At 41.3% G+C, this 72,089-nt stretch overlaps 1 protein-coding gene and 1 pseudogene across 1 annotated transcript; one reads left to right on the forward strand and one right to left on the reverse strand.

Moving 5' to 3' along the window:
* Window positions 1–5,651: 5,651 nt before the first annotated feature.
* LOC118929555 (transcription factor HIVEP2-like) lies at window positions 5,652–38,486 on the forward strand. Its single transcript, XM_036919716.2, is given in 6 exon segments — window positions 5,652–5,841; window positions 7,548–7,837; window positions 7,839–8,482; window positions 8,484–9,459; window positions 36,915–37,128; window positions 38,251–38,486. Coding segments are annotated over 6 exon segments (2,550 nt in total).
* Window positions 38,487–48,361: 9,875 nt separating this feature from the next.
* Window positions 48,362–49,061, reverse strand: LOC118929560 (14-3-3 protein zeta/delta-like; annotated as a pseudogene).
* Between the last annotated feature and the right edge of the window lie 23,028 nt (window positions 49,062–72,089).

Here is a 72,089-nt window from a genome sequence, read left to right on the forward strand (position 1 = left end):
TGGGGAAGTTGGTGGGCTTTCAAGGTCTGTCTAATGCTTTATAGTGCTCCTGGTAGTCTGATGTCAGATCCCTCAGCTAGGGCTGTGCCTCTGGAGTTGGCTGTTTCAGTGAAGTGAAGTCCTGCTGAGGTATTGATCCAGGCTCTTAAGGGAGCAGGGGTTGCTGAGTCTGCTAACTGAGAAAGGTGAAGACAGACCCAGCAAGGGGGTTGGATAGTTCCATTAAAGGTTTGGATGATTTGGACTATGTGAGAGATTGTTTGATTGAAATGTGTGGGAAGGGTTTGGGCCATAGGGTTAGAGGTTGAGTGAGTGTTATTAAGTAAGGGCTTGAAGTAAGAGAATGCATGAAGAAAAGGTAGTGATTTCGTTTGGGGCGAAGTCTGAAAGGGTTCTCTGCAGCCATAAATCTTGAATTATTATATTTAAGGGGGTAGAGGGTGGGTATTGGGGAAGTTCTTCTAATAAGATGTCCAGGAAATGAGCAAAGTTATGCAAGTTTGGGCTCATAGGAAATGAGTACAATCATGCAGGTGTTGTACTTATCCTCTTGTATCTTTGGGGGTGTGGTGTTCAGGGATGGCCGGAAGAGATACAGGCCGAGATGAAAACCAGATTTGGAGAGGTCCTGTTTGGGTTGTAGAGTAGGTTACTGGAGGATTTGTAGTCTGTGGAGTTGAAGGGTAAGTGGTCCCGTTGGGATGGAGGAGTAGGAATCTGTGGGAGATTCAGAGGAAAGGGGAGATAAAGGGTTTTATATGGGAGCTGTGGATCCAGTGAGGAAATTTTGCAAGTTTCACTGCAGTAGGAGTAGATAGGACCACTTGATAGGGTTCCTGCCATTTGGGAGTTAGGGGTGATGGCATCTGGTTAGGAGAGAGGAGGACTGAGTCTCTAGGTTGATAAAAAGTGGGAGAGGGAGGGCCTGAGGTCTTGGCGTGTAGAGGTGAGCATGGGACCACAGTAGAGAGCGGATGTGTTGGGGTAGTGGAGATACAAGATGAGAAGGAAGAGTAGGGGGTTCAGAGTTAAGACCTGGTGGAAGCATAGGGCGGCCATATGTAAGCTTGAAAGGAGACCGTGAGGTGGGCTTTTTAGGTAGAGCCCAGAGTCAGAGCAGAGCTACAGGGAGAAGCTTTGTCCAGTCGAGATGGAGTTCTATGGATAGTTTGGTAAGGATGGATTTCAGAGTTCAGTTGGTTCTCTCCACCTTCCCTGAGGATTGTGGGTGGTATGGGATATGGAAATGCCAGGGGATATTAGGAGCTTTAGCGGTTGTCTGGGAAACTTGGGAGATAAATTCAGGGCCATTGTCTGATTGTAAGGAAGTAGGTACTCCAAAACGGGGGATGATCTCTGATAACACAATGGTGGAGACTGTCTGAGCTCGTCTGTTAGTTGTAGGGAAGGCTTCAACCCAACTTGAAAATGCGTCTACCAGTCCTAGAAGGTATCAGCAGTGCTTTACTGAGGGCATATGAGTGAAGCCGAGCTGCCGGTCGGTCCCAGGAATGAGTCCCCGTGCTTGATGAGTGGGAAAGGAGGGAGGTCGAGCAGGTGAATCAGGATTGGCCTTTTGGCAGATTTCACATGAGGTGGTAAGTGTTTTTAGAAAGGTAATGTCTGAAGAGGAGAGAGGCAGGTGGGTTTTTAGAAAGTGTTGTAAAGATTGGAGATTAGGGTGAAATAGGTTATGTAGATAGGAGAGTATGGCCTTAGTAGAAGGTGATTTAGAGTCAGCGGGAGAGGGGTCACTAGGCGTAGAAGTGAGAGCACCTATCATAGAAATCACTGGTGCCCGTCTGGCTGCTTCATCTGCTCTGTTATTTCCCTGAGTGATGGAATATTGATCTGCTTGATGAGAGCGGCAGTGTACTAGGCCTATGGCAGGTGGTAGGTATGAGGCCTCTATTAGTTGTATGATGTAGTTAGCATTGGTAATGGAGTGCCCTTGGTATTGAGGAGTCCCCTTTCTTTCCAGATGGCTGCATGGGAGAGTAAGATATGGAAGGCATACTTGGAATCAGCATAGATGGTAAGTGAAGATCCCTGTGCTAAGGTAAAAGCACGGGTGAGGGCAATTAATTCTGCCTGTTGGTTTGTGGTGTTAGGGAGAAGGGGTTTTCCCTCAATAGTTTGATCAAGGGAGACAATGGCATAGCCAGCTCGATGGACACCTCATGGGTAAAAGAACTACCGCCACTGAACCAAGTATGTGTGGCCTGAGGGAGAGCTCCCTCCTGGATATGAGGACAGGATGGTAACTCATCTAGGATTTGTAGGCAGCTATGAGAGTCAAGGGAAGATTCTGTTTTTTACCACGATTTGGTAGGAAATGGGAGAAGAGTAGAAGGATTGAGGGGAGGGCAGACTTCAAATTTGATGGAAGTATCCTCCATCAGAGCGACTTGAAGTGACAGAATCCTACAAGGGGGAGAGTTTGTAAACCCTTGTAGGTGAGGAATTCAGAAAGATGATGAGGGGAAAGAACAGTGGTGGGTGATCCCAAACTGAGCTTCTTTGATTCTTGGATGAGGATGGCGGCTGCAGCCAGAGTCCAAAGACAGAGCAGCTAGGAGAGAGAAATTGGGAATCCATGAGTGGAGAAACCCAGCGAATCCTAGAAAGGAGAGGATTTCATCTTTTGTATTGGAAAATGGTATGTTTTGAATGAGTTTCTTTCTGTCTAAGGTAATAGCTTTATGGCCTGGGGTAAGTAGAACCCCCAAGTAAGTTATGTCAGAGGTGGAAAATCGGACTTTGGAAGGCAAGATCCGATACCCGTGTTTTGAGATCAAGTTGAGAAGGAGAATAGTATTTTGCTGAGGTTTGTAAGGAAGAGCTGCATAAGAGAGATCATCAACATATTGAAGAAGAGTAGAGCCTGAGAGAGTGAGGGATTTGAGGTCTTGTGCCAAAACTTGTCCAAAGAGGTGGGGACTATCCCTGAAGCCTTGAGGAAGGACTGTCCAGGTTAACTGAGTAGAGGTTTGGGTGATGGGATCAGTCCATGGAAAGGCAAAAAGGTCTTGAGAGTTGGGATGGAGGGGAATTGTGAAGAATGTATCTTTGAGGTCAAGGATGGAGAAGTTGAAGAGGCGGGGATAGTGATAATTAAGTATAGGGATTAGGGACTACCGGATGGATTGGAATAATAGCTGCATTGATAATCCTTAAATCTTGAACTAGCCTATAAGAGCCATTAGGTTTTTTGATAGCCAGTATCGGGCTGTTGTAAGGGGAATTGACTGGTCCTAAAAGGCCCTTTCATAGGAGCTCTTGGATGATGGGTTGTACACCCAATAGGCTTTTGAGAGGTAAGAGGCATTGAGATTGTGAGGGGAAGGAGGTAGGGCCTTTGAGTTTGATGGTTACAGATGGGCAGGTGGTGATAGAGAAGGTAGAGGTGTCCCAGACTGTGGGGTTTACTTGGCAAGGGGGTAAGGGAAGAGGGGAGGGAGGTGGGTCTGGAACGGTTTGGAGAGCAAGTGGAAAAGGGATCGAAGGTGAGCCGGGGTTGAGGCGTGGGCTAAGGGTAAAGGTGATGGAGGCCCCTAGCTGAGACAACAGGTCCCCTCCCATAAGGGGAACTGGACAACGGGGAATTACTAGAAAGGAATGAGAGAGAGCAACGCCCTTAAAGAGGCAGTGAAGCATGGGAGTTTGTAAAGGCTGCTAGGTGTGCCCTCTACCCCGACTATAGATGACTGTGAGAGGGAGGTGGGCCCCCAGAAATCCTTCAGGACTGAGTAAGTGGCTCCAGTGCCTAATAGGAAGGAGATGGGCTTGCCCGCTACCACAGTGACCACCCTGGGCTCCGGCGAAGTGATATTAGTAGCCGGGTGTGGGAGTCCTGGGCCCCCTCAGCTGTCGGTGGCCAGATATAGAAGGTCTATAGGTGGGTTGTCAGAGCTGGATGGCCTGGCACCTCTCAGTGTGTGAGGACAGTCAACAGCCAATGTCCCTCCTGATGGCATTTTGGGCATGGACCAGGGGGCTTCTGGGGATTTGGGCAAGCTCTAGCTCTAGTCCTGATAGGCCACATTTAAAACATGGACCAGGAGGTCCTTCTGGTTGTTTCTTGAGAAGCGGGATTACCCAGGTACCAGTGGCTGAGGCAGGCTGGAAGGCCTTAGCCATCATTTGGTATTTTTGTTAATGGGCTTTATCATATCTTCCATTGTACACCTTGAAGGCTACTGTCAGGATTTCTGCCTGGGGAATCAAGGGTCTGCTCTCCAGGCATTTAAGTTTAGCTTTTATGTCGGGGAAGCTCTGGGAGAAAAAGTAAGTCATAAGTAGTTGTCTCCCATCTGGGGTCTCAGGGTCTAAATTGGTATATATATAGGAACATGGAGGGATTTTCATTTTTATCTTGGATAATTTCTTGGAGTTTCTCATAATTGATAGCTTTATTAGCTGACCTCTTGAGACCTGCCATGGGACAAGTGATAAATTGATCTCGGCTAATGACTCCCCCAGGGGTGTTGTAATCCCAACTGGGGTCTCAATTGGGAACTGCCTCAGCATCAGTAGGGTGAGTGGGTGTGGTTTGGTGGACTTTATCAGCATAAGTTTTAGCCTGTTCCCAGACTCGCCTGCGCTCCTCAGGTAGAAGGGTATTGGAGCGAATCATGTGTACATCATGAAAGGTTAGATCATACGATTGGGTCAGGTACTGGAACTCCTTTATATAAGTGGCTGAGTTGGAGGTGAAGGAGCCCAATCTCTTTTCTATTTGAGACAGGTCACAGAGGGAGAAAGGGACATAGACCCGAACAATGCCTTCTGTGCCCACTACCTCTCGTAGTGAGACAAGGCCTTGGTACGAGAGCGAGTAACTGGGGAACTTTGTAGGTGATCTTAGGATGGAAGGGGCACTGGTTGTGATTGAGGAGGCGGCTTTGTTATGCCACCACCAATGGGTGCTTTTGGTGGAGAACTGGGGGTGTTGAGGGGGAGGAAGCTGGGCAGTTTCCGTGGCGGCACCAGGCGGACCAGGTGGTTGAGGAGGAGGAGGTGCCATAGGGATTTGGGGTCGGTAGGGTGGGGGTTCATCAGCGAGGTCAAAGTCAGAGGATGTAGTGGGATCTTTAAGGCGAGTAGTAGGTGTTTAGGATTGCAGGGGAGCAGAGAGAGAGATTGGTTCGGAGGTAGGAGAAAGCCTGGATATAAGGAATCTCTTTCCACATGCCCATACGCTCACAGAAGTTATATAATCTCAGAGAATATTAGGCTCTAAAGAGCCATTGGGTGGCCACTTGGACTTGTTATCTAGAGAATATTGTGGCCAGACCTCATTACAGTAACAAATAAGTTTGAAAGGTTTGAGGTTTGGAGTAAGGCAGAGAGAGGGGTTTGAGATTATCGAGTAAACATCCCAATGGCAAGTCCATGGGGATAGAAGGGCCAGTTCCCACTGTGAGAATGAGACTGTTCACAGATTGCAAAGGCATCCCAGAGCGATAAGGAAAGGTTGAGGAGAAGACCAGACACAGCTAGGGGGTCGTCACCACCTCTAACTGGGCAGTCGAGGCAAAAAACACTGAGGAGGCTCAGTACCTGGTACCAGGAGTTTATGAGTAGATAAAGGGAGACTTGGCCTTAGTGAATGAGGATTCTCACCATGGGGAGCCAGAGAAGGTTCGACTATGGGGATCAACCATGGCCACGAAGGCCCTGGCTGGGGGTTCCCCTGCCCTGGAGGAGACCACGGGGGTGCTGGATGGTCAATGGTCACTTTCCGGGTTCCACAGGGGCATTTAAGTCAACCCCAAAGGGAAACTTACCAAATTGGAGGCTGGTGTTGGGTGGGAGATCGAACGACCAGGGAGATGGAAGGTGGGTTCATGGAGGAGGATTGGGGAGTGAGGGCTCCCAAGGCAGCTCAAATTCCCTGAAGGAAGAGCAAGATCAATGGGAGAGCCTCAATCTGAGTCACGGCACCACTGAAAGGGCATCTCACCGTGACCCTCCCTACCCTGAAATAACTCAGGGAGGCCCGGAACCACGCAAGAGATCTTAATGACTGAAAGAGAGAATGGCTGTCTCTAGGTGGAGAGAGCAGCTGGTGGGTGAGGTAGTGTGTTTTTAAGGAGTAGGGGTAGGGTGTGTTCTGCGTTGGTGATTGGATCTTAAGAGGTGGGGTGTCTTTGCGCGCCAGGATTTGCCTTCAGAAGGGTTGAGTAGAGGGTCCTAGAAATCAAGATGTAATATTCCATGGGGATAGAAGTTCCACTGGATCTATCCCAAATACGAGTGGAAAGAAGAGAAATTCAAGATGACAGGAGGCCAATTGAATTTGTCCTGCAAAGCATTTAAATGAGGCAAGGTTTTTAAATATCAAGGCCAAATCTTTATTTCCTATTCTTTTGGTGGTAAGGAAACATGACTCAAAAAGTTACAGTTTTTGATGGTATAGTCCCTCTAAAAGGATAAGCCTATGCTTGGCTATAGAAAGCAGATCTTTATCACATGGGATTGAAGGGGTGTAGGGAAAGGTTCTGCCAGTGAAATTTCCCAGGGTCCCTCTCATAATGTGAATTTCAACTCATTTATTTCTTTGGACTTTGAAGCACTTCCTGGAAGGGTTAATTAATACCTTAACTTCTTGGCTGGTAAAATCTTGGTGAAGATTACTTTTGCTTTGGTGGGAAATTTTTCTAGTTCATACTAATTCTCTGGGAAGAGATTAATCTGGAAGGAAGGAAAGGGCAGAGCCTGAATTACCCATGGCTCTTGTGCTGACTCTAGGTAGGGCCCTTCGTAGGTACATATTGCTTCAAGGCTTGGATGCATAGGGAAAGCCCAGTGAAGCACAGATAGTCACCAGGGAAACTGAATTAAAGCACCACAGGGATTTCAGTGAAAAAGTACAGAGAAAAATTTTGTTTGTTGCATCAAGAAACTCACAGTCTTCCAGCTGGGTTTTCCCATGAAAATAGTTAGGTTTGCATATCATTGAAATGGATCACTAGGGAATATTCACAAACAAGAAACAGAAGAATAATATCGTTCATCAGTTTTCTGTTTCCTTAGCTTTTTAAGTTGTGATGGGACTTTATGAGGCTCAGAAAGAAACCTTGTGCCAAAGAGATATTCATGCAGTGATTAAAACACCTTTCATAGAAAATCAAATGTTCCATACCTCATAACAAACAAATATATCTGTAAAGGAAAAAGTATCTTGAATGTTTATTTCATCTATGGAGCTTTTCCATCCATAGATCATTTTTCTTTGATCTTCCATGTTTTCTGTCACTTTCACTCCCATCCTTGATTTTGCCTGCCTTCCCCCTTTTTTCTTTAGCCTCAATGTCTCTTCTCAGTTTTTCGTTACTATGCCCAACGTCCACTTGTTTTGCTGCGTACTGGTTTTACCCTAAACCTCTGATGCTCCATCAACCCATTAGACCAACTGTAAGTTATACTCCCTGTTATCAACAGGAACCACAGACAACATTGCTATCATGCTTATGCTTATTTTGATCTGATACAGGCAGTTCCATTACTTCTGTTTGTACATAGTATCTATTAAATGCCTATAGTACTTAGAATCTTCTACTCTACCTTGATAAAAACACAGTTTGCAAAAGGAAACCTGACAAAGCATATGAAATCAAAAGCACACATGAAAAAATGCCTGGAGTTGGGAGTTTCCATGACATCAGTAGATGATACAGAGACTGAGGAAGCAGAAACTATGGAAGACTTGCACAAAGTAGCTGAGAAGCATAGCATGTCCAGCATTTCCACTGACCATCAGTTCTCAGACGCCGAAGAATCGGATGGCAAGGATGGAGATGATAACGATGACGACAATGACAATGACGATGACAATGACGATGACTGATGATCAGGGAGACTTGACACCAAAGACAAGATCGAGAAGCACTAGTCCTCAGCCTCCTAGATTCTCCTCCTTGCCTGTGAACGTTGGCGCTGTACCCCATGGGGTTCCTTCAGATAGTTCCCTGGGGCATTCTTCATTGATCAGCTATTTGGTGACTTTGCCAAGTATTCAGGTCACGCAGCTGATGACCCCAAGTGACTCCTGTGAAGATACTCAGATGACAGAATACCAGAGGTTATTTCAGAGCAAAAGTACGGACTTGGAACCAGACAAAGACAGGTTAGACATACCTAGCTGTATGGACAAAGAGTACATGCTGTCTTCAGAGCCGAGCTCCTCTCCAAGGGACTTCTCACCCTCAAGCCGCCATTCCTCACCGGGATATGACTCTTCGCCCTGCTGAGATAATTCACCAAAGAGGTACCTGATACCCAAAGGAGATTTACCACCCAGAATACATCTGTTGCCCAGGAGAGATCTGTCACCCCTGAGACATCTCTCACCGATAAAGGAAGCTGCATTGAGAAGAGAGATGTCACAGAGAGATGTTTCACCCAGAAGGCATCTGTCCCTGAGGAGGCCAGTGTCACCTGGGAAAGACATCACAGCAAGAACAGACCTCTCTCCCAGGAGAGAGAAGATTCCTGACCACCGTAAGAGCACCATCTCCCAGAAGGGCTTTACACCCAAACTCACCATTATCCATGGGGTAGTATTTGCAAGCAGAACCAATCGTACTGGGGCCTCCTAATTTAAGAAGAGGATTACCTCAGGTTCCCTACTTCAGTCTCTATGGAGACCAAGAAGGTGCTCATGAACATCCGGGCTCCAGCCTTTTCCCTGCGGGTCCTAATGACTATGTCTTCAGTCATCTTCCACTCCATTCCCAGCAACAAGTGCGAGCTCCTCTCCCCATGGTGCCAGTTGGTGGGATCCAAATGGTTCACTCCGTGCCGCTGGCCCTCTCCGGTTTACATCCTCCACCCACATTGCCTCTGCCAGTGGAGGTCTCTAAGGAGAGGAAAAGAGCTTCAGGCGAGTCCTTTGCTAAGGATCCCTGTGCTATTTCAAAGCAGCATGAGAAGGGAGCTCCTTACAGCTTGCAGTCATCTGGTCCACCTAGCACACCCTCCTCTCCTCAGCTATTGATGAAACAGAGCACATCAGAAGACAGTCTAAATGCAACAGAGAGAGAACAGGAGGAAAATATACAGACTTATACAAAAGCCATTGCCTCCCTCCGGATTGCCACAGAAGAGGCCGCTCTGCTTGGGGTGGATCAGCCAGTGCAGGGGCAGGAGCCCCACCAGAAACCCTTGGAGAGTGCACAGGTTAGCATGAGACACTTTAGTGGACCTGAGCCAGGTCAGCCCTGCACCTCAGCTGCCCACCCTGACTTGCATGATGGGGAAAAGGACAATTCTGGTACATCACAGACTGCATTAGCTCACTCCACGTTTTACAGCAAGAGTTGTGTGGATAACAAACAGTCGGGCTTTCATGGCAGCAAAGAATTATCGTCAAGCACAGAGGAGGGCAAAGAGCCTGCATCAGAAAAGAGTCAACTTACATTGATTGAAGATTCATGGAGACTGTCATTTCCACATTTTCCCGTTTTGTTTTTGTTTCTGTTTTTCTAGAAATAAAGGTAATCAAGTTTAAAAAAAAAACAAGCAGTTTGGAGGTAATTCCTATCCATATGTTTGTTTCATGCTGTGGGGCTCCTTCATATAGTAAAGATAAAATTTATCTTAAAATGTAGGAGAATAAAATACTTTAAGATCAGCAAAAACAGAGGTAAGAGGGAATGTCCAAATCTTGGAAGAGGAGAGTCAAATGAAATCCTAGAAGAGGAGAGTCAAATGATTCTATATTTTCATTTTAGGTTTTTGTTTTTACCAAATATTTTGAAGGGTAAAATATATCCTATAGCCTAACACTCTCCTTTTCCTTAAATGTTAAGCTAATTCCTTCTGTTTCCACATCACATACCACATTTTTCCTACTCCTTCATTTTCTAAAAGGATGCATTTTACAGTTTCTCTTATTTTTTATTTTTCAAAGAACATTATGTTTACTAGGCTCCCCCCTTCACCAAGTCCCTGCCACAAATCCCATTACAGTCACTGTCCATCAGCGTAGTAAGATGCTATAAAATCACGACTTGTCTTCTCTGTGTTGTAGAGCCCGCCCCATACCCCCCCACACACATTATACATGCTAATCATAATCCGCCCTTTCTTTTTCCTTGCCCTTATCCCTCCCTTCCCACCCATCCTCCCCAGTCCCTTTCCCGTTGGTAACTGTTAGTTCATTCGTGGGTTCTGTGGTTCTGCTGCTGTTCTGTTCCTTCAGTTTTTCTTTGTTCTTAAATTACACATATGAATGAAATCATTTGATACTTGTCTTTCTCTGCCTGGCTTATTTCACTGAGGATAACACCCTCTAGCTCCATCCATGTTGTTGCAAATGGTAGGATTTTGTTCTCTTCTTATGGCTGAATAATATTCCATTGTGTATTTGTACCACATCTTCTTTATCCATTCATCTACTGATGGACACTTAGGTTGATTCCATTTCTTGGCTATTGTAAATAATGCTGCAATAAACATAGGGGTGCATCTGTCTTTTTCAAACTGGCCTGCTTCATTCTTAGCATAAATTCCTAGAAGTGGAATTCCTGGGTTAAATGGTATTTCTATTTTGAACTTTCTGAGGAACCTCCATACTGCTTTCCACAATGGTTGAACTAATTTACATTCCCACCAGCAGTGTAGGAGGGTTCCTCTTTCTCCACAACCTCGCCAACATTTGTTGTTGTTTGTCTTTTGGATGGTGGTGATCCTTACTTGTGTGCGGTGATATCTCATTGTGGTTTTAATTTGCATTTCTCTGATGACTAGTGATGTGGAGCATCTTTTCATGTGTCTGTTGGCCATCTGAATTTCTTCTTTGGAGAACTGTCTGTTCAGCTCCTCTGCCCATTTTTTAATTGGATTATTTGCTTTTTGTTTGTTGAGGTGCATGAGCTCTTTATATATTTTGAATTTCAACCCTTTATTGGATCTTTCATTTATGAATATGTTATCCCATACTGTAGGGTACCTTTTTGTTCTATTGATGGTGTCCTTTGCTGTACAGAAGCTTTTCAGCTTGATATAGTCTCACCTGTTCATTTCTGCTTTTGTGTCCCTTGCCCGGGGAGATATGTTCATGAAGGAGTTGCTCATGTTTATGTCCAAGAGATTTTTGCCTATGTTTTTTCTAAGAGTTTCATGGTTTCATGACTTAAATTCAGGTCTTTGATCCATTTTGAATTTACTTTTGTGTATGGGGTTAGACAATGATCCAGTTTCATTCTCTTACATGTAGCTTTCCAGTTTTGCCAGCACCAACTGTTGAGGAGACTGTCATTTCCCCACTGTATGTCCATGGCACCTTTATCATATATTAATTGACCAAAAATATTTGGGTTAATGTCTGGAGTCTCTATTCTCTCCCACTGGTCTATGACTCTGTTCTTGTGCCAGTACCAAAGTGTCTTGAGTACTGTGGCTTTGCAGTAGAGCTTGACGTTGGGGAGCAAGATCCCTCCCACTTTATTCTTCCTTCTCAGGATTGTTTTGGCTATTCGGGGTCTTTGGTGTTTCCATATGAATTTTTGAACTATTTGTTCCAGTTCATTGAAGAATGCTGTTGGTCATTTGATAGGGATTGCATCGAACCTGTATATTGCTTTGAGCAGGATTGCTATTTTGATGATATTACTTCTTCCTAGCCAAGAGCATGGGATGAGTTTCCATTTGTTAGTGTCTGCTTTACCTTCTCTTAAGAGTGTCTAATAGTTTTCAGGGTATAGGTCTTTCACTTCCTTGGTTAGGTTTATTCCTAGGTATTGTATTCTTTTTGATGCAATTGTGAATGGAATTGTTTTCCTGATTTCTCTTTCTATTAGTTCATTGTTAGTGTATAGGAAAGCCACAGATTTCTGTGTGTTAATTTTATATCCTGCAACTTTGCTGAATTCCGATATTAATTCTAGTAGTTTTGGGGTGGAGTCTTTAGGGTTTTTTATGTACCATATCATGTCATCTGCAAATAGTGAGAGTTTAACTTCTTCTTTACCAATCTGGATTCCTTGGATTGCTTTGTTTTGTCTAATTGCCATGGCTAGGACCTCCAGTACTATGTTGAGTAACAGTGGGGAGAGTGGGCATCCCTGTCTTGTTCCCAATCTCAGAGGAAAAACTTTCAGGTTCTCACTGTTCCATATGATGTTGGCTGTGGGTTTATCATATATGGCCTTTATTATGTTGAGGAACTTGCCCTCTATGCCCATTTTGTTGAGAGTTTTTATCATGAATGGATGTTGAATTTTGTCAAATGCTTTTTCAGCATCTGTGGAGATGATCATGTGGTTTTTGTCTTTCTTTTTGTTTATGTGGTGGATGATGTGGATAGATTTTTGAATATTGTACCATCTTTGCATCCCTTGGATGAATCCCACTTGGTCATGGTGTATGATCCTTTTGATGTATTTTTGAATTCAGTTTGCTAATATTTTGTTGAGTATTTTTGCATCTATGTTCATCAGGGATATTGGTCTGTAATTTTCTTTTTTGGTGGGATCTTTGCCAGTTTTGGAATTAGGGTGATGTTGGCTTCATAGAATGAGTTTGGGAGTATTCCCTCCTCTTCTATTTTTTGGAAAACTTTAAGGAGAATGGGTATTATGTCTTCTCTGTATGTCTGATAAAATTCTGAGGTATATCCATCTGGTCTGGGGGTTTTGTTCTTGGGTAGTTTTTTGATTACCGTTTCAATTTCTTTGCTGGTAATTGGTTTGTTTAGATTTTCTGTTTCTTCCTTGGTCAGTCTAGGAAGGTTGTATTTTTCTAGGAAGTTGTCCATTTCTCCTAGGTTTCCCAGTTTGTTAGCATATAGGTTTTCATACTATTCTCTAATAATTCTTTGTATTTCTGTGGGGTCCGTCATGATTTTTCCTTTCTCATTTGTGATTCTGTTGATGTGCGTTAATTCTCTTTTTCTCTTAATAAGTCTGGCTAGAGGCTTATCTATTTTGTTTATTTTCTCAAAGAACCAGCTCTTGGTTTCATTGACTTTTGCTATTGTTTTATTCTTCTTAATTTTATTTATTTCTTCTCTGATCTTTATTATGTCCCTCCTTCTGCTGACTTTAGACCTCACTTATTCTTCTTTTTTTAATTTCGGTAATTGTGATGTTAGACTATTCATTTGGGATTTTTTTTCCTTCTTTATATATGCCTGGATTGCTATATACTTTCCTCTTAAAACTGCATTCACTGTGTCCCACAGAAGTTGGGGCTTTGTGTTGTTGTTATCATGTGTTTACATATATTGCTTGATCTCTATTTTAATTTGGTCATTGATTCATTGATTATTTAGGAGCATGTTGTTAAGCCTCCATGTGTTTGTGAGCCTTTTTCCTTTCTTTATACAATTTATTTCTAGTTTTATACCTTTGTGGTCTGAAAAGTTGGTTGGTAGAATTTCAATCTTTTTAAATTTACTGAGGCTCTTTTTGTGGCCTAGTATGTGGTCTATTGTGGAGAATGTTCCATGTGCACTAGAGAAGAATGTGTATCCTGTTGCTTTTGGATGTAGAGATCTATAAATGTCTATTAGGTCCATCTGTTCTAGTGTGTTGTTCAGTGCCTCCGTGTCCTTACTTATTTTCTATCTGGTGGATCTGTCCTTTGGAGTGAGTGGTGTGTTGACATCTCCTAAAATAAATGCATTGCTTTCTATTTCCTCCTTTAATTCTGTTAGTATTTGTTTCACATATGCTGGTGCTCCTGTGTTGGGTGCATATATATTTATAATGGTTATATCCTCTTGTTGGACTGACTCCTTTATCATTATGTAATGTCCTTTTTTATCTCTTGTTAGTTTCTTTGTATGAAGTCTATTTTGTCTGATACCAGTATCGCAACACCTGCTTTTTCTCCTTGTTGTTTGCATGAAATATCTTTTTCCATTCCTTGACTTTTAGTCTGTGCATGTCTTTGGGTTTGAGGTGAGTCTCTTGTAAGCAGCATATAGGTGAGTCTTGCTCTTTTTATCCATTATATTACTCTGTGTCTTTTGATTGGTGCATTCAGTTCATTTATATTTAGGGTGATTATTGAAAGATATGTACTTATTGTCATTGCAGGCTTTAGATTTGTGGTTACCAAAGGTTCAAGGTTAGCTTCTTTAGTATCTTACTGTCCAACTTAATTCACTTGTTGAGCTATTATAAACTCTATCTAATGATTCTTTATTTCTCTCCTTTCTTATTCCTCCTCCTCCATTCTTTATATATTGGGTGTTTTATTCTGTGCTCTTTTGTGTTTCCTTTGACTGCTTTTGTGAGTAGTTGATATTATTTTTTGCCTTTAGTTAGTATTTGGTTGGTTTGCTTTCTTTGCTATGATTTTATTTTCTCTGGTGACATCTGTTTAGCCTTAGGAGTTCTCCCATCTAGAGCAGTCCCTCTAAAATACCCTGTAGAGGTGGTTTGTGGGAGGCAAATTCCCTCAACTTTTGCTTGTCTGGGAATTGTTTAATCCCTCCTTCATATTTAAGTGATAATTGTGCTGGGTATAGTATTCTTGGTTCAAGGCCCTTCTGTTTCATTGCATTAAATATATCATGCCATTCTCTTCTGGCCTATAAGGTTTCTGTTGAGAAGTCTGATGATAGCCTGATGGGTTTTCCTTTGTAGGTGACCATTTTCCTCTCTCTAGCTGCCTTTAAAACTCTGTCCTTGTCCTTGATCTTTGCCATTTTAATTATTATGTGTCTTGGTGTTGTCATCCTTGGGTCCCTTGTTTAGGGAGATCTATGTACTTCTGTGGTCTGAGTGACTATTTTCTCCCCCAATTTGGGGAAGTTTTCATCAATTATTTCTTCAAAGACACTTTCTATCCCTGTTTCTCTCTCTTCTTCATCTGGTACCCCTATAATGCAGATATTGTTCCTTTTGGATTGGTCACACAGTTCCCTTAATATTGTTTCATTCCTGCAAATCCTTTTATCTCTCTCTGCATCAGCTTCTGTGCATTCCTGTTCTCTGGTTTGTAGTCCATCAATGGCCCCTTGCATTTCATCCATTCCACTTTAAATCCTTCCATAGATTGTTTTATTTCTGTAGTCTTCCTCCCTTTTTTGTCTGTTAGCTCTTGCATTTTTCTCTGCAGTTCCATCAGCATGTTTATGACCTTTATTTTGAATTCTTTTTCATGGAGATTGGTTAGGTCTATCTCTCCAAACTCCTTCTCAGGGGTTGTCTCTGTGATTTTGGTCTATATCAAATTCTTCTGCCTTTTCATGGTGATAGAGGTAGTTGTGGGGAGCTGGCATGTGTGTCGGCTGGGAGAACATCCCTTCTTGCTGGTTTGTGGCCTTCCTCTCCTGGGAGAACAGTGACCCCTAGTGGCTTGTGCTGGGCAGCTGCACGCAGATGGGGTCTCTGATTCTTGCCCGGCTGCTGTGAAGGAAGCTCCGCATGTGGTTGCTGTTTGCATGGCCAGCCTCAGGCTGCTACTCCGCTATGGTGGAGCTGCATCTGAGGGGGAACGGGCATGAGGCTGTTTATCACTATGAGGGGTCGCAGAACTGTGCTGCTGCCCAGTGGGTTAGGGAAGCTGGAGTTCCCCGGGATTCCCAGCTGGTGGGCTGAGTGTGCCGGGACACTTCTGTCCAGCTGTGAGGCTCCTGTCCCTTTAAGACTTTCAAAAAAGCACTTGCTTTTCTTTTCTCCCAGGGGCGCCAGCTGCGGGGACCCACTTGCAGGTTTTGCTGTTCTGTTTCCCTAGTATCCAGCACAGCATGCACTGTGTCTGTGCTCCCGGTGCAGATGATTAGGGCTGGGTAATTAGCAGTTCTGGGCTCCCTCTCCCTCCCCGCTCTGACTCCTCTCCCCCTGCTGGGGAGCTGGGGTGAGGGATACACTCAGATTCCACCAGGCAGTGGATTGTATCTTACCCCCTTCGTCAGGCGCAGGGTTCTCACAGATGTAGATGTAGCCTGGCTGTTGTCCTGTATCTTCTGGTCTCTCTTTTAGGAATAGTTGAATTTGTTGTATTTTCAAAAATATATATGGTTTTGGGAGGAGATTTCCGCTGCTTTACTCATGCCGCCATCTTGGATCCTCCCCAGTTTCTCTTATTTTTACAATGTTCTTTTGTGTTTGCCAATTTTTCTCTTAAGTTCATAATCCATCTCCTCCATCCTATTGAATTCCTGTCCATTTCTTAATGCATGCATTCCTGCGTGAGCTATGGATCCATATTCTTACATTCTGACTGGGCTTATCACCTGAACACTGCACAGGCCCACATGAGCGTTGACTCCCCAGTCTAGGCACTGAGGCTGATTTCCTTACATCTGTCAGGAGCCACACAGATAGCATCACAACCGCCACTGCCACCAGGCACACACGCTGAGAGCAGTGCTTGCTCCATGAATGAAGCAGATGATACAACATTCCTAAGTAGGTGCCTGACACTGGAGACTGTTGGCTTGGAGGAACATAAAACTGTGGGAGATGAGGGAGATGCCAAACTTGGAAGATAAGCTAAATGTTAATTCCAACTTGATCTTATCACACTGGCCTCCTGAAATCACCAAATATGGTACTCTTGATGGGAGGCTTCACTTCTTCTCTGAGATCCTCGCTGAGTGAGAAAACAGATGACACCTGGTTATATATTCAATTTGGTCTCTTATCTACAGACCTTTCTATACAAGCATCAAAGTCTGAGAGTTACTAAGTGCAAGCAACAGAAGAACAACCAGGGGAAAAAAGATGATAGACTGGAAAAGGAAAACTTTGACACCAACAGTCCTCATGAAGAACTGAGATAAAACCATTAGGAAAGGAGCCAAGGAGGAGGAAGAAAGGGGGAAGGAGGAGGAGCAGAATCAGGAGGCAAAGGAGGAAAAGATGGAAAAGAAGAAATATATGGAAAGGAAGTCATTAATAGGAAAAAAAGAAACCTCAAGAGTTCTTAGAGCTCTAAATACTATCATGGAAGAAAAAGAATAAAGATGAACTGAGTGGCATAATTAAGACTCTTGTTAAGAATGTAATTTGTAAAGTGGAAATTTGTGTGAAAGGAATAAAAGATGGATATTAAAATAGTTCTACAGAGGGGGTAGGAGTTCTACAGAGGGGGTAGAAAGTTACATAAAGGACAAAATAATCACAGAAGTCAAAGAGAAAATACAGCTTCATGGTGCAGGGAAATAATTTTACCTTTGGAATAAAAGGACCAACAGGGTGCAAAGCAGACTAACGAAAGTTGTATCATTTATGGAGTCTAAATATACAGCTGTAATAGGGTTATAAAGCATAGAAGTGCTAAGAAATTCCTTCAAGTACTTAGAGGCCTAATACAAAAAGAATTATCATCCAGAACTAAAATTCCACTGGATTTTAAGAAAATGTGGTGTTTTCTTTTTAAGAAAAGGAGTGGTGAAGTTGCAAGGAAAAGTAAAAATAACATGTCAAAAAAAAATGTCTTCCAGTGTGCAGTGTGAAGAGACATAGATAAAGGAATATATAAACAAGACATATTGTGAAAGCTTCTGAAAATAATAAGCATAAGAAAAATAACTCAATAGAAAAAAAAACAAGCAAACAGTATTAACACAATTCACAGAAGCTCAAGGGGCCAACAAAATAGTTCAAAGAAACAGAATAATATAAAAGTAATGAAATAGTACTAATTCTCCAAATTTTCAAAGTTTAAAAATAATATGGTTTAACACTTATTAAGTACTTAAAATGTATATGAAACTGGAGTAAAGAGATTTTTTTCACTCAGTTCCCATTCCAAGCCTGAGGAGAATGTTTTGTTGACAGTAATATCCTATGCCTATCGGTAGAAGCATCTAGACTTGGAGAGCTGCCCTGAACCTTCTCCACTCCTCTAGAAATCCTGTCACCTCCCTCCACACCTAAGATTCTTGGATGTTAGCTCTGAGCATACTCTACCCACTTCCTCACCTCCTTTTTAATTCGCTCACCGACTGACAGCAGTCTTGCTCCTCCTGTGAAATGTTCATGCCAAGCAAACTGCTGTTTGCTCAGCCTGATGGCTGCTCTGTAGTTCTCACCCTCATCCTCATGGGTGTCTCTAGATGCTTGACACTGTCAGCTGCTTTGTTCTTGATTCTCTTCCTTCCATTGACTGCTACCTCAATACCCGCAAGTTTCTTCTGGCTCATTTTGCTTGAACTTGTGCATCTGTCTTCCTGCCTTATCCCCTCCCTCCCTCCCAACTCCACAGTTAGTGGTCTACACATACAAACCATGAACAGCTTTCCTTAAAATATGTAGATTCTCTTGCAGACAAATTATCACATATCGACATAAAATAAAGTTGTACTGAAGACAAATTTCTTAAGACAAAATAATAAAGTATGGCAGCTATCATCAACATCAGACTCATATCACATTTATTCATGTTCAAAAATTACACACTCAATTATGATAGTTGTTCATGGTGTCAATGTGACTAGAAAAAGAGTACCACACAGTAACTTCCTAAAGTGCCCCAGGATAGTGTCTTAGTGAATACTCCAAGTTAAAGAAACTAATATACAGGAACAACTGTCCTTAAAAATTATGAAAAATTCAGTTAACCTCCATTTTTTCAAAACTAGTCATGGAACTGAATCAGTCTTGTTAAATACATGCTTCACTGATCCCCATCTGATGGTATATAGTGCAATCAATCATTCCTGAATGCTCTCTGTGTAGATAGCAAGCTTCAGAGAATTATCATGAATTATGATTATCTTATCATGAATTATTGATTTGGATAGATCCATGCAATTGGGATAAGTGATATCTCAAAACAAGAATATAACAAAGAGCAGTCATTGCTTTTGTCATTGAATCCCAGGTTAAGGGTTGAAAAAATCTGAGAAATATTGGTCTCCATTATTGCAGAGAGCCTAAAATAAATAATTTTAAGGGTAAAACTACAGATCATATTTAATGTTTTGAAATTTCCAATATGTGTTTTGACATACAAATAATCATAGTACTAAATAAGACATACTGTTTCTATGGTAGGAGTTCACTAAAGATTTTAGTGGTTTTGTTTTTAAAAATTATAATATGTATATGTATATATATATATGTAATTATTTATATATGTAACAAGTGAATGGTTTATTAATAAATATGTTTGATATATTTAAAAATACTAAGAACATAGATATATTCAAAATATTTAATATCAAAACATTTAGATCAGAAATATAGAAAATTATCTCTATTTGATAGACATTTAACAATAAAAACAGCATTAGAAAGGAACATTGATACAAAAGAAAATTTTGTAAAGATTTAAAAAATACTACATGTATTTAGTATTAGAAGTTGTCTTTCTTAAAATAAAACTTAAAAAACCACAAAGGATTAGTTGCTTTATCCCATATTCTTGACTTTTGTTTCATGACAAATATTCCAAATGTAGAAAATTTCTTTCATTTTGTGTTGAAGTTGATCACTTCACAAGTGTGTCCAAGAGCATCTTCACATTGGGCTTTTTTTTGGCTTGCTTTGATACTGCTTTTTAGTTGAACACAATTGCTTTTTTTAATTGAAGTATTGTTGATATACAATCTTATATTGGTTTCAAATACACAATTGCTTTTTAATTCAGATTTCAGATGAATTTCTAACTCTATGTCATAATATTTCACATTATCATTCTTCTATTTTTGCATCTCTTGTGTGAAAGTATTTACAGAGAACTGTAGCCCATAGCTAGCAAGGTTAATAACACTCCACAGAATCCTGAATAAAAATGCCATTTCAAGGACTTTTTTCTTGCTTCTGAAGCATGCTATTTGTTGAAACATTGCTCACAGGAGCTGTACAAAACATACTATGCAGTAAATATATTAACATTTATTTTATTTTTCAATAATGCCTCACAGTTAGCAGCACACAGAGCTAGGAAAACATACACAACAACTACAAGCAAGATAGAGTAGAAAATGAGGGCTTCTTTCCACATGTTCCTGTCCTGGTCTGTGGAAATGTCAAACTAAACTGTCACCTAATGTCAGCTTTTCCTGATGTTGCTTTTAACATGTTATCAATAGATATCTTTGAAGTGGTAATGGCTCTATGTTGCTTAGTAAGCTTTAACTCTCACATGAGAACAATGATACCTTTTCTGTTTTCCTGATTTCTCACAGGGATTTGGGAAAGTATAGTTAGATTCCAGAAAATGCCAGGAAGAAATTCCTACACAGAAACATTTAACTATAGTCACACATATGAGGTACAGCTCATAGAAACATAATATTTAACTTGGAAACCATTATTGTAAAAACTGATATTTCTTCCTTCTTCTTTCCTGTCAATACTTATCAAATGTCTCTATGTGGTACACATTAGTTTACATACTTATATGCAAGAATAAAGAGAGTTGTATGGGACCTTGACCTCTGGTGCCTCCAAAGAAGCAAGGTAACTTTGTAGTACATAAATTAGAACATAGATTAATACAGAGTCTGAGCAAAGAAAGGAGTACAGATAAACATAATAAGGTATCAGAGGAGGGTGAGTCATTCCAGCTCTATCTAGTCTAAATAGATTCCAAATCCTATTCCAAACTAGATGTTAGATAAATGATAGCAATGATTTAAATCAAGATTTTAACTTTCTCTTTTTCTCTCCATTTCTAATCCATTCAATATAAGCTCTTAAATGGCACCCATAGGTATGCTTTTGTTTCTGCTGCAGTATCGTTTAGCCGAATAACACTCCCAGGGAAAACAAGTAGAAAGCTGATAAAATCTAATAAGATGTTTATAATATAATATGTAAGCGCATAAAATATAATATATATAATACCATTCAATATATAATACTATTTATAATATGTATCATTATATTAATAGTATATGTCATATATGATATATTATTATATATTATTGTGTGTGTTTTTGTGTTTATTTATACATATATTTATGTCTCCAGACTAGATGGGACAAGACTGCTGACAGGCAGAACCGCGGAGATGAGCTTACCTTTCATAGTGACTTTTTCCATGGGGGCATTTCCTGATTGTGAGAATGGATCAGGACTGACATTCCAAGCTTTTCCCAGGTAAAGGGTCACTGCTTGGCAGTGAGGTGGGTAGATAAATTAACAAAGCTTTGGCAGTCATGTATCTGAAAAGAAAAAACATGGAGAATTGTCTGGCCAAGACCCCATTGACCAAAGGATGGTGGAGAACAGAGTCTGACATGAGGCAAAAACAAAAGAAGACATTTCTGTATACTAGCAGCAGGCAATCGGAAATACAATTTTCAAATATCATTTTCAATACTATATAAATAATAAAATACTTAGGAATACATTTTCCAAAAGGTATATAAGAACACTATACTGAAAAAATTAAAGGAGAAAATCACTGGTGAGAGACATTAAATAATATCTAAATAAATGAGGAGGTATCCATCATGTCCATGGTTTGGAAGCATCAACATTGCTAAATTATCAGTTTTGGCTAAATTGACCTCAGTGTTAATCCAGGTGTGTGTTCATAGAAGCTGACAAGCTCTGTTCAAAGTCTGCAGCAAAATGCAAGGAAACTAGCATATAGGACATATTCTAGATAAAGAAGAACAAAATTGGAGTCTTTATACTGACTTCAAGGCAATATAAAACTATATTAATCAAGACAATGTGATTTTCAAGCAAACTAATAAAGTGGCAAATAAAACCCACAAATAGAAATGAACCTAGTCATATGATTTTCATTCAAGCTGCCAAAAAACCCAAAGGAAATTGAAAATTTATTGAAAAATGCCGTACTCTTTACACAAAAATTAATTTGATTATATGGCCTAAATAAAAAAGCTAAAATTATGAAGTATTTATAAGACTATTTATTCATGACATGGAAGAAGGCAACAGTTCCTTAGCCATGACACAGAAAGCAATAAGCATTAAAGGAAAATACGGATAATTATACTTTATGAAAACTGAGAGCTTCTGCTCATCAAAACACATCCATAAGAACATGGACTGGCATGCCATGGGCTGAGGAAATGCAGCCGAGTGTTCTGTACCCAGCAACAATACCTCTTAAGAATAAAGGCAACCTAAAGATTTTTTTCACAGAAAAGCTGATATAATTTATCACCAATAGACTATCACTTCAGGAAATGTTAAAGTCATTCAGGTTGATAAGGAAAATATTCCACACAGCCGTCAAGGTCAGCAAACCGCTTTTTCCCTCCTGCTGGCAAAGCCCTCCCAGCTCTCCCCTCCCCTCCTCCGGGCTCCTCTTTTGCCCTGCGCATCCCGAAATGCCACATAGCAAAATAATATAAATTGCTCCCCTTGCGTGTGCTCAGGGCTCAGACCTTGGGAGATGACTCCCCTCTGAGCCGCAGGTGTGAAATAAACCTCAGACTCCAAGACCTCCGAGTGCCGCTTGGTTTTTCCATCAGCGATCCAGTTCCGGTTTTCCAGTATTTTCCTTAACGAGGTAGAAGGAACATTATACAAATGGAAATCTGGCTCTACACAAGGGAAAGAAGAGTAGAATACTAGACATGGCACATGAATAAAAAGAGGTGGATATTTCAATATTTCTCAATACTTAATAGAACATGTAGGCAAAAAATCATGAATATAGAATAATATGATTACCATTATAAAACAACTTGGCTATAAAAAGTACATATTGGGTGTGTGGGTGCTCATTACAATATTATTTCAACTCCCTCTTCTTAAAATTTTTGTCCATAATGATCTGCCATAATTTTGCATATCCTCCTATTAAAAGGTAAAGTTACCTTTTTTCCACCCCTTGAATTTTCACTGGCTTTGTGACTTGCCTTGGCCCAAATACGTGGCAGAGTAATGGTGTCCTAGCTCTTAGACCTCAAAAGGCACTTGGTCCTTCCCCTGCCTCCTTCACATGAACTGCTCTAGACTAGCTGGCGTGGGAATGACCACACATATGGAGGAGAGTCCAGGGGCTGCAGTCAAAGAGTCTGAGAGTGCAATCCACAAACATGTGAGAAAACCCAGCGAGATTCAGAAGAGCTGCCTACTTGACCTTCAGCTGACCAGATGCACGAGTGAGCCCAACAAGACCAGGGGGGACCCCCAGCTGGTAGTTTATGAGGCAGCAGTAGTTAACAGTACATGTTGATCTTTGATGTATTGCATAACCTCTCTTGATTTCCATTCTTCCATAGTATCAAATTTCATAAGTTTGTGGAGAAAATTATATATCATCTGAAGGGCTTAGAACAGTTAAAAATGCATACATGTTTAAAATCACCAGCTATTAATATTATATCCATATCTCAGAGACCTTCTGTAATAACTAAGTCAAAAATATGACTGCCAAATTCTTCACAAACATTAATGTTTGTGAAGCCACTTCTGTCTCCATGCCAATCCAGATTTAGGCTTATCATACATAGACCAAATTTAGAGTTTAGCCATTTGTCCTGGTTCAGAAAGTTAAGAGCTCTCCCAAAGAGCGGCCCAGGGAACCAGGTGATTTTCTGTTATTCCATATCATGTTACATTGTGTCATTTCTGAGACTCAAGTCTTCAGTCACATTTTATTTATAAAACAAATCACCTCAGTTGAAACCTTGTCCAAGCCCCTCTTCCCATCATTTCTAAACACCTGTTTTTAAAGAACTTGGTCCCTTAAGTATGTTTTCCAAGCAAAGTGATCAGGTGGCTTGGCACACGGGACAAAAAGCCTTAAAATTACAAAAGCTGTCTGACTTCAAACAAAGGTGGCAGCCAAAAGTCCTTGGGTTTCTGCAAACTTTCCATCACTCAACTGGGGCAAATGACCAGACCTCCTCAAACAGAAAATATTTAATATATAAAAGGTTACCTCAAAAGAAACATGGTTTTTATCTCTGGCGATGAAGAACAGGGCACCACTGGGCGCTCTACTTCATGGGAGGCCAGCAGCAGCCATTATAACTCATCTGGGTCAAGAATAGCTCTGCAGAAGGCTAAAATCAGGGCTGGTTTGAGCTGATATTTTAATACAAATGAAGTGTTCACAATCACCTCTTTCTTTCGCTAAGTATAACTAAATGTACTAGCTCAAAACACTGCTTTGAAAACACCTGGCAGACGGTTTCCCATTTCTTTGTGGGAGACTGTGATAAAGCCCCAAACTCATTTCTTTCCATAGATTAGGGGTCATTGAGAAGTGTTAGCCACAGCTGGGGTTTAACCCCAATGATATGAAGATACCTGGGCCCAGCCTGCATGCCTGGGGGGGATGCCTGGTGTTCTTCACCCATCCAGCATGCAGGCCTCTCCCTGAGAGTGTGATACCCTTCCGAACACTGGTCTCATGGAATGAGCTCTGTGCACACTCCAGATAGGACATTTCTGTCACTCAGCATTCTTTAAAATAAAAATGAAAACACAGCAAACATGTTTATCTACCATTTCGGGAGAGATGGTAAAGCTCTCCTGTTCTTGGCTTAGTGGAAAATTTATGAAATCAGGAGCTGGGAATTTGATGAGCATAGGCTCCAGAATGTTTAGTACAAACCCTATAAATTTGGTATACACTTTGGCTCAGAGTTCAGCAGGTGCAGGGAAATTACTAGTGATACATGAACATACGTGAGGTTCTGATGCTGATATGATCCATGAACTCTGAAGTTAAGGGTGTTATTTTCTGCAGGAGTTCTCAGAGCCTTGAAAATCCTACATACATAACACAGCTGAAAGGGGGAAGTAGAACATGCAAGGCCACTCAAACTCATTTGATAATGGTACACATTTTCTCCACAAAGCACCACATGTGGTCCTCAGAAAATACTGTGTGAAAAACAACCTCAGTGGCCCCTGAGAAAAATACATGGAATAGTTCACATAGTCCTGGTAACAGAAACAGGCTTTAGTCACCAAGGTCCATTGAAACCACAGGCTCCTCAGCTTGTCCCCTGGACCCCAAGTTGGAAGCTGCCTTATGTAATCACAGTGAATGGAAACCACCACTGTCAATATAAATACCCCTGGGTGGGAGTGAAGTCAGTCTCCCATGGATGTGCAGCCGTGAGGCTGACCAGTAAGCTTAAGCCCATAGTGGCACTAACCACACACGTGAAAGAGGAAAATAAACTGTATTCCAACTCAGTCCCCATGCCTGTCCTTCCCTGCACCTGCCAGTTGCCCAGCCATCCTCAGGCCCAAGTCTGTTTGTACATTCTCTCTCCTGATGGGAAGAACATAGGATACTTCTGACCACTTGGATAAAAAGAACTGCAGAGAAATGGTTATTTATTGATGATATCAAGAAGCCAGTGAAAAATAAATGCTTGCCTTGTACAGCTGTCTATGCAACAGAATAACTCTGTACTTGTCTTTAGAAGACCAGTGATCCAGTCTCAATAAATGACCCCGATCCTATATCATCATTTCCTGATATTTATGATGAGAAGATCAGTTAATATAATCTCCAGGGTCTGATGTAGTCCTACTTCTTTATTTTTGTTTGTATTTCCCCCACCTGGGGTGACATATCTAGAAAAAAATGTTACTAATACTAATACCTTACTGTGGCTGCCTTACTGTGGCTGGAAGAGGGCTCCAGTGACCCTCCAATGTCCCCATGCAGTTGAATTGTTTCAAGAGTGTATGGCTTATGTTTTCTCCTATGAGTTTTATGCTTTCAGGTCTTACATTTAGGTCTTTAACCCATTTTGAGTTTCTTTTTGTGTTTGGTGTTAGATGGTCATCCTGTTTCATTCTTCTGCATGTGTCTGTCCAGTTTTCCCAATACCATTTTTGGAAGAGACTGTCTTTTCTCCCATTGCATGTTCTCATTGTCTTTGTCATATATCAATTGACCATATAAGGGTACGTTAATTTTGGGGGTCTTATTTTGTTCTGTTATGTATCTATTCTTGTGCTGCTGGTACCATATTGTTTTGACTAGGACAGCTTTGTAGTATGGTTTGAAGCCAAGGAGTGTAATCCCCCAGCTTATTTTTCTTTTTCAAGATTGCTTTGGCTATCTAGGGTCTTTTGTGGTTCTATACAAATTTTAAGATTTTTTTCTCTAATTCTGTGAAAAATGTCCTGGGTATTTTGATAGGGACTGCACTGAATCTACAGATTTCTTTGAGTAGTGTGGGCATTTGCACAATATGAATTTGTGGCACATAATGGACCTAGAGGTTATTGTGCTTAATGAAATAAGTTAGACAAAGAAAGACAAATACTGAGTGGTATTACTTATATCTGGAATCTAAAAAATAAATAAAACAAACAAAACAGAAATAGACTTAAAAATACAGAGAACAAACTGGTGGTTGCCATAGGAAAGGGGGAGAGTGTGGTGGGGGATGGGTGAAATAGGTGAAGGGGATAAAGAGGTTCAAATTTCCAATTATAAAATGAATAAATCAAAAGCATGAAAAATACAGCATAAGGAATATAGTCAATAATATTGTAGTACATTTGTGTGGTGACAGAGGGTAACTATTCTTATCATGGTGAGCATTTTATAGGGTACATAATTGTCAAGTCACTGTGTTGTACAGTTGAAATCAATATAATATTGTATATCAATAATACTTCAATAAAAAGATAATCCCCAAGTACCTCTAAGGTAAACACTCTAAAAGTCTGCACCCTTATGAGACATTTGCTCACCTTCCCTTGCTCAGCACCTCATTGGTGTTTGTTGAGTGATAGGTATCCTGCAGTCTGTTAGGAAGGGAGAAAAGGAAATAATGCGGAGTTGTTACACAGACTTTCTGTCCTTCTCTGTGTGGTGTGTTGTTCAGAGGAAGAGCCATTTAGTAATGGTAACATATTCCCAGAGGGTTGCAAGGTAGCTTAGGTATTATGGCATAACACCTTTGCCAATTCTTATGTATAACTATTACTCTTTGGGGTGCTTAGTTAACAAGTAATGATTCCTTTCTTTCTTTGTTCCTACCATTCTCCCTCCTCCCTTTCTTCCTCTTTTCCATGCTTCATTAAATGACTCAAGTACACCTATCAAAAGTAATTAATTTCTCTTGGTGTGATGTAAAGTTTTGTATGTCCTAGATTAAGGCTTGTGTCAGATTTTGATGTGAATTGCAATTTTTCACTTGATATAAGGCTCATGTTTCTTATTCCCATGTGCTATAGAGCAATAAGTAATTGTTACCCCCTTGATTTTACCTCAAGTACTGGACTGAGTAGTCTAGGATTAGATTTAAGTGTGACCAATGGCATATATGACCTTACAGTTTCTTGGCATTTGTGTGCACAGCAACATGCAATGAAATTTACCCACTGTTCTTACTGATGATGAATGCTGGTAATAATACAAGTCAGTCTTTCAAGATTACCTTTCATCTTGAGAGTCAACTTACTATGAAATCCAAATAGCCATACATACTTCCAAATGGTGTTAGTACAATAGTACTAAATCATCACATGCTATTCTTCGCAGTGTGTTGCCAGCAGTGTCCCCACATGGTTGAATTGTTTATTTTGCTGGTTATTATGATCATATACTCCACAAATAGGGCAGCTTATATGATGCTTGCACCACTTTCCACATTTAAGCTTAATGGGTCTGAAATTCTACTTGTTAAAGGGTTGTTTCCAAATATGGGAAAAAGGGATCCTATTTAAGCATCTGATATAATTGTTCAGATGTGCTCATGAAGTGATAAAAGGGAAATCATATTGCCCAATAGTCTCTGCAAGGATGTTTTGTAATAAGGCAGTCATTTCAAATCAGTATGTGTTCTCTCTCAGGGTGACTCCATATATTCTGCTTATCTCTGAATTTGATTCACTTAATAGGGCAACGTAGTCTACAACTTGTCAAAGAGTAAAGTGCTTGAATCCTTTGAGTTTACCAACATCTAAATAGCAGGACTTACCTTGTGGTTGGGTGGATGCGGGAGGTGACCACTCCTATGAAAGCTCTGGGGGAGCTACAAGGTGTCCCTGGTAACCCTAAAGCAGCCATTAACAGAGAGTAACTCTACAGTGTCATCTATCACTTGCCATGGAGTATGATTTTACATTAGAGTTCTGTTCTGTGGGATGAAACCACCAAGCCTTTGAGAGGGGTATACTAATATCAGCCATTTGTACCTGATACTGAATGAGGTTACCTTTACCAAGAGGAGCCTTTGCTGTAGGAAGCTCAAAAGAAGCATGAGCTCCTTGGTAGATATGTGGGAAATAAGGACTGAGAGCTCTCGGATGCAAAGGGAGAGGGTCTTTAATGTGACACACATACCTTCTGAGAGTACCTAATCTTACTCGACACCAGCCCTAGTCAAGGGGCTGCCTTACTGTGGCTGGAAGAGGGCTCCAGTGACCCTCAGGCACAGCAGCTGTCCATCACTTGCACTTTAATCTACTGGTTTAGCAGCCCTAGTGCAGGCATGCTTTTGTAATGTAAGACACTCCACTCGAAACACTTTAAAGACCTATTTTGAATAATAATATAGAGATGAAGTGGAAGGCAATTTGTCTACTCACAGCTCACCCCTCCATACATGTGCAAACATATACTTGTACACACTTTTAGTCACCATGGCAGCTACAGTCAGCCTGGTAGTTGTCAAACTTCTTATAATAAATACTAATACTCATGTATGCTCCCACTGCTAGGCTCATAGAATATAAATCTTATGCTTACCATTATATTGTGGCACCCACATTAGCAATACAACCTAGATATTAGAACCTGTGGCAGGTAGGTAGCAACTCAATATAACAGAACGTGTTTAATCTGAAGGGTTGGAAAAGAGGTAAGGGAGATGTAAGAAAAGCAAATAACTGACATGTGAGAGTACTAAATATAGCATAGAAAATCTATTTCTTGATTTTTGATTATTCCAAATGAACAATTTAGAATACTCCTTATTAGGCTGGCTACACAGATAGAATTTGGTAACCAAAGGCCACTCAACAAGTGTGGAATTCTAGGCTAACTTAGAGAACATCACCTCCCCCTCCCCCTCACCTGTCGCCTCACTGAGCCTTGCCTCCTGCCTCCCTGCTTGTACCACTCCTGGCTTCTGTTTCAGGGGCCCTGCTTCTACTCCACGTTACACTGAGAATGGTCCATGCAACTTTCTGCAAGATCTCTGGTTCTTGCAGCCTTCTGCAAGCTAACTGCATGTGACCGCATGATAGCCTATGTTCAGGAAACAAATCTATTTCTTGTCTCATTTCTTTATATTCATCTCCTTACCAACTCTGACCTCTTGAGGCAGTAAGCTTTTAACCAAGAAGAGTTTATCTTTCATGTCACAGCACCCCTCAAGTGGTTCTCAGAGCTGGGTCCTCAGGGTGATGAGGCCTGAGCTTACTCTACCTGGCCAACCCATGTGCTTCCCACTGTCAAGATCAGCAAACCTACCATAAGCCCACCTCAGCTTCAGGCTGCTGAAGAACAGCAAGAGCTCCTCAAAAGCTAAATTCGGACACAAGGGGTGCTGAAGAAGAGAAGACATGCAGTGAAGTGTGCACACATTGCTCTTGCTAGAAATACAACCTGAAGCCTATCTCCTATTTATGGTTTATCTTATTGATGAATAACCTTGTCTATAGTTAAAAATAATATGCACTGCCTAACTCATTCTAGGAGGCCAGCATTATCTTGACAACAAAACCAAAGATGTTATAAGAAAAGAAAACTACAGACAAGTATCTTTTATAAACACAGATGTGAAACCTGCAAAAAAATACTAGGAAAACAAATCCAACAATGTTTAGAAAGAATTACATACCACAACCAAGCTGGATTTATCCCAGGTCCTCAAAGCTGTCCCACATTTTGGAATCAACTATTTTAATCCATCACGTCAATAGACTAAAGCCAAAACACCATGATTATATCAGAAGATGCAAGAAAAGCATTTGACAAATCTGACACCCATTCGTTATAAAAACTACCAGCAAAGTTAGAATGAAGTGGAACCTCCTCAGCCTGCTAAAGAAACCCACAGCTGATATTATACTTAATGGTAAGAAATTTGGTGCTTTCCTATTAACATAAAACATAAGGCAAGGATGCTGCTCTCACTCCCATTCAACCTCATACTGAAAGGCCCAGCTAATTCCAAAAGTCAAGAAAAAAGATGCACAGGGTGTACAGATTGGAAAAGAAAAAATAAAACTATGTTTGTTCACAGATAACATGATTGTCTATAGAGAAAATGTCAAGGAACCAAAGAAAAAAATCCTGGAACTAATAAGCAATTATAGCAGTATCTCTGGATACAAGGTTAATATGAAAAATCAATCTCTTTCCTGTATATCGTCAATCAACAGTTGGAATTTGAAATTAAAAACACAATACCATTTGTATTAGCATGAAAAAAAAATACTTAGATATTAGTCCAACAAAATATGTATATGATCTATATTAGGAAAACGACAAAATTCCCAGGAAAGAAATCAAAGAAGGTCTAAATAAATGGACAAATGTTCCATGTTCATGAACAGGAAGACTCAATATTGTCAGTACATAAGTTCTTCCCAACTTGATTTTAATTCAATGCAATCTCAATTAAAATCCCAGAAAGCTACCTTGTGGACATCAATAAACTGATTTTACAGCTTATATGAAAAGACAAAGTTCTAAAACAGTCAACATAATGTGGAAAAAGACTCAAGTCAGAGGATTGACATTAAATCAACTTCAAAACTTACTATAAATAGCAATCAAGACAGTGCAGTATCAGTGTATGCTCAAATCGACACAGTGTTCCAGAACAACAGAGAACTCAGAAACAGATCTGCACAAATACACAAATATGTTCAACTGCCCTTTGACCAGGAGCAAAGGAAATTCAATGGGAAGTGGGATGGAGCTTCCTCAAAAACCTAAAAACAGAAATACCATACAACCCAGTAACTCCACTTCTTGGAGAAGAAAATATTTTTAGCAAATGATACTGGAACAGCTGGGTATCTATGTGCCAAAAAGTGAATCTAAACATAGACTTTCTAGCCTTTACAAAAATTAGCCCAAAATGGTTGATAGACATAAGTGTAAACACATAACTATAAACTTCCTAGAAGATACCACAAGAAAAACCTAGATGACCTTGTGTTTGGCTGTGACCTTTAAGATAAAACACAATAAAGGGCAGCCCATGAAACAAAAAATTGATAAATTGGGCTTTATTAGAATTAGAGACTTCTGCTGTATGAAAGAAACTGCAAAGAGAATGAAAAGACAAGTCACAGACCAGAAGAAAATATTCACAGAACACTTATCTATCTAATAAAGCACTTACATCCTAAATATACAGAGAATTATTGAAGCTTAACAATAATAAAAAAAGACAGTTAAAAATGGGCAAAAGATCTTATGAGCTGTCTCACCAGAAATGACATACAGGTGACATACAAATAAGCATGTGAAAAGATGCCCTCCATCATATGTCATCAGGAAATGGTGAATTAAAAGAACAGTGAGCTACCCCTACACACCTATTAGAACAGCTACAATCCAAAACAGGGACAATATCAAATAACACCTCGCTGTAGAACAACAGGAACTCTCATCCATTGCTAGTGGAAATGAAAAGTGGTACAGACATTTTGTGAGAGAGTTTGGCAGTTTCTTACAAAGCCAAATCTACTCTTACCTACAATCTAGCATTTGTACTCCTTGGTACCCAAAGGAGTTGAAAACATGTCCACACAAAAATCTGCACGTGGATGTTAACAGCAGCTTTATTCACAGTTGCCCAAATATGGAAGCAACCAAGATGTCTTCTAATAGATGAACAGATAAACTGTGATACATCAGGACAATAGGACATTATTCAGCAATTAAAAATAATAAAAAATAAAAAGAACTATTAGGTCACAAAATTACATGAAGGAAACTTAAATGCATATTGCTAAGTGAAACAAGCCAATTTAAAAAGGCTACATACTCTATGATTCCAACTATATGACATTCTGGAAAAAAAACTATGGAGGTAGTGAGATCAGTGGCTGCCAGGGGTTAGGGAAGAGGAGGTGGTGAATAAGCAGAATACAGAGGATTTTAAACAGTTGTACATTTGTCCAAACACAGATGCACAGTACAAAGTAAAGGCTAACGGACTGTAGTAAATAATATGTATCCATATTAGCTCATTAATTGTAACAAATGCAAGATGTTAGAACAGGCAAAGTTGGGGGTGCTAATGGAGTATGGGGAATATTTTTAAAATACAGGCTTAATTAAAATGTAGATGTAGCAAGGCCAGTGGACCAGGAGACAATGACCATGAACTATAGTTTGTTATGCAAGGTTCCTTAAGAGGAGAGGGCACAGCACTCCACACCATGGGAGACCACCCAGGAAAGCATAGGGTAGTCAGGACACGGGGCAGGGGGCTGGGGGGCAGCCGGGAACAAATGCCTTTGTTGTGGTTTGTATGAGGGAACAAGTGAAGTAGGGCCAGCAGGCTTGGGATCGGCTATTACGAATGGTTTCATTGGGCTTTGGGGTACAAGGCTGTCCCCAGTCAGCTAGTGCCTGCCACAGTGTGATTAGGGCAGGTAGACAGTGGTCCAGAGTGTGAGGTGGGCAGAGGAGGTGGCTGGGGGCTGACTCTGGACTGGTTGGTTTGCATTTGGAAGGCACACTCGGGGACAGGTTGTTCACTGTCTCCAGAACTGGCTAACCTGGGAGGGTAGGCCCTGCAGGGTCAGCAAGGCCCCAGATGTCAAAGCAGAAAGACAGAAAATAAGAGACATGGTTATGAGTAGGAACTCTCTGTAGTTTCCACTCATTTTTTCTGTCAACCTTAAATATTTTTTTGAAGTCAATTAATTTAAAAAATGCAATGGAGGACCCATTTCAACAGTATCGAATTTCCTACGTGTTTTGGAGTCAAAGCAGGGGCATCACACCTGGGCCTTTGCAGCTCTCTCCTCTCACCACACGCCATTGCTGGGCAACTTGCTGTAGCAGGAAAACTACCCCAACCTCCCGCCAAACCATGCGTGACGGATTGGAGGGACCCTTAACCATCTGAATAACATAAACAAATAAAAGTGTGGAAAGAGCAAGGGATAATGCAAGAGCACTCTACTAAAATGCAGGCTGCAGTCTGTGAAAGGTCAAAGGTCTTCGGTGGTGACCAGAGACCAGAAATGCTTAGTGTGCCCCTTATGGGAGGGGACGGGGTGGGACACAAAAGGAGGTGTGCCCTGTGCAGGATCTTCTAGGCCATGAGCTTTTCTCCTCCTTCTCTAAGTCTTGCTAAGTAAGGCTTCAAGTAAGATAATTAAGCTCCTACAGAGTTTGCAATTTGTAAATACTCAGCTTTTAATTGGGGGCCCCCTCCCTGCTGAGAGAGCCAGCAACAGATAATGGTATTTCTTTCCTAAGATTCTTGCCTCCAGCTTCCCAGAGTTCTTACAATCTCCTAACCTCTTGGCACTAACTTGGAAATGCTTCTGCTAATGGAAATCTCTTCTCCCCTGTCTTGCACATGCGGCTCTGCTTATAAGGCAGTAAGAGGAGTGAAAGTGCTGGTGGTGGGCAGGTTCTGTTCTGCTGCATGGATATTTTCCTCATGAGCTTGTTTCTGTTTTTAGAGAATAGCACCAAAACCTGGAATAAGACAGCTTTAATTCCTCTGTGCAAAACAATGTCTTGCCAAGAGAACTGACAGAATCCATAAAAGCCTCTCTTTCTGCACAGAAAAAACACTGTCCCTGAATCAAGAGAAGAGTTTGATATCTCTGAAGGGGGAAAAGAAGTAAAAAACCTTCAGACACACTAGCATCTTAAACCAGGCTTACCTTCCTCCCAGTGACAGAAAGTTCCTGAACATCTTCCAGGTGTGTAATGGGGTCTGGAACTAATCTCCAGTTTTGGAGGGATGCTCAGTAGGAAAATGGAACTAGCTATGGAAGGCAAGTGGAAAAAGTACAGGTCTTTGGTTTAAAATAAAGATAGTTCCCTTAAAAATACCAATATAAGAAAGATTTCAGGAATCCTCTGTGAGAACTGTCAGGAAGAAAGCCTGGGGTTCTCTTGCGAAGGGCAGGAGGTGCGTGCAGAGAGCCCCTGGAGGTGTGCAGATCTGGTGGTGTGTTCTCTTTTCCTGTCCCTCCACTCTAATTTCATTTTGTAGGAGGCTGAGTCATGTTCTGCTTAGTTGAGATGTTTCTACGCGAGTGCTCTGAGCTGCCAAGAATGTGGTTTCCCTTTTCTCTCCGGCCCCGTGTTCTAGTTAAGAATGCTTCCTGCAGTCAGGAGGCATTAACTTGCTTAGCAATCTATCAGACAGCAGCAAGCTCTTAATACGGCTTGAGGCTGAAGATTAATAATATTACAAATGCCCGTGACAAACCCTGCTATTTGTTTACTTGCATTTGCTTGTGGTGCAAAGATCTTGTGACATGTTTTCCCTCCACTAAGTTCTAAGACAGCCCCCAACTCAACTCAGGGCAGGGTCCCAGGCAGCCCCCTGCTTGGGGGTCGTCCTGCTGTACGTAAACTGCGGGGCCAACCACCGCGGGCTCCTTGGCAGACTCCCTGTCAGCTTCTTTTTCCTTAAAGCTCTACTATCTTCTGAAGTCTCGTTTATAGGCTTAGATACAGGCTGGGTTCATCATGCGTGGAATTCGCAAGGAGGAGGCTGCCTCTTTGTCTTTGGTTACCCTGAGGTTGTTAAGAGAAATGGAATAAAGTTCTTTTTTCCAGGGATTGAAAGGAACACGAATACAGCCTCTCGTATACATGGAACATGAAAGAACAGACGAACGATGCTCCAGGATCTGAAGAAGGGTATTCAGCAGCTGAAGAGCTGGAGAAGCGATTGAAAGGACTGAACTCTTAGGTGTTTGCTGCAGGACCCTGGGAACTCTTTATCGAGATCTCTTATTGTTCTGTTTTCTTTTTTGATGGAAGTAAAGGATTTGAAAGATGGGTGACTGACTCTAGGAAGCTGCTTTAACAGTCTCACAACCAGAACACTTCGCCAGGAAGTGACAAGATGCTGCAGTTCACTTTTGCTTTCCCTCTTATTTTTGTTTTTTGACATTTAGTACTGTTTCAAAAATGTTCAATTAAAATACACAGCAAAGAGATTCTGGTCACACATCTCATTCATGGGAATGACAGGTCCCAGCTTCAAAGCTGCAAGCTGAGTTTTTCAGAAACCATTTGGTCTCTTCACAGTGCTTAGTTGTTTTTATCTCCTGACTTTTGATTTTTAAAGAAATCTTTCTCTTCTTCCGTGAAATTTCATTATACGAAAAGACTGATGGCAGACATTGCATCTGGAAGCTCTTCCATCCAGAGACAAGAAGAGTAATGCTGAGAGCTGCACTGCTTGAAATCCTTCCTCTGCCTATTCTTTCCCCCAGACCCTCCCTGGCTCTAAAGTGAATAATTTCTGGGAACAGAAATTGTATATTTCATTGACTGGCTTCTCTATAATCATCAAGCTACACCCAATCTCCTGTGTTTTCCAAATAGACAGTGGGAATGTTTTCTCAAAAGAGAAATAAAATATTGGCAACAATCTCACCTCATCTAGTCATATTTAAGGTCACTCACAGCCCCATTATGCACTTCTCCCTTGTAGCTAAGGGATGGGCTCAGAGGGCAGTAAAATATCCTTTAACACTGGCCTCTAAAGGCATGTGGCTGAGACTCAGCCAAGGCAGAGATATGCTATTACTGACTTCCTGCATGATGCAAACAAAAGATGTGAGTCCCTTTGCGGCCAGTTTATGGACGTCCGCGTGTCCATGAGAAGGAAGGGATGGCGCCAGCAGACAGAATGGGCATTTCCAACATTGTTCAGTTAGGGAATCTGCAATTTAGAGGGTTAATGACAAGTTGAAGTGAAATCAGACCTCACACCCAGTAATGGGCTTTGAAGTTTAGATCAGAGTTAAGGGAGACCTGTCATCGTATGTGAAGGCAGGCAGGCCAGACGCAGGGGATGACAGTGAGAAGACACATGGAGTAGGTGAGCAGAGAAAGCTTTGACAGGCTGCTCCTGTGGAGCCCAAAGAGAGGTGAAGCATGAGATTTCTTCCAGGATGCTCGCATTCAGTGTATGTCACCATCCAGGAAGGAACAAAGACGAGTTTGAAAAATTGCCCGCAGTTCTCTTTAATCACCTTCAGTTAGGATGGAGATAAACTGACTATTGGGAAACTAGGAGGGACATGGAAAACTTGCTGAGAATAGATAATGACTTTATGCACGGAGGGTGCAAAATGTTCCCTTATATTTGATAATTCCATTAAAGTCTATTGCTTAGAATCCCCGAAGCTGACCTCTGGAGTCTAGAATCTCACAATGACATCACACAGGCAGTGTGTGACCACCTCAAGATTGCATGCAGAATAACTTAGTTTTACATAATAATCCGGTGTTGGTGTTAATTCTAAGTAATAATGGCTGACATTTATTGAGCTCTTAGTAAGCACAAGTGACCATAACAATACCTTACATAGATGTAGTGCCACATCACTATGAAGAGTTACTGTTATTATCCTCATTTCATAGCCCAGGAAACTGAGGCACGGGAGCATATAAACCACACAGCCAGAAAGGAGTGGAGTAGAATTTGAAGCCCAGCAACTTGCCTTTAAAATTCATGTCCCTAATTACTACATTAAATTTCCTATCATCATAGCCTTTCAAACTTCCATGAACAAATCTAAATGTTTTTTAAAAAATCTGAAATGCTGTGATTTCATTTTCCAATATTATATTTGGATTTAATAAATCTCCAGATTATCAACTAGATACCCATTTATACACAAGTGTTTTAATAAAAATGCTTTAGTTGTCTATAATATGAATCTCTCATACCCACTTAAACAAAGGAGAAAAGTAGGCTGGGGATGTTGGTGGAGATGGTGTTATTGTGTCAGGGAATGAAATGGCCAGTGACTGCCTGGACCAGACATCTCTGCATCTACATGCTCAAGAGATGTCATCAAATGTATACCCTCATTCACTCCATCTGTCATCTCTGCTTTACTGTACAGTTGGCCGCAAAGGTGATTCCCCAGGCCTACCTGGCCCTTAATGCTCATGACCAGAATGAGACAAACCCCGTGTTCCTGGGCTCAGATGGATACATGGTAAAGGATTCTGCTCGGGTCACCAGCACACCACTTGTCTGGTCCCTAGTCAAGGGGAGTTCTGATCAGGGAGGAGAGGAGGACCCTGAACTTGGTCTTCCCACCAAGTTAGGAAAGGGTAGTTCCCAAAAAGAAAAGATGAGTCCTAGTCCCTCACAAGGACAAGAGGAACTGGTTAGGCAAATAATAACAAATGTTCCCTACACCATTAAGCTGTCTATCTGATCTGATGGGAACGGCAAGGAAAGGAACTCATTACTCACACCTTCCCGTAAGGCCTTCCTTGGACACAGGATTTCCACTGTTAATGACTTCCTTAGGATAGGGCATTGAAGGTACTTTTTAAAATGGCAAATATGTTGTATGGGAAAGCAGACAAATTAAGCCATTGTCACGCATTACCAGTTTATTAGGAGAGAGCTTTTACAGATTGTCCATTTTCTCTCCTAGTTTTGCCCAAGGCAGGCTCTGAGTAATACATGCTTCTGAAGTGGTGGGTTCAATCACTAGTCAAAGAAAGAAAATGAATTGGCCTTTGAGGATATTAATCCTGTAGTGTGGGCTCAGGATGAGATGACAGTTAACTCAGAAATCGTGACTGCTATTCCCCGCAAGTTACTGGGATGGCCTCAGGAGGGAAGGGGTCACCAGACACTGGGAGTAGTAGCCATGGCAGCCTGACACTTATTACCTGGCACTCTGCTAGGCATGTTACCTAAATTATCCAATCTAATCTGCTCAAGAAAGCTGCAAGCTTCACACTTTCAGTAGCCTCATTTTGTGGCAGAGGAAACTAAGTGACTTGGTGCCTGTCACATGACTATTAGGCTGTGGGGTGGGATGTACGCTCACAACTCCTAGACTTTAAGGCCACGGGGATACTGTCAGGCTACAGCAACCAGGATGCCACAGAGTAAGTGTGTCCACTGAGGGAGGATTCACATAGACGAGATCTGGGTGTCCTTCCAAAGCTGGGGCCCAGGGACCCTGCAGGTGGTCAGAGATGCTTTGTGGAGGCTCCAGCATCATTGTTGGTATGTGGCTCAACACCACTTCATGGCTTCTCCCCCAGCTACTGGCACTCGCTTGCATTAGCAGCTTCCCCAAATAAGTATTTCCTGGGTTTAAAAAACTTAGATAGATAACAAGAAAACAGCATAGAGGGTAATCACTAACACCTTGTTGCCAAAGCCAAACGGGAACTGGAGCCTAATCTACTGACTGTATTTGTCTTTCCCAGAAGCTAATAGTGGTCACAAGCCCCCAGACTGTATTTGTCTTTCCCAGAAGCTAATAGTGGTCACAAGCCCCCAGGCCAGAGAGTATGCAGGTCCCTGCAAGAGGAGTATGGCAGGGCAGGACACCGTGTCTGCAGAAGGGAGTACAGCCCTAAACTGGGAACCTGCCATCCCCATCAGTGACAAAGCTGTACTGAGACTGCACCCTGTATCCTACTTACTATACCTGCAGTGCTAGTCTTAGGGTGAGAGAGGACTTTTTGTGAAAAAAAAAAAATCAGGTGATAAATATATTGAGCTTGGAATCTATCTGGCTGGAAACCCATAAACTTGCATCATCTGGAAAATACTACACCCTGTATTTTACATGTTAACACTTTCTATATTAGCCTAAAATCTAATTACACCTGCCTATACTCCTGTTTTTTAACTAGATCTGGAATCCTGAGCAATTTCCATATCACACAGGATGTACTTTTTCAGCAGCTGAGTGAGTTTTATGCTGTAAGTAGGCTAAGGCTCACAAATCACATTCCTGCCAAACAGGTATCCTGGCTGGGCAAGCACCCAAACACGTGTATACACTGAGGTTAGACCAAATGTTTGCTCTGCACCAGCTATGAGAAATAAGTATTTATGACCGAGAGTATCTGGATCCCTATCTCGTACCTCAAACACATAGAATAATGCTAGACAGACTTGAGGTTGTCACATTTTAAGTTCTGAATGGGAGTCCTTTCAAATTTATCAAAAGATTGATAAATTTGATATGGTAATGAAAACTCCTATGGAAAAAAAACTGATAAAGCAAGACAAAGACAATAAGAAAAATATGATGATACCTTTTTATTTTTTATTTATTTATTATTTTTTTATTAAAGTATCATTGACATACACTGTTATGAAGGTGAAAAACAATGTGGTTACTACATTCACCCTTATTATCGAGTCCCCCCCATACTCCATTGCAGTCACTGTCCGTCAGTGTAGTAAGATGACACTAAGTCCCTATTTGTCTTCTCTGAGCTACACTGTCTTCCCCATGACCCCATACACACCATGTGCACCAGTCATGATACCCCACAATCCCTTCTCCCTCCCTCCCCACCTGTCCTCCCCCACCGTCCCCTTTGGTAACCACTAGTCCCTTCTTGGAGTCTCTGAGTCTGCTGCTCTTTTGTTCCTTCAGTTTTGGTTAATTGTTACACTCCACAAATGAGGGAAATCATTTGGTACTTGTCTTTCTCTGCCTGACTAATTTCACTGAGCATAATGTCCTCCAGCTCCATCCATGTTGTTGTAAATGGTAGGAGTTGTTTCTTTCTTATGGCTGAATAATATTCCATTGTGTATATATACCACATCTTCTTTTTTTTTTTTGAGGGCATCTCTCATATTTATTGATCAAATAGTTGTTAACAACAATAAATTTCTGTATAGGGGGGTCAATACTCAATGCACAATCATTAATCCACCCCAAGACAAATTTTCGTCAGTCTCCAATCTTCTGATGCATAACGAACAAATTCTTACATGGAGTACAAATTCTTACATAGTGAATAAGTTACATGGTGAACAGTGCAAGGGCAGTCATCACAGAAGCTTTTGGTTTTGTTCATGCATTACGAACTATACACAGTCAGTTCAAATATGAATATTCATTTGATTTTTAAACTTGATTTATATGTGGATACCACATTTCTCTATTATTATTATTTTTAATAAAATGCTGAAGTGGTAGGTAGATACGAGATAAAGGTAGAAAACAGAGTTTAGTGTTGTAAGAGAGCAAATGTAGATGATCAGCTGTGTGCCTGTAGACTATGTGTTAATCTGAGCTAGACGAGGGCAATAAACATCCATGTATGCAGAAGATTTCTCTCAGAACATGAGGGGGGAGGTTCTAAGCCTCACCTCTGCTGCTCCCCATTTTCTCACCAGATGGGCCCCTGCGACTGTGCCTGTCTTAAGTTGTTCCTCCCTTGAGGAATCTTACCCGTCTCTGGCTAACCAGTCATCTTCCGGGGCCATACAGGGAAATGTGAAGTTGGTAAGTGAGAGAGAAGCCTTATTGTTTGAAAAGGTTAGCTTTTCACTTCTTTGCATATATATGTCCTGTGGCTTCTATGCCAGGCATTTGTCTTGAGGTGTCTTTACCACTTGGAAGAATTATGATACTCGGTAAATTCGACATGTGGCATGAGTTCTATTTAAAGGTTGTGATTAGGTAGGAAGAAGAAAAGCTATAGAAGTAGCAGGCAGAAGAAAACCTGGGAAGATTGATTATTTCTTTGACATATCTTCTTGTAGAGTAACTTCAGCATGGATAGGTTTTAAACTACTAATTAAATTGTGCACATACATTAACATAATAGGAATATAGTTACCTAACCAAAGCATACCTGTAATTACCAGCCATCTCCAGTGAAACCAAGAAAACCAGTTAGGCACCTTAGGCATTTGTGAAAACTTATCTATGATATGGTGGATATTGTCCAACTGAACTTAAACAGTCTGAGAGAATTCAGATAAATTAGAACAACCCATTCCTGGGGAATGTTCACATCCCTTATGTTCTTTTAACAATAAATAGTCTGTGGTTGTAAGATTTTGGAGTGCTACAATTTGCACTTCTCTTATTCTTGGTTGAGTTCCAACAGTATAGGTCCAGTCCAATTTGTTGTTTTACTGTATGCACAGGCCAGCTTAGTTATCTCCTTCATCATTCCCATGGCAAGTCCAGGAACTGGTGGGATGAGTGCATCTACACCTGTGGCAGTGCGTGGATCTTTGTTGGGGTTTTTTTTTGCTGATCATCTTCTGTCATGAGTCTTCCCGAGAGTGCTGATGTTGGAAGTTCTTTTTCATATCGTATCTTAGTTCATTTTTGGGGTAGCCAAATTAGGCTTTGATCCTCTGTATAAACACAAACAGACCCTTTGCCTACACTTTTATATGCCCTTTATATCATTGTGTAGAACTCATTAGAGGTCACCCCATAGGAACTGCTTTTTTTTTTTTTAATCATTAATCTACACTTACATGACAAATACTTTGTTTACTAGGCTCTCCCCTATACCAGGTCCCCCCTATATACACCTTTACAGTCACTGTCCATCAGCGTAGCAAACTGTTGTAGAATCACTACTTGTCTTCTCTGTGTTGTACAGCCCTCCCCTTTCTCCCACCCCGCTATGGATGCTAATCTTAATACCCCTCTTTTTCTGCCACCCCTTATCCCTCCCTACCCACCCATCCTCCCCAGTCCCTTTCCCTTTGGTACCTGTTAGTCCATTCTTGAGTTCTGTGATTCTGTTGCTGTTTTGTTCCTTCAGTTTTTCCTTTGTTCTTATATTCCACAGAAGAGTGAAATCGTTTGGTATTTCTCTTTCTCTGCTTGGCTTGTTTCACTGAGCATAATACCCTCCAGCTCCATCCACGTTGCTGCAAATGGTTGGATTTGCCCTTTTCTTATGGCTGAGTAGTATTCCATTGTGTATATGTACCACATCTTCTTTATCCATTCATCTATCGATGGACATTTAGGTTGCTTCCAATTCTTGGCTATTGTAAATAGTGCTGCGATAAACATAGGGGTACATTGGTCTTTCTCATACTTGATTGCTGCATTCTTAGGGTAAATTCCTAGGAGTGCAATTCCTGGGTCAAATGGTATGTCTGTTTTGAGCATTTTGATGTACCTCCATACTGCTTTCCACAATGGTTGAACAAGTTTACATTCCCACCAGCAGTGTAGGAGGGTTCCCCTTTCTCCACAGCCTTGCCAACATTTGTTGTTGTTTGTCTTTTGGATGGCAGCCATCCTTACTGGTGTGAGGTGATACCTCATTGTAGTTTTAATTTGCATTTCTCTGATAATTAGCGATGTGGAGCATCTTTTCATGTGTCTGTTGGCCATCTGTATTTCTTTTTTGGAGAACCGTCTGTTCAGTTCCTTTGCCCATTTTTTAATTGGGTTATTTGTTTTTTGTTTGTTGAGGCATGTGAGCTCTTTATATATTCTGGACGTCAAGCCTTCATCGGATGTGTCATTTTCAAAGATATTCTCCCATACTGTAGGGTTCCTTTTTGTTTTATTGATGGTGTCTTTTGCTGTACAGAAGCTTTTCAGCTTAATATAGTCCCACTTGTTCATTTTTGCTGTTGTTTTCCTTGCCTGGGGAGATATGTTCAAGAAGAGGTCACTCATGTTTATGTCTAAGAGGTTTTTGCCTATGTTTTCTTCCAAGAGTTTAATGGTTTCGTGACTTACATTCAGGTCTTTGATCCATTTTGAGTTTACTTTTGTATATGGGGTTAGACAATGGTCCAGATTCATTCTCCTACATGTAGCTGTCCAGTTTTGCCAGCATCATCTGTTGAAGAGACTGTCATTTCGCCATTGTATGTCCATGGCTCCTTTATCAAATATTAATTGACCATATATGTCTGGGTTAATGTCTGGATTGTCTAGTCTGTTCCATTAGTCTGTGGCTCTGTTCTTGTGCCAGTACCAAATTGTCTTGATTACTATGGCTTTATAATAGAGCTTGAAGTTGGGGAGTGAGATCCCCCCTACTTTATTCTTCTTTCTCAGGATTGCTTTGGCTATTTGGGGTCTTTGCTGGTTCCATATAAATTTTTGAATTATTTGTTCCAGTTCATTGAAGAATGTTGCTGGTAGTTTCATAGGGATTGCATCAAATCTGTATATTGCTTTGGGCAGGATGCCCATTTTGATGATATTAATTCTTCCTAGCCATGAGCATGGGATGCATTTCCATCTGTTAGTGTCCCCTTTAATTTCTTTTAAGAGTGACTTGTAGTTTTCAGAATATAAGTCTTTCACTTCTTTGGTTATGTTTATTCCTAGGTATTTTATTTTTTTTGATGCAATTGTGAATGGAGTTGTTTTCCTGATTTCTCTTTCTGTTGGTTCATTGTTGGTACATAGGAAAGCCACAGATTTCTGTGTGTTGATTTTGTATCCTGCAACTTTGCTGTATTCCGATATCAGTTCTAGTAGTTCTGGGGTGGAGTCTTTAGGATTTTTTATGTACAGTATCATGTCATCTGCAAATAGTGACAGTTTAACTTCTTCTTTGCCAATCTGGATTCCTTGTATTTTTTTGTTTTGTCTGATTGCCGTGGCTAGGACCTCCAGTACTATGTTAAATAACAGTGGGGAGACTGGGCATCCCTGTCTAGTCCCCGATCTCAGAGGAAATGCTTTCAACTTCTCGCTGTTCAATATAATGTTGGCTGTGGGTTTTTCATAGATGGCCTTTATTATGTTGAGGTACTTGCCCTCTATTCCCATTTTGCTGAGAGTTTTTGTCATGAATGGATGTTGAACTTTGTCAAATGCTTTTTCAGCATCTATGGAGATGATCATGTGGTTTTTGTCTTTCTTTTTGTTGATGTGGTGGATGATATTGATGGACTTTCGAACGTTGTGCCATCTTTGCATCCCTGGGATGAATCCCACTTGGTCATGGTGTACGATGGTTTTGATGTATTTTTGAATTCGGTTTGCTAAAATTTTGTTGAGTATTTTTGTGTCTACGTTCATCAGGGATATTGGTCTGTAGTTTTCTTTTTGGTGTGGTCTTTGCCTGGTTTTGGTATTAGGGTGATGTTAGCTTCATAGAATGAGTTTGGGAGTATCCCCTCCTCTTCTATTTCTTGGAAAACTTTAAGGAGAATGGGTATTATGTCTTCCCTGTATGTCTGATAAAATTCCGAGGTAAATCCATCTGGCCCGGGGGTTTTGTTCTTTGGTAGTTTTTTGATTACCGCTTCAATTTCGTTGCTGGCAATTGGTCTGTTTAGATTTTCTGTTTCTTTTTGGGTCAGTCTTGGAAGGTTGTATTTTTCTAGGAAGTTGTCCATTTCTCCTAGGTTTCCCAGCTTCTTAGCTTATAGGTTTTCATAGTACTCTCTAATAATTCTTTTTATTTCTGCGGGGTCCATCGTGATTTTTCCTTTCTCGTTTCTGATACTGTTGATTTGTGTTGACTCTCTTTTCCTCTTAATACGTCTGGCTAGAGGCTTATCTATTTTGTTTATTTTCTCGAAGAACCAGCTCTTGGTTTCACTGATTTTTGCTATTGTTTTATTCTTCTCAATTTTATTTATTTCTTCTCTGATCTTTATTATGTCCCTCCTTCTGCTGACCTTAGGCCTCATTTGTTCTTCTTTTTCCAATTTCGATAGTTGTGACATTAGACCGTTCATTTGGGATTGTTCTTTCTTTTTTAAATATGCTTGGATTGCTATATACTTTCCTCTTAAGACTGCTTTTGCTGTGTCCCACAGAAGTTGGGGCTTAGTGTTGTTGTAGTCATTTGTTTCCGTATAATGCTGGATCTCCATTTTGATTTGGTCATTGATCCATTGATTATTTAGGAGCGTGTTGTTTAGCCTCCATGTGTTTGTGAGCCTTTTTGCTTTCTTTGAACAGTTTATTTCTAGTTTAATGACTTTGTGGTCTGAAAAGTTGGTTGGTAGGGTTTCAATCTTTTGGAATTTACTGAGGCTCTTTTTGTGTCCTAGTATGTGGTCTATTCTGGAGAATGTTCCATGTGCACTTGAGAAGAATGTGTATCCTGTTGCTTTTGGATGTAGAGTTCTGTAGATGTCTATTAGGTCCATCTGTTCTAGTGTGTTGTTCAGTGCTTCTGTGTCCTTACTTATTTTCTGTCTGGTGGATCTGTCCTTTGGAGTGAGTGGTGTGTTGAAGTCTCCTAGAATGAATGCATTGCATTCTTTTTCCTCCTTTAGTTCTATTAATATTTGTTTCAGGTATGTTGGTGCTCCTGTATTGGGTGCATATATATTTATAATGGTTATATCCTCTTGATGGACTGAGCACTTTATCATTATGTAATGTCCTTCTTTGTCTTTTGTTACTTTCTTTATTTTGAAGTCTGTTTTGTCTGATACCAGAATTGCAACACCTGCTTTCTTCTCTCTGTTGTTTGCTTGAAATATCTTTTTCCATCCCTTGACTTTAAGTCTGTGCGCGTCTTTGGGTTTGAGGTGAGTCTCTTGTAAGCAGCATATGGATGGATCTTGCTTTTTTATCCATTCTATTACTCTGTGTCTTTTGATTGGTGCATTCAGTCCATTTACATTTAGGGTGATTATTGAAAGGTATGAATTTATTGCCATTGCAGGCTTTAAGTTTGTGATTACCAAAGGTTTAGGATTAGCTTCTTTACTATCTTACTGTCTAACTTAACTCGCTTGTTGAGCTATTATAAACACAGTCTGATGATTCTTTATTTCTCTCCCTTCTTATTCCTCCTCCCTTCTTCATATGTTGGGTGTTTTGTTGTGTGCTCTTTTTAGGAGTGCTCCCATCTAGAGCAGTCCCTGTAGGATGCCCTGTAGAGGTGGTTTGTGGGAGGCAAATTCCCTCAACTTTTGCTTCTCTGGGAATTGTTTAATCCCTCCTTCATATTTAAATGATATTCGTGCTGGATACAGTAGTCTTGGTTTGAGGCCCTTCTGTTTCATTGCATTAAGTATATCATGCCATTCTCTTCTGGCCTGTAGGGTTTCTGTTGAGAAGTCTGATGATAGCCTGATGCGTTTTCCTTTGTAGGTAACCTTTTTTTTCTCTCTGGCTGCCTGTAATACTTTTCCTTGTCTTTGATCTTTGCCATTTTAATTATTATGTGTCTTGGTGTTGCCCTCCTTGGATCCCTTGTCATGGGAGTTCTGTGTACCTCTGTGGTCTGAGAGGTCATTTCTTCCACTAGTTTGGGGAAGTTTTCAGCAATTATTTCTTCAAAGACATTTTCTATCCCCTTTTCTCTCTCTACTTCTTCTGGGATACCTATAATTCTTATATTGTTCCTTTTTGATTGGTTGCTCAGCTCTCTTAAAATTCTTTCATTCCTGGAGATCCTTTTATCTCTCTCTGCATCAGCTTCTCTGCGTTCCTGTTCTCTGTTTTCTAGTCCATTAATGGTCTCTTGCATCTCGTCCATTCTGTTTTGAAGTTCTTCCAGAGCTTGTTTTATTTCTGAATTCTCCTTCCTTAGTTCTTGCATATTTCTCTGCAAGTCCATCAGCATGGTTATGACTTTTGTTTTGAATTCTTTTTCGGGAAGACTGGCTAAATCTATCTCCCCAGATTCCTTCTCAGGGGAAGATGTAGCAGATGCCGAAGCTGTCTGGGTTAGTCTTGTCTGGATCATATTTTTTTGCCTTTTCATGTTGACAGGTGCTATTGACTGTCAGCTGGGAGGGCCAAAATTTTCACTTGCTACTGGCCTTTCTTTACTGGGACAACTGCGACCCCTAGTGGCTTGTGTTGGGTAATTGCGTGTAGAGTGGGTCTTTGTGTCTTGCCTGGCCGGAAGGGAGAAATTTCCCTTTCTGTGTGCGGAATTTGTCTCAGGCTGCTTCTCTGCTTTCGCAGCGCCCGGTGGGGTAATGGATGGGGGGGCTGCTTGACTGTTTACCTCCGTGAGGGGTTTCAGAGCTGTTGCCCAGGGGGTTAGTGCACCCGGTTTTCCCTGTAATTTCCAGCTGCTGTACTGTGACCTGGGTTGTTTCCGTCAAGCTGTTAAGTCCCTGTCCCTTTAAGACTTTCAAAAAGCCCCCGCTTTTCTTTGTCACAGGGGCATCAGCTTCGGCACCCGCTCAGAGGTCTTACTCCCTGTTCCCCCAGTATCCAGGGCCCCCTGGGCATGTACTGTGTCTGCGCTCTGGCCCGGATGGCTGGGGCTGGGTGTTCGGCAGTCCTGGGCTCCGTCTCCCTCCCGCTCTGCCTGCTCTTCTCCCGCCGGGAGCTGGGGGGAGGGGCGCTCGGGTCCCGCCGGGCCGGGGCTTGTATCTTACCCCTTTCACCAGTCGCTGGGTTCTCGCTGGTGTAGCTGCAGTCTGGCCACTGTCCTGCGTCTTCTGTTCTCTCTTTTAGGGCTAGTTGTGTTTGTTGTATTTTCAAAAGTATATATGTTTTTGGGAGGAGATTCCCACTGTCCTACTCACGCCGCCATGTTGGCTCCGCCCCCCGTACCACATCTTCTTTATCCATTCATCTACTGATGGACACTTAAGTTGCTTCCATATCTTGGCTATTATAAATAGTGCTGCAATAAACATAGGGGTGTATATGTCTTCTTATTTTTTTTAGTTGAAAAGTGCATTCATAAAACTTTTATTCCACTTACATGAACTTAATACACATGTTCTTAACAATTATGCTTGGATTGTTCATGAAAAGTTCATAAGACATTAAACAAAGATAGCCATCTTCTCAAGTTATTTCCCTGTTAACTATTTTTATACAGCACATGCGTGATAGGCAGGTATCAAAAGAAAAAGTAACAAAAGCCAAAAAAAACCTTTAAAAAGTTTAAATACATGGTTTTTATGTTTTGTTGCTGCGCTTGATATACATGAAGTTAACTGATATCCAGCAATTCATTTTTACTACATCTTTACTTGTACATTTGTTCTTAGGTTGCCTAAAACATTTAAACACAAATAAAATGAGTATAGCAAAAGTAATGAAAGCAAACAGCAGGTAACTTCACAAATAATAGAAAGTGAACCATTTTTGCCCTTATCCAGAGTAAACAGGGTCACAACTAAAGGAACCCTTCTGCAGCTGCAGTCAAAGGTGTGCACAGTGAGACTGAGTATTCCACAGATATACATGGTTCAACATGTAATATCCATGGGATATCCATTTCTACTACAGCCTTGTAAGTCCTCCAAACCTTAAATACCCGCAATAACTGCACCTGTGACTGGAACCAAGTACCCCTTTTATTCCCCAATGGGACAAACCAGTATGTAGGCAGTTTTCTTTGCTGAGACGTGGAAGCAGTTTTAACACTGGCCCTTATGAAGCCACAATGTACCAAAGCACTATGCCAAACATTTATAACTTGTATAAAAATTCCACATCCCCATATTGGCCACCTCAAGATGAAAACAGATAACTCCCTAAATGTTAACTGGCTCTGCTCCCCTAATATTAAACATAAAAACCACATGGGAAGTACAGAAAAAAATAAAACATACCTGTCATGAATTATAAACAAAAAACTATTTGTGGGACAGCATGATGACAAACAGTCTACTGTGTATATTTTAGAATGAAGCAGACAAAAGTTGGAAGGCTGGGTAATTTTCCCCTCCTTCTGCTTCAGCTTTGTCTCCTTGGGTATCTGATGTCCACAATGTCAAGTTGTCTCTCAGTAATTGCATTATTAGCATGCAGTCTTTGTATGACTCTTCACTTAATGTGTCAAGTTCAGCAATGGCTTCATCAAAAGCTGTCTTTGCAAGAGAGCAGGCTTTCTCCAGGGAGTTCAGAATCTCATAGTAGAACACAGAGAAGTTAAGGGCTAGACTCAATCTGTTAGGATGTGTTGGCTACATTTCCTTTTTGCTGATTTCAGAAGCTTCTTGGTATGCTTGTTGTGACTGATCCACAATCCCTTTCTTGTCATCACCAGCAGCAACCTCAGCCAAGTAGTGGTAGTAGTCTCCTTTCATTTTCAAATAGAAGACTTTGCTTTCTGCTTGTGAAGCATTGGGGATCAGGAACTTTTCCAAAAGAGACAGTACATCATTGCAGATATATCTTAGCTCAGTCTCAATTTTCTCTCTGTATTCTCGAGCCATCTGTTGTTTTTTCTCAGCACCTTCTGTCTTTTGCTCAATACTTGAGACTACTCTTCAAGATGACCAGCAGGCTCCTACAACATTTTTATAAGCAACTGAGAGAGGATTCCTCTCCTCATTGGATAATTCAGCTCCTTGCTCAGTTACAGACTTCTACAGACTTCATGCAGGCTGCCATGTCATCATACCACTCAGCCTACTCTACCAGTTTGGCCTTCTGCACCAGCTCATTTTTATCCATGACTGGATGTCCTAGCGAGCACCTACAGGCGGCCTTGTATAGGGACCCACTCCCCAGACCTGGCTCTCCCACCGCTGCACTGGGCGCGGAGGCTGTGCAGTGGAGCTGCATATGTCTTTTTGAATCTGGGTTGTTTTCTTTGGGTAAATTCCTAGAAGTGGAGTTCCGGGTCAAATGGTATTTTGATTTTTAGTTTTTTGAGGAACCTCCATATTGCTTTCCACAATGGTTGAACTAGTTTACATTCCCACCAGAAGTGTAGGAGGGTTCCCCATGTTACCTTTTTTAAATGGGCAATTCACACAAAAGACAAAAATGACAAACAATATAAAAATTACATGGAATACTGCTCAGCAATAAAAAGGGCAAATGACCAATGTATGCATTATGCATAACTGTATCATACAGCATAAAGGCATTCTTTTTGTTGAATGAAAAAAGCTGACCTCCACAAGTTATGTGCTGTATGATACTATTACATAGCATTCTTGAAACATCAGAGCTAGAGAGATGGAGAGTGTATTAGTAGTTTCTGGGGAACAGGGATGGAGTGGGGTGATGCTCTGTGCTTCTGTACACAGTAGTTCTTTCTTTGTGCTTCTGTACCTTGACAGTAGTGGCGATTATACAGATCTTGACATGGGATCCACGCACAGGGTGAAATTGCAGAGAATGGTTTCCTACACCCACTGCACACACTAAGGGGTGCATGGAAAAACTGGTCTGAACTAAGTAGGATCCATAGTACCGTTAAGAGCACTGTATCAGTGTCAGTCTCCCAGATTTGGTGTTGTGCTGCAGCTTTTAAGGTGTTACTTTTGCAAGATCTGTGAATCTATAGTCATTTCAAACTAAAAAACATAAAAAATGAAATAAAATACCCAAATCAACTTAATTAAAGAAAGTCCAATTGAACTTGTGAGACACCATTTATTACTTATTATACTGGAAAGGCTTAATAATAGTCAATGTTGGGAGACGTTATGAGTCCTCCCAGAGCAAACTGAAGCCCTAATATGCTAGTACATGTGAATGTGACCTTATGTGGAAACAGGGTCCTTGCAGGTGACCAGGTTTAAGGTTATGAGAGTGGGCCCTAACTGTAGGTGACTATTGTCACCTTCCCTCCCAAAATATGGTATAGAGCCTGGAGCAGACTCTGCCACCGGCCCTCAGAAGGAACCAGTCCCATGACACTTTGATCTCAGATTTCTACCCTCCAGAGCTGTGAGATAATAAATGTGTACTGTTTAAGGCACCCCATTAGCGATGCTCTGTTACAGCAGCCCTGAAACTAACACAGGAGAAGCACAATCAAACAGATACTTTCATATAGTGCTAGAGAGAATAATAAATTCAAGTTCTTTGGAAGGGAATTTAGGAATGTTTATCAAAGATCGTCACATGCCCCTTCCTTCACAAGTCACTTCTACTTCTCAGAACTCACCTTAAGGATATGCTCATGTATTTTTCCAAAGGTGCATTTTCAAGAATGTTCATTGTAGTGCTGTTCTGAATAACATAATCCCTAAAATAACCTATGCTTCCATCCATAGGAAAATAGATAAAAAATTTTGTGCCTCCCTGTAATGTGATGCAGATCTACAATACCTTACTAGTACTTTGAAAATGCAGAAGCTCAGGAACACTAAAGTTTTAAAAAGAGTTTGTAGCAAACTTATCTGATGGCAAAGCCTATTTTGAGTTGTTGATAGTCTGTTCATTCCAGTAGGTGTAAATATTCATTTGTTACACTGCAGGAATATTAGTATGGTTGAGTAAGTTCCTCCCAGACTCTTTTGGGCTTATTATATAGAGTATTATCTTTCTAAAATCAGAAATTATGCATACTAGAAATATATCTGACCCTAAGGATTTGGAATAAGGGATGGGCGTCTGTATTGACAGCTGTTGAAATACATGATAAAATATATGGTGATGTAATTTATGGTACAGATTGGAAGATCACTGGGTATATATAAAAAAGTAAAGATAAAGAACAGTATAGATAAAAAGTTCTTTGGATAAATGTTTATATATACATTAACATAATTAGAAAAATGTATAAAAACCAAATTTCTCTTTTTTGCTGTGGGAATTAGGATAGCTTCTGCCCTAATTCTCTGCTGTTCTAATTATGAATGTTTATCAAATTATTAGAGACAGTCCTGCAGTTAAGCACATAGATTTTGGGTTCTGGCATTTGCAGTGTGCTTTTAGTGGCTGGGACCATGCTCCACTCTGCCTGACCTTAGCTAACCTTAACCTGATTTGTCTGATAATATGTAATTTCTAAACAAATGGTTCCCAGGTATTAATACACTTCCTTCTTTTAGATTCAATGTAGATTAAATAAGCACCTCCAGCAAACTGATAAATACTATTAGCATGTAAAGGAAAACATATTGTCTTATTGTGCTCAATACCACCAAAACATAGAATATTTGACAAATATATCTGAAAGGTGAATGCATATAGCAGAAGTTATGTTAATGACCAACACACACACACACACACACACACACACCACACCAAGAGATTGTAAGAGTCCATTAGTAACAACAAAATCTCTCATTCCTTATTATTTTGCCTTTACATTTAGTAGCTTGTTTAAGTCTGACTTTAATTGAATTGAACCCTTAGAGACAGTCCTTTAGAAGGCATATAATGGGTTATTAAATAGATATAATGATGCAAATCAACTCGGGAGGTTTAGAACAGGAAAGGATCTTAGAGATAGCAGAGGTCTCATAACTCTCTCCTGGGGACACACCACTAAGAAATGAAGCCAGAGCCCAGGCTCCCTCTCGAGTGCTCCACACCCTCCCAGGAGTGCTCCCTCCTACAATCCTGAGCTCTGGAAGCCTGAGCAAGGGGCTCAGCCACTGAAAGCTCACTGCCCTTCCATTCAGCCTCAACCTGGTCTCCTGGACCAGGGCTCACACGTGGGCTGCCCCTCCCATTTCCCTGCCTCTGGGGGTGGGGGTGGGGCCGCTCTCGCTTCCTTGTCTGTACATTCGAATACGCACTTTTGTTTGTTTTACTTCCAAATTTCATTCCAGAGTCTGGGATGATCCTGTACATGGGCTAATCATACTATTTGGCTGATATAGGGAAAAAAAAGAACATTACCTTATTCTCACATTGTTTTTTGACATAAACAAGTTACTGGCTGAAACGCATCTTTCATAGTTCCTACTGGTCACTCTCTTCTTTATCCAGGAAGTTCATTATATGAATTATATTCTTATACTTGCCTTGTGGTTTGGCTTTTTAAAAAATCTCCATTTCCACGCTGTATTATTAAGACACACTATGATCCATGATCCTTTCCTCACTGACCTGGATATTCTATTAATTCCCCTTCTTATAGGTTCCTCTTCAGTCCAGTTATATGGTTTTCCTTCCACTGGTCTTCAGTCTAGTCTGTGTGCCCCAGACCCGCCTCTCGCCTGTCCTCAGCCCCTCCCTGCCCTCCTCTCTTCCCGACCACCCTCCTTTCTCCCTTCCTCCTCTTTCCCAGCAGCACCTGTGCCCTGAGTCCCTGATGCCATGATGCCTTGTGCCCCCGGCTCTGGAGCTCAGAGTGAGACAGACTTGGCAGCCACAGCGTGTCCTTCCTCTGCTCCCTTCTGTTCCCTATTTAGTTCTCATATAGGCAGAATTCATAAAATCAGCTAAAAATTCACCTTTATTCTTTCATAAATCAAACAAAATCCCAAGTCTCTTTGTATTACCCAAATATCTAGAATTTCCTACAGTGCCAAGGAGGACTTTTCTATGAGAACCAAGCTGGCCTGCAAGCTTCTTTAGGACCACTGCTGATCAAAGTACCAACGTGGCCCCGGGATGGCCACAGCCACACAGCTAATTCCCTCCAGACACACCAGAATGCCCCACATGTAGAGACTGTGTGAAGATCGTACTTGAGACTCTGACCCCTTCACTGTGCCATAAACACATCAGCCACTGCAATCACCCTGCAAGTCTCTCTGTTTTCCCAGAGCAGTTCATTCCGCAGCAGCTAAGGAGCACTCCTGGGACAGCCATACCTTGTCAGAAACACAGTGGCTCCAAGACAAAGTGTGTCATCCTTGATTCTTCTTTTCCTCTGCTCACTGGAACCCTGTGATGTCCCAAGTGAGCCCACAACCCTCGAGACATCTCATCAGCAATCTGCCCATGCTCTTCCTTCAAGTGGCTGAGGGGATCTGGCTATGAGAACCTGAAAGTCAAGATGCTACATTTTATATCCCACAGGTTGCTCTTTCCTGCTTGGCTCCCAGACTCTAGTGACTCTGATTTCCTCTAATTAGGCTTTTCTGCGCTAAAATCTGGAGAGTCCCCAAATGGAAGGGGTGTTTTAGCTGTTATAAATGAGAACCCCCCAAGTTAAAAAGCCTAACTCTTTTCCCCTATTACCTCTTCACCTATTCTCCTATACCTTTGGAGGTCACCAGAATTTAGACATTAAAGGGAAACCTGGGGAGAAAACACACAGAGTGCTATTCTGAAAGCTTGCATGACCCATGATATAGGCCGTATGCAAAAAGAATTCAGGGTAGATTAGTAACAACTGTACAAATTACCACCTGCCATCATTTCATCTTATTACAAGTAAATAAGGCTTGTTAATTTGTAGATTAAATCTTATAAAGATATTTTGATGAAGATGATAATGTCTAATGTTGATTGACATGAAAAGAAGCACCTGATGTTCCTTCACAGAGACTCAGGGAGATTTAGCAACTCAAAGGAATCTAGATGAAGTCAGCTGGTCATCGTCATTATTTAGGAGAGATCTCCTTTAACATCAAGGAGAGGAACAGTGATCAATAAGAAAAAGGAGGCATGGGAGTTTGGGGGGAAGTGTGTTTAATGTGGACATTTTTGTCTGATGCTCATTTGGTTAGTTCTCCTGGCAAATGGTAATATAGTTCCCTTCTTAATTTAAAACTGTAGGTGAATTTCCAACAAAATGAATTAATTTTGCAGTGTGTAAATGTTCAGAGCTCTTCAGAGCCATATGAGTATTCATTTTGCTGGAGCCTCAAGGCCCTTTCACAGGTCCTCTTCACACTGACTCACCAGGGCCCAGAAGAGCTTCCCCACCCACAGCAGAACCACACCAGTACCTCTGCTCTGTGTCTCAGCCAGCACTCATTTGATGGCTTGTGGCACGTGGGTCTGTCTATTTAGACTGTTGCTGGTAGGGTTGTTTGATTACCAGTATCTCATGCAGTGCCTAGCACACACAATTCTTTAAAGAGAAAAGTGTGTCCCAGTGAAGAAGAGCTCACACCATGCAGGTCTCCGTGCAGGCCAGTACCACAGCCCTGTAAGATGGTGAACTTGCAGAAGAGGTAAGCTCCTGGTGCAACAACTATTTAGCCTTTCGGGGTTTAGACAAGGATACTGTTGCTATGGTCCAGGTGACAGGTTTTGAGGGGTGGAGCATGGCTGGCCCCACAGAAGCAGCATAAGGGCCACAAAGACACAAGTGCTGCCAGGCAGGCCTGCCAGCAGGGAGTCCTAAAATGGGGTGGAGGGATTGTGAGGCTGCCTGAACCAGGCAGGAGGTCCCCAGGCATTGTGAGACTGCCTCTCTTTTCTCACGATCAGTTATCCCAGAGGGCACATGCAGAAGAACTGGAAAGTGTATAGCTACTTCACAGGCCTAGCACCTCAACCAGACACTTATCTACATGGAGCCTCCAAATCCTCAGTTGTAAAAAGAAAAGGAGTAACTACATTACTGTTGTGAAAAAGAATAAATTCACAACTGGTTGTCATAAGGATTAAATTTCACAAACTATGTGGACATTTCTAACATATAGTCAAATGTGTTTTCAGTGCCCAACAAATAAACGTAAGCAGGATCTGACTCTGCATGTTGTCTCTAGGGAATTTGTATTTTCCCTCCAGGAACACAACTTTGTGTCAGAAAAGTTAAAAACGAAATATGATTTATTGAATAAAATATGCACTAAAAATAAATTAACGGAATGCTCCTCTTCTGTAAAGCAAAATTTTGTGATTGTCCAGACCTCCTACCTTACGTTGAGGTCACCTACTCGTTCCTAAAAGAAATGCACAAACTCAATTATCTCTATTGTGAAGATACACGGAAATGCAAGCATAGGAATGGGAAGTTAGTTTTGTAAGGTCACCCAGTCAGTTGGTGACCAGGTCAGGAAGATAATCCAAGAGTCTGGATGCATGTGCTCCTGCTCAGCTACTTTGTTTATCTTGGAGGTGAAGCTGGAGTCCGAATGTGATAGGATGACTGGCTCTGTTTCCTTAGCGCTGAAAGTGGATGTCAGAGAAGTGGAATACACCAGGGCTTGTGTTCTTTATTCATTAGCTTTTTTCTTGATTTGCTCCCCTTGAAATATTAAATCTGTAATTTTTTAAAGCAGTCATCGTAATGGAATAAAATCTACTCTCTTCTTTTCTACTCTATTCTGATCACTGGACACCACATAAAAGCAAGTGAAGTGATGAAATTAAGTCTTGGCAGTAGGTACTTGATTGATGTGTTGATTTCAGTTGCTATTAAGGAAATAATTAAACCATGATTTTTCTGGTGATTTTATTTGTCTGCTGTGTTGAAGGACATTTATTTGCATTGGTAGAGAATCAATTAATGAAGTTCTATGCTGTTATATAATATGAAGCATTATATAATCAAAACAGGATAGATTTGCTATCCTAACTAGATACTATTAATTTAAAAAAAATGAGATTCCTAACTAGCAAATAATTCATTTCAAGCCAATGGGCTCTAAAAAGCCAAATGGTTCCTAGTGTTTTTAATTTTTTATAAGTTCAGAATTTAGATGTTTTTCTTCTTTTGCCTTACATTGTCATTAGAGTTCATGTTGTGTTTCTTTTATTGTTACAGAAGCTGCAAGTATTTATTTTTATATTCTAGTCTCAGAATAAGAAATGGTGTTTAGCACCAGGGCATGCACACATACTTAGCATAAGAATGTGCTCTATTTTAAAAGCAATTGCATAGGAAACAGCAGCACTGGAGCTAAAATAATTTATACCAGGCAACTTGGCCATATGATAAAAACAGAGAATGTCAGCTTACTGGTACAATCTTGACAGCAGGATGCTGCCTTCTTCCTCCTTCCACAGCCATATTTTGATGATTTAAAAATTTCAACATCCTAGCACATTTGCATTTTCCCTATTTTCAGAAAGGAAATTGAGCTGTGTCATAAATACGCTGTAATGTCAGAGTGAAGAGCCCCCCACCTTTTATCTTCATAGCTTTTTGTTTTTCAAGTGGGAGATAAAATAGTAAAATTGGATTATAATTTCCTTTCCCTTTTAATGATGAAAAACATGTTTTATGAAAGGCATTTACAGCTGTAAATTAGTATCTAGATGTAACATTTGCTTTTAAAAATGTATTCAAAATAGGATTTTGGGGGGAGTGACAAAATCTAAAATATGAATCATTTCATTCTCTAAATACTGAGTTAAGGAATGAGGTGTGTGGGACAGAGGTTGGGGTAGGTGGGTAAAATAGATGAAGGGGATAAAGAGGCACCAAATCTCAATCATAATATAAATGAGTCATAGGGATGGAAGTGTAGCCTGGAGAATATAGTCAGATGTGACATCTATGTTGACAGCAACTGCACTAGTTGGAGTGAGGATTTAATAATGTATGTAACTGTTGAATCACTATGTTGTATATTTGAAATCAATAAAATATTGTATATCAATTAAAAATATCCAAAACATCATGTAATTGTAGATTAATGATACCAAAAAAAAATATATATCCAAAACAAATTTCAAACTAAAAAGAAGAATAATTATTGCTGTTTCCATAGTAGATGATGTCATTTTCTTAAGATTCCACTCGTCTCTTGCATATAGATTTCCTTTGCTCAACTATCCTTCCTATTGGAATATCATGTAACTAGATGTAACCAGTGCCTGGGCCAAGCAACAGAACATACCTAGTATCCCAGAAATACCCTTGAACTCTACCCATCACTACCCACACCACACAGCAGCAACCCTGCTCTGGCTCCTATCAGCATAGATTAATGCTATCTGGTTTTGTATTTACAGAAATGGAATCTTACACTATCTATAGCTGATTTTTGAACTGTCATCCCCTTTGCTAGGCCCTAAGTTCCTTCCTGGGGAATAGATCTTGATGGGGACATCCTTTTATTCACATTGAGATTATTTATATAAAGTTCTGTGAGATGTGCAAGTTGACACTCCACAGCCCCACCTTTACATCCCTGGTGTTAAGAGCTGAGCTTCTGCCTCATTCCTGTGCCAAAAAAAAAGTCTTTGTGAATCAGTCCTCAGCTTCCCCCCTTTGGTGTCTGTGGAGCCCATCAGGGAGCTGAGTGTACACACCCACTGGGATACAATGAGCCATGAGATAGGTGCTTGCTTTCACTAGGCAGGCGAGGTAGCAGGGCCCTTAGACAGGCTGGTCTCTCGCCCCCCACCTTCAGCCGGGCAGTATGAGTCAGCATTCCATACTTGCTGTTGTGGCATTCATGGGAGAAGCTACACACATCCACACATAAGGTCCTTAAACTAAGCTCACTAGGCAATTGTTTGCTTAAAAAGTTAAATTAAATGCTTAAATTACATTCAGAGTCCAGGATATAATCATCCATCAAACCAAGAACTAAGAAAATGAATAAAGAACAGAAATGAATCAGATATTAGGATTATCTGATAAAAAATTTAAAACAGTCACCATAAATATACTGTAACAATCAATTACAAATTCTCTGGAAACAAACAAATGGAAAATCTCATGGAAGAAATAAAAATTACATATTTTGTAAAAATAACTAAACAAAAATTATATAACTGAAGCCTCCACTAAATGAAGTAAAACCTTAATGGATGGGCTCATTAGTGGAGTGGAGACAGCAGAAGGTAGAATCTGTTAACCGGAGGACCAGTCAATAGAATTTATCCAATTTGGAGAATAGAAATACACTGAAAAAAGAAGAAATAAATGAAAACAGACTTTGTCGGGAGCCGCAGGCCATAGAAACAATGGTCTCGCCCTTTTCGCCTAGGTCTCTATTTTCTCAAGCCTGCCCTGTTTATGAAAGATCAATTGACCCAGCTTGCAATTAGACCGATTAGACCGCTGGGATAGAGATTAAGCAGCTGCTGTGATAACATCTCCTCCTTAGTAAAACATTCTGTCTTTCCTCAGTAATCCCCCACCCATGATCTTTTCCAGAGAACATTCTTCAGTTAGGTATCCTAGCAACCTAGATAATCCTTTCCACTTCAGTTGGGGCTGTTTCCCCCTCCTAGCTCCTATATAATCTACCTTGTAAGAATAAACTTTGAGAACTTGATCAGACTTTCGACTTGGTCTCCTTCTTTGTGTCTGGTTTGTCTCTCATCCAGGTTAACTTCCCCTCGAGCCCTTGCTGAACTCCCTGCCAGCCGGGGCAAGACTTGGGGCCCTGGAGATGTTAACGAGAAGCTTACATTCGTATTATTGGGGTCCCAGGAAGAGAGGAGGCTGTTAGTGGGACTGAACTGGTAAGTACGGTCCTCACTTGGGACCCACAGCTTTCTACACAAGAGAAAGCAAAACGGGTGTTACCTGGCAGTGGACTGTGGAATTTCTCTGTCCTTGTCTTCTTGAAGGAAAGAATGCTGTTGAGAGACATGATAGGAGTTAAAGCTGCAAAGGGTTATGTGGGTAAAATTACAGTATTTTATTTCCAGAATCTCTCATGTGGCCTTATCCATCTCCAGATCAATAGGTGATTACAAGGGTCAGGGGAGTGAGGGTATATCTGGACCAGAGAGGTTTGGTGGGGTCCCTTTTTACATCTCGGTCATAAGAGACATGGGGGAACAGAGGTGGACAACTGTATGTAAGCAATAAACAGGTTTCTCCCACTTTATTTCTCCTTTTGACTGATTTTGGCTTCAAAGGTAATTTTCCCAGTGCTGGGGGCTTATTTTATCCCTGGAGTTACAACTGACAATAGATGTCAAGACATTGGAACCTGAAATCTGTCTTTATGGGTGTGACACTTGGGTGGGCTGCTCCTAGGGATGGTGGAGAAAAGCACAGAAACAACCCTGTGGATGGTGGGGAGGCCCCAGTGGCTGCAACAGTGGAGGGTGTACTTCACCTGGGAGCCCCTGATCTGTGGGGCTTCCAACTGGTGAGCCCCTAGTGGGGAATTGGTCTAGGGTAAAGCACCTTCTAGATGGGTGGGGCCTTCCCCAGAAGTGGGGAAGAGTGGAGACACCAGAAGCTGTGGAATTAGCCTTCCATGAGACAGAAGACTGCTTACAGGCCCTGAGGGGCCATGCAGCAGTCAAGACTATGGGATATCTTTTCCTTGAGATAGTGGAAACTGTTATCAAGGAGAGAGACACACATTGGCATCAATTGTAAGAGCTGGACAGTGACCTATGGAATGCCCTTAAGTAAGAGAGACAGTTAACGAGAAGACAGGTCATGCTCCTGGAAGATTCCTTAGCAGTGAGGAAGGAGGCAGCTGGAGAATCTGTGTTGCAGGAGACCATGGGGAAGGGGAAGCAAAGAACAGTGCCTTCAGCCCCAGAGATGGTAGAAGAGATGTCAGGGGAGGATGAGGGGGCGGGGCCCAGGGCCAAACTGTTGCTGAGGCCACTGCCTGAGGTACCAGCCTCTCCCGTACTAAAGGCCCACTCAGTTGTAATTAAGAAAACAAAATCGCAACAGCTGTGGGCTACTCAGGGGAAGGAGCCACCCCCTCCCCAGTTTGTGGAGCACTCCATGCCCCATCCCTATACCCAGGATGAGCTGGTGGACATGAGCATCTGGCTGCATGGCTTCTGAGTCTCTGGGATATGGGGGAGGAAACATTGTTATGTTGTGTTCTGAAATGGGTACAGTGGCTTCCCTGGTGACTCACCCTTCCCTCCAGCCATGGTTGCAAAGTGCCCATCACTCTGCAGGGAATCAGACACTTCTGGATTGGATGACAGCAGCCATCAGGGCAGTTTGGCCTATGCAGGGTGATTTACCATACTTACCCACTAGGTGGAAAACATATGCAGTGCTCCAGCAGGTGTTACAGAAGTTAGGCATGAAAAATACTATCTATAATATGGACCCCCAGGGCCCCGATGAGGAGTTGTTCACCATAGGAATGAGAAATCTGGTGCTCTATACAGCTCCCCCATCTGCCTTTGGGTCCCTAGTGATTATTCTTGCCTCCCACATAGAGCAACCCATAAGTGAGGCTACTCTTAATTTAGCAGATCTGGGGGAGGTTGAAACAATAAGAACATGGAAGTACAGGTTATGACTGAAAGGACAGGTGAAAGGGCCCTGTGAAGGTCTTAAGGACTCAGATATGGGTTGACTTCATAAAGGCAGGGATAGTGAAATAAAAACCTGAAGGGAAGCCCAATAAAATTGTGTTAGAACTGTGGCACCAATTGAGCCAGAGCAATAGTTCCAGCCACTGAGGTTCAAGACACAGAAGCCAGAGGCAAAGCCCTGGGTCCAGCCTGTGTTCTGGCAAGACTTCCTGGGTGACAGTACTCAGGCTCTGCCTGGGCCCTCACCTTCACAGGAGGATGACTGGGCATCATGGTTTGACTGAGGGGGGGCGTCAAGGCCCCCACCTTGGTGGACATGGTAGGGGCAGGACGACATATGTAGAGTTGGCAATTCATTGGTCCCCCAGAATGTACCATGTATCCTGGTGCTGGTGGACACAGGAGCTGAATGTTCTCTGATTTATGGCAACCCTGAGTGTTTTCTTGGGATAATTGTTGTGATAGATGGCCATGGGGGTAAGGCAATCAGAGGGAAGAAAGCCCCAATTCCACTGGGGATAGAGTGTTTATCCCCAAAGGAGTATACTGTGTACATTTCTCTCATCCCTGAATATATTTTGGGGGTAGATATCCTGTAGGGCCTGTGGTTACAGACCACTGTAGGTGAGTTCAGACTGGGGGTATGTGTGGTAAAGGTAGTTCTAAGGGGACATGCTAAGCACCTGCCTGCAGCTCTGCTTGTACCTCGGTGAGTGACAAATACCAAGCAGTATAAATTGCCTGGGGGGCACAAGGAAATTGGAGAAATTCTACAGAAGCTGGAGAAGGTGGGCATCATAAAGCCCACGCATGGTCCTTTTATTCCCTGGTGTGGTTAGTGAAAAAGTCAGACGGCTCCTGGTGTATAACCGCTGATTATAGGGAATTGAATAAAGTCACTCCCCCTTTGCATGCTGCTGTCCCCTCTGTAGAATCCCTATGGACACCTCAGTCATGAACTAGGGATGTATCATTATGTTGTGGACCTTGCTAATGCTTTCTTCTCTATTGACATAGCACAGGAAAGTCAGGAACAGTTTGCATTCACATGGGAAGGCCGGCAGTGGACATTCACAGTCCTTCCACAGGGATACCTCCATAGTCCCACCATTTATCACCAACTTGTAGCCCAGGACTTAGCCACATGGAAGAAACCACAAACTGTGCAGCTATATCACTACATTGATGATATTATGCCCACGTCTCATTCTCTTGCCACAGGGGTCCCAGGAAAACACTCAGGGTTGCTGTAAACCAACATTTACAGGAGAAAGGATGGGCTGTGAACAGCACCAAGGTTCAGGAACCTGGTTTGCCTGTAAAGTTCTTGGAGGTTGTCTGGTCAGGTAAAACTAAAGTTATCCCAGAAGCAGTCACAGACAAGGTCCTAGATTTCCCTACCCTTACCACTGTGGCAGTATTACAAGAGTTTTTGGATCTTTTGGGCTAGTGGAGAGTGTTTATCCCACACTTGGCACAAATTCTAAGGCCCTCATATCAGTTGGTACAAAGAGACATCAGGTGGGACTGGGATGAAACATGTGCATCTACCTTTACTGCTGCTAAGTGAGCAGTCAAGGCCATACAGGTCTGGGGTGTAATGGACTCATCAAGGCCCTGGGAGCTAGATGTTCATGTAACCGAAGATGGTTATGGATGGGACCTTTGGCAGTGGCTTGAATGGACATGCTAACCTACTGGATTCTGGTCACAACTATGGAAAGAAGCAGAGGTCTGGTACACCTTGATAGAGAAGCAACTGGCTGCTGTGTACCACACCTTGCTAGCTACAGAGCCCATCACCAGAACAGCTCTGACCAAGGTAATAACCACCTATCCCAATGGGGGGTGGGTGCAAGATTGGACCCAAAGGCCATAGAGTGTTGTGTCACAGACACCTACACTGGCCAAATGGGGTACATATTTACAGCAGTGTAGCACCCTCTCCAATAGTCCCTTAAGTGGAGAACTCCAATGGTTACTGGGGCCAGTGACATATACTAGTGGAAAGCAGGAAAAACTTACTTTTGACCCATTGGGAGCTGAGAGTCCTTATCAGGATGGAAAAGCCCCTATATCTGAAGTTGCTTGGTACACAGATGGCTCCAGTTGTGGGCAGCCCCCAAAGTGGAGGGCTGTGACTTTTCATCCTAAGACTGAGACAATATGGATGGAGGATGGAGAGGAGAAGAGCAGTCAGTGGTCTAAATTGTAGGCAGAATGGCTCATGATCACCCAGGAGCCTTCCCACATAGTTGTCTGCACTGACAGGTGGGCCGTCTATTGGGGCTTGACCCTATGGCTGCCGACATGGTACCATACCAACTAGAAGGTTGGTCACCAGCCCCTTTGTGAGCAAGAGTTGTGGCAAGACCTATCGGCCTCTGGTCAGACTAAGACAGTTACTGTATATCATGTGACTGGCCATTTGCCTTTGGCATCCCCAGGGAATGATGAAGCAGACACATTGACCTAGGAAGGAAAGCCTGCCTCTGATGTAGCCCAATGGTTATATCAGCATTTGTTGCACATGGGGCAATGGACAATGTGGGCTGTAGCCCATTGGTGGGGCTTGCCATTGGCCTTTGAAGAAGTCAGCAGAGCCTAGAAGGAGTGTGCTCTAAGATGGGCCTTACATCAAGTCCCCCAGCAACATGGGACAATAGTAAGGGGGCTGATACCACTTGTCAGGTGGCAGATAGACTATATTTGGCCTCTGCCCATATCAGGAGGATATCAGTATGCCATGATTTTTGTGGGCATGGCTACTGGACTATTGGTTGCTTTTCCCACATGTGGTGCAGATCAGCAAAGCACCAAAAGGGGCCTAAAGTGTCTCTTTGCAACCTATGGCCAGCCACAGGTGATTGAGAGCAATCAAGGTACCCACTTTACATGCATTACAAGAAGGAGTGCAGCAATTAGGAATAAAGTGGAAGCTTCATATACCATATAACCCTAGTAGGGCAGGCCTGATAGAGAGGTACAATGGTTTGTTGAAATCTGGCCTGAAGTTGGACACCAATAGTCTACAGGGCTGTCAGTTCACTTACGGACAGTGCTATGGCATTTGAATGAGAAGCCCCGAAAAGGAACCTTGAACTGTGTGGACATGCTAACACCCATTGCTGCCTCTCCTGTACAACTATGTACAAACAAAAGAGGAATTATTAAAGCCAGGCTATGGCCAGCAGAGCAATATCCTGCTGTCAGTCCCAACTGAGTTAAATCCTGGAGACTCTCTTGAGTGGACATGGCCCTTGACATTTTGACACATGGACCAGCGATGGCTGGCCCTTCTGGCACCTTGGGGGAAAGGTCTGGAAACTGGCCCCCTGTGTGTTCCTGGAGTAACAGTAGAGTAGTGCCCAAAGATAATGGTAGTGTACCTAAAATATTCAGGAGAGAACATCTTAAGTGGAAGTTTTGTGTTTTCTTTATGGCCATTTCATGTACCTCCCGTAGCCCTGTGTATTGACCCATCTATAACTCCCACAGGGATGGGGGTGAAAGTCTGGTGTACTAGACCAGGATGAGATCCCATTCCTCCTACTGTCCTATCACAGGACCACTCTCTTGCACGCATCCTACCTGATGGGCAAGATATGCCTATGCTGGTGTCATTAAAACCTGTGTCTTATCACTCTTAAGGTTATTTTCTTCTACAGTCCTAGTGGCTTGGACCTACCCCCTGGTTTCAGCTACTGTGGTATGATTGCTCTGAACTCCCTACCCATTCAGCTACTGGCCACCTGTGGAATGGGTTAGCGATGGACTTAATCTGCATGGGACTTTGAATCTAGCTGAATCCTCTGGCTTGAGGATTATCATGAATTTATTGCTGTTGTTATTGTATGTTATTAGTCTGGTTACAGTGCTCCAGTTTTCTTGCACAGGGCCATTGCTGAAGATGGGGAGTGACTAGATTATGAGGTGAGATTTTTGGAGTGGTGGACTGTGGGTAAAATTGCAACATTTCCAGAACCCCTCGCATGGCTTTAGTGCATCTCCATATCAATAGGTGTTTCCAAGGGGTGGAGAGAAGTAGTCCATTTCAGTATCAATAAATGATTACAAGGGTTGGGGGAGGGGCCACATATTTGGACCAGAGAGGTTTGGTGGGGGCCTGTTTTACAGCTGGGTTGTGAGAAACATGGGTGAGTAGAAATGGACAACTGTTTGTTAACAATAAACAGGTTTCTCACCCTTTATTTCTCTTTTTGACTGATTTTGGCTTCAAAGGAAATTTGCTCCAGGCAGAGAACTTATTCCCTCCCCCCTCCCAGAGTTACAGGTTATTTTTTATCTAGCAAAGCAAAAGGGAAGTGCCCCAACTACAGCATAGGGGATGACCCCTTCCGGTGGAGAGCCGACCACTGGGCTTTACATCATGCCTTTTCCTGGACATTTATTTGGTTTCTTCCCAGTTTTGTCACTCTTACACCATACTCTGGATCCACGTTGCTTCCTCCCCTTTAGCCTCTTTGGGCAAGTTTGTGTTCACCATTTTCCCATGAATGTCTAAGCAAAAACTTCAGAGTGGTCAAAACTCCAGTGTAAATGATATTATAATACTACAATGTCCTCAGGGTCATTAGCAACAAGGTCTTCCTTAAGTGCATATGTTCTAAAATTGGAAGCGTCCCAGTGACCCACATCTTTGGTTTATCAGTTTGAGCTGAACTGCCAAAGGAGTCAGTCTAGAGGGCACAGGGTGGCCTCTGGGCAGAGACTGGGTGGAGCCTAGGTGCAGCTTGGGTGTTCCACCACCCTCCTTTCTCCCCTGCTGCTCATGTCTACCCAACTGCTACTCTAACAAGTGGGTGGAAAAGAACTTTCCACCATTTCCTTGACTCAGCGGTCCCACAAACCATGGTACTGAAACCCATTGGAGAAGCCCTCACCGAGGCTACAATAAACTGAGAGAATTTGAAAGGTAATGGTTGGTAGGCTTAAGCTGGAATGTGTAGGTAGGTTTTATATGAAGAAGTTGTATCAACTGGTGGGGAGGGAAATATGTTCCTCTACCCTTCTAGGTTCCTTGGCTGGTAAGTTGATATAAAACAGATTAGAAGAATAAGACATTTAATTTCATATGTAAGGGGGTTGCACAAAGACAATGAGACCTAAGGACAAGTCAGATGGTTGAGGTTTCTGTGCTGCCCTGAGCTAAGGATCCAGATAGGGGTCTGGGGCTTCTAAGGGGAGGAGGGTAATTCATAGGACAACAGGAAGATCACTTGTTTCCCTGCCTTACAGATTGGTCATTCAGATAAGAGCTCTCTCTGGTAAACAGCTCTGTCTCTGAGCCAGGTACACTATCTAAATTCTGTTAGGTAGTTAGGGGAGAATTCAGTTTTTTCCTGAGTCTGGCTGGGGTTGAACGCCTTTAGTTCAAGATAACCCAAATGCCAAAGTGGCCCCGTAACCACATACAGTAACATATGGGGTCATGTACTCCACTCTCCTTCACAACTTTACCTGACTGTTTTATGGGAATGGATATTATGTCTGGCTGGAAAACACATCCCCTACCTAGGATCCTAGGAAATCCACTTGCTAGAGTAGAGTATCCTAGGAATACCAGTGGATGAAGCTACAGTTACAATGTGTTAAGGTAAAAGTTTGTAGAGAGGATTGGTAGGATTTGAACAGGCTTTATGTAAAGCATTTATGTCTTTTCCACCTGATTGTATTTTTGGGGTAGATGTTGCATCTGACTGGAGAATGTTTCCCTACCTAATAGTGCAAAACAGAAGGCATATAATGTGCCCTTCAAGCAATGTTAATTCGACATGGTAAATGGGAGCCAGTAAGAAGCTTGAGCCCACATAGTGCAAAATAGAAGCTGGAGAGCTGGTCAGGCAAATGCTCTGTGTGATAGCCTTTGTGAAGAGGCTATGGAAAGCCTGTGAGCACCTCCTTGTGATGGCTGCAGGGGCTCTGGATGAGAGGATTTCTATTTGAGGAATATGTACTACCTTGTCATCAGACATAAATGAAGTTACCTGTAAGACTGAAAGCCATAAATTGATCCTTAAACTTTAACTATTCATATTGTCTAGGATGATGTCAGAGAAACACCATAATGGGGATGGCAGTGCCTGGAAGAGTTTCATAATAGTGTGGCATGGTTTATATAGGATCTTGTTATTGGGGGAATGGATGGAGGAGATTCTCACAGAAAGGAGCCTCCTTCCCCTAGGATGGAACCTGGAACTCTGTGAAGAGGGTGAGATTCCATTGTCACTCAGGCTGTGCCCTATAAGAAGCCCTCAACTGACTGACAGCAGCTGAGTTTGTGGACAGTAGTCCCAATGTGAACAGGCAACATCCTGTTTGGAAGACCTCCACACTGATGGAGGAAGGTAAAAACAGATCAGCCTGGCAGGCTGACCAGCATGCTGCTTTCCTAGCAGGGGTTGACAAATTGAACAGTGATAAAAGCCCACAGATAATGGCCAGTGACCTGGTCACAGGACAGATTGAAGAACAATGGAAATATAATCTTTTAAATGGCCATTTATACAAAGCACATCCCTGTGGAAATTTCTGTGGGACTTTGAGGTGTGCATTAAAGTCAGATATGGATGCATTAGAACACTCTTCCAAGTTTGGCAGGTGATGGGAATCAACCACCAGATACCCCTGTGTACTCCCTTGAGATGGCCACCTCATTTCAGAAAATGAGTGGATATGGGAGCCAGCAAATCACACAGATGCTGGTAGCCTAGAGGGCTACAAATAGGGCCTGATGGGAATAGTCACTGGCCTTGGACTAAGCTTGGCTTGCCTGGGGTAAAAACCACTGCAGCTTTTCCTACCTTGAAAGGAATGACTCATTGAAAAGTTTATAAATTTGTTACAAATTAACCAGTATTCCAAATCATTGTTAATTTAATTTAGTAGGAATTCAGCTATAATTCATATTATTTAACAGAAGGATGTCAACGAAGTTACAACTGCATTTCTAAATGTGTCTTCTGTGAATTATTAGTTCTAAGGACAGTTAGAGAAAAGGGTGTTTTGGTAGAATAAGTTTGGAAATGTTAAATTAAGAAAACATGTTTATTTACTATTGGATTCTATTAATTTTTTAGCTAATGTACATTGTAGATATTCATTGTGCTCCAAAATGATTAGCTCTTAGACCACTTCTATTGAATAATATGTAGGTGAATTAAGAAAGAATTTGGAGAATGCCAAGATCAAGAAAAGTTTAATAATGTAAACAATGACATATAAATTCTTTCCTTATATGTCAATCAAGATGTGCAGTTTTTAAAACTTTCATTTTGAGATTGTCCATTTGCTTTGAATTGTAAGAAGTACTACAGAGACCCTGTATCCCTTCACTCAGTTTCTTCCAGTGATTCCATTTTCATAATTGTAACACAATATCACAACCAAGAAATTCACATTGATACAATTCACCAGCTTTGTTCACAGTTTACCAGTTTTACAAGAACTCAGTTGTGTAAGTGTGTATTTGTTTTCTGCAATCTTATCACATGTGTACCTTGCCCATCCCCTCGTCCCCAGTCCACCAGGAAAGCAAAAATCTACCTAGTGGGGACAGCCCTTTGGCCCTCTCATGTTGAGTACACACTCTTGAAGGCTTGTAAACCAGCCCCTCATGCCTTCTCCCCCCACCATTTTACACAACCAGTGGTTCGATGGCCTGTTCTGATTTTCATCAGTCTATGGCTATGTACCTTAGCTTAGTGTTGATATTTAAAGTAACTACTGTCCGTCTCCTTATCTTCCCCTTAGTGACATATGGAGGAAGACTCGTGATGAAAGTGGAAAACCAAACAGTTGGGGCAGAGAGCATTCTGCCTCAGGCCAAAATGGAGCGCTAGGAACAGAGTTTACCATCCTCTCCTAAATAACTATAAAAATGGTCAAAACACATGAAACGACATTTTGCAGACATGGACCATAGTCAGCAGAAGACTGTGATCCCTAAATTTTCCAGGCTGTATTGCAGGGTGGGCAAGTCCAAACAGAGCCCAGCAGTTTGGCTGAACCGAGATGAGTGTTCTGAGAGAAAAGGTCACTAGAAATGATAGAACAGAATAAGAGGAAAGGCAACTGAACAAAAGGAAAGAACCGGAGTACCCTGGGAAACCTGAGTAGAGCCAATCTGCCATGTATGCAGGAGAGAAAAATAGAGAAAATAGTAAAAAGACCTCATAATAAATGGGTTATCAATTATAATTCTCAGAAGTGCATCACCTGGAGACAAATTAATCCTAAAGGGTGCCCAGGCCTATCCTCAAACACTTAAAACAAGAACAAAACCCAACTCCATTTACAGAAATACAACAAAATCCAGGAACCAAGTTAAAATTCACAATATGTGGTATCCAATTTTTTTTTTAATCACCAGGCATACCAAAAGCAAAATACAGAACTTATAACTAGGAGAAAAATCAATCAGTAGGACCATACCAAGAAATAAAAGTTGATGGCAATAATAGACAAGCACACAGCACCAATTATTATAAACATGCTATATGTGTTCAAGAAAGTAAAGGAAACTACAATGAGGAAAGAAACATAAAATGTCAAATCTGTTTAAATAGAGACAATAATCTTAAAACTTACAAGGGAGGAAGGGAAGGGAAAGAGAGTGAAAAAGGGAGGAAAAGACAAATTTTTAAATTATAGCTAAAAATTCAACTCTCCTCTTTTAGTAATTGATACAATAATTAAACAAAAAACCATTAAGACTATAAAAAATTGAACACATTGCTATCAACCAATCAGACTTAATTGATAATATAGAAGACTCTATCATACAATTGAAAAAGGTATATGTTTAAGGGAATGTGGAAACCATCCAGACAGACTATATTCAGGCCATAAAAAAAGCTCAATAAATTTTAAACATAGAAATCATGATAACTAAGTTATCAGACAATAACAAAATTTAACCAAAAAGTCAATTACAGAAGGAAATATGGAAAATTGACAAAAATTCAGAAGCTAAAGAACAAATTTCTAAATAATCATAGACCAATAAGTGAATATTCCATTGAGTTAAATTGTTTTAAAGTTAATGACAGTGAAATCACAGTTTATCCAAATATGTGGAATATAGTTTTAAAAAATTCTTAGTGGAGAATTTATGTCACTAAATGCAAATATTAGAAAAAATGAGGAAGTAAAAATGTAAAAAGGTCTCAATGCTGTGATCTATGTTTTCACCATAAGGGTCTAGAAGAAGAAAATCATTTTATACTCAAAGTAACAGAAGAAAGAGAATAGTAAAAATAAGCATGGAAATCAATGAAATAGAAAATAGCAATGTAGTAATGAAATGAGAAGATACTTCTTTAAACAGATCAATAAAATTGATACATATTTCCAGAGTGATCATGAGGAAAAAAAAAAAAAGACACAAGTTTTCAGTATAGGAGTGAAACTAGAGATTGATATCAATACTGCAAGCAGTGGAAAGATAATGAGAAGGATTTCCAGTTTCCAGTTCCACATGTAAGGAGCTTGGAAGTTGCCAGTTTGTCTCAACAGCAGGTATAAACTGAACAGACTGAAAAATTATGAGCTCTTGTTAGATTAACAGAAGAGATGAGAACCCAGGGCAAACACTGGCCCCAAGACAGACAAGCCAGTACAGGGACTCCCAACTTACTAGAACAGAGACTCTCAAGCATACAGCGCCACAGGAACCAAGGAAAACCTGACCTAAATGACAAATTTCTGGATACTCAATAAGGAAAAATCTTAGAGTTAAAAATTCCAGGGAATCCAAATCAAAGCATAGGGGTCACTTTTGCGAGTTTTACCTCCAAGAGCTCCACCAGGTTCTCACTGTAAATATGGAAGAAAAATCCCCTTAAGCTCCCAAAAAGAGAAAGAAAAAAGGAAACATTTAAAAATATACCTGAGCATTCTGTTTTTCTTAAGGCCTGTCCTCAGAGGGGTCTAGTCAACTAGAGCCTACCCTGCTGGATATTATCTAGCCTTGAGTAGCCAAGGGAAAGAAATACCTAACAGTCATCTTTAGCCTTACATGTGGGAGAAGAAAAATACCGACTCCAGCCCTCTCTAGCCATCATCCCATCTAAGAGACAGGGAAAAACTGAGAAAGACTCATGGAAGTTACAGACCAGAGGCATAAGCTCACTGAAAGACTGATATCTAGCCATAGGACTGTAGAAGGTTTCTCACCCTCCCACACTTTACCACCACATAACTAAGAGCTTGTTTACAGGAGTTCCTTTTACCCAGTAAATAATGTCTGACTATCAAGGAAAAATCACAAGGCATACCAAAAAGGCAAAGAACACAACTTGAAGAAACAGTGCAAGTATCAGAACCAGACATGGCAGGAATATTGGATTATCAGTCCAGAAATTCCAGCAACTATGTTCAATATGCAAAAGACTTCAAAGAATAAACAAACATGCAGCAACAGATGAGCAATGTAAGCAGAGAGATAGAAATCCTAAGAAAGAACCAAAAAGAAATGCTAGAGATTAAAAAAAAAGGTAACAAAAATAAAGAATGCCTCTAATAGGCTTTATTAGTAGATGGGACATGCCTAAGGAAAGGCTTTCTGAGCTTGATATTATCAACAGAAACTTCAAAAAGCCAAGAACAAGACTGAAACAAACAGAAAAGAATATCCAAGGACTATGGAACAACTACAAATGGTGGAATGTATGTGTAATGGGAATACCAAAACACAAGAGAGAGGTAAAAGAACAGAAGAAATATCTGAAACAATAATGACTAAGAATTTCCTCAAATTAATGCACAACACCAAACCACAGATCCAAGGTCAGAAAACACTAAGCAAAATAAATGTCAAAAAAATTACACCAAATCATATCATTTTTAAGCTACAGAAAAACAAAGAGAAAGTTCTGAAAGAAATCAGTAGAGAAAAGCATCTTACTTACAAAAAATATAAATAAGAATTACATCTGACTCCTCCTCAGAATCCATGAAAGCAAGAACACAGTGGGATGAAATATACAAAATGTTGAGAAAAAAATTGCCAACCTATAATCCTGTACTCTGCCAATTTCCTAGAAAAAAAGAATTTCTAGGAGGAACAAAATTTGAGGGAACTGATTGTCAGTAGAGCTGCCTTATAAGAAATGTTAAATGAAGTTTGTAGAGAGAAGGAAAACAATATAGGTAAGAAACTTGTATCTATATAAAGAAAGGAAACCAGTCAAAGAAGGAATAAGTCTGAGTAATAAGTCTGAAAAATTTTTTTACTTATTCATAATGATTCTAACAAATAATACTTTGTGCCGTACAATGATAGTAACAATGTATTTGATTATGTGCTTGTGGATATCATGTTTATAATAATAGAAATCATACAATGTCTACTGAGAGACCAATAGGGAATTAAACTAGAAATCAATAGCAGAAAGATAAGAAAATCCAAAATACATGGAGATCGAATAACATACTTCTCATTAACACATGTGTCAAAGACGAAATCTCAAGAGAAAGTAAAAATTATTTAAACTAAATGAACATGAACACACAATTTATCAAAATATGTCATGTCTTGCCTAAGGGTTTCAGCCCTGGGCAAGTTCACTATGTATTTGA

The sequence above is a fragment of the Manis pentadactyla genome, chromosome 2, assembly GCF_030020395.1.
Source record: "Manis pentadactyla isolate mManPen7 chromosome 2, mManPen7.hap1, whole genome shotgun sequence".
Lineage (NCBI taxonomy): Eukaryota > Metazoa > Chordata > Mammalia > Pholidota > Manidae > Manis > Manis pentadactyla.